Source organism: Rhipicephalus sanguineus, chromosome 10 (assembly GCF_013339695.2).
Source record: "Rhipicephalus sanguineus isolate Rsan-2018 chromosome 10, BIME_Rsan_1.4, whole genome shotgun sequence".
Classification (NCBI taxonomy): Eukaryota; Metazoa; Arthropoda; class Arachnida; order Ixodida; family Ixodidae; genus Rhipicephalus; species Rhipicephalus sanguineus.
Genome location: NC_051185.1, coordinates 67,198,221 through 67,270,309, shown reverse-complemented (window position 1 = coordinate 67,270,309; position 72,089 = coordinate 67,198,221). Strand labels below are relative to the sequence as shown.

Sequence of the window (72,089 nt, the reverse complement as noted above, 5' to 3'; positions counted from 1 at the left end):
ACATGAATTTACGGCATACAATATATTTTTGGTCATTTTCGAGGCGCTCTGCGGAGGACGGAGGAAGCAGGCGCTGTTTATTCACCGCGCGAGGCACCAGGCGGCCCCTTTACCGGCGTTCCGCCTCCTGGCCCGAAAATGGCCACCGCCGCGAACCGCGACGCGGCCACGAAATTTGGCGTCGACAAGCCAAAGCTGACGAGCGCTAGACGCGGGGACCGGTGGATACCCGACGGCGAAGGAGAAACGGCTCACAGCCACGGCACCGAGAGCAACACTCCTTCCTTCTTTCTTGTCATCCTTCCCAGTCGATCGCACGACCCGAGTGAAACAGAAACTTTGGAACTGAATGCGACATCACTTTCTTTACTACAAATACTTTCATGAGCAATTACTCAAGGCAACCACGTCACGTCGCTACGAATCCGGCATCTAAAGTTAATGTCGGCTCTGATGTAAGTGTTCAAGCCAAAACTACGCCGCTATGACACGAAATGGAGATGTTCAAAATGAAAGTACGTGAATTACATAGCCCTAAATATTCGCGTTTCTGTCCGTCATACTGTACACAGAGAACTTGGCCTGATACTAATGTCGAGTTCAGAGGTCAATAGGAAGAAACGTCACTGTTGGGAAAATAGTTGTAAAATATATAATGAGCAAACACATTTCGAAATATTTGCTTACCCAGGTATTCCAAGCGGCCGTGAATGGCAGGCGAGTGCCCGCAGTATGCACACCATCCGGCCGGAATAGCAGAGTTCGCAGTGAGTGGCGCCGTGTCGCGCGAGAACTCCGGGCAGCCGCATTCGGTGTTCTTGCGTCTACCACGCGGCACACCACGCAGGTCAATCGATGTCAAGTTATTCGTGACTTCACCACTTTTCAACACCACAAAGCGAACCCTCCCCGCAGTACACGCTCGAAGGGCAGGCAGAGACGATGCAGAAAGAGCTTGATAAGTCAATTACTCCAACGACTCTAACCTCGTTTTCCCGCCAAAAGCATATATCGAAGCAAGCGCCACCTTTTAAGGCATTCGCGTGAAAAACAAAAATAAATGAAAGTAGGCGCAAATCGCAGCAGCAAATCAGAGGCGAGTAACGGCGACGTCGCACGGCTGTCTTGGCGATTGTATCAGGATATATATATATACGCGTGATGAGGAGGAGGGCGACCGGCGTCGCAAACTTTTCCTCAGCGTGAGTTTTCCGGTTCTCACGCGTAGAATCCCGCATCACGCGTAAAATACAGCGAATGTGCGTGTCCTCGACCGGCGTCACGCTTGGGTGGAGGAAAACAACGCGTATTTTGAGTCACGTGGTACATAAAACGAATTTTAGGAGGCCGAGGGGCGCGTTTCACGCTTACTACGCGTGAAAATATTTAGAGTGTACAGACAGCCTGTGGTCAGTTAGAGAAACAGAACAGATACCAAGGGATGGGAAACGCCGCCAAGGTCGGCAGCAACATAGCAGGGCCGCCGCCCAAGGGATTTTACAAGGTCGCTATATTTCACCAGGAAAATCACGTCAGTGGGCTCTCCTTCTGAGCACAAAATTGAGCGCGAGCTGAGGAAGTACCGATAGCGATTGCTGCCACGGATCCCAATTCGAGAATAATAATCACGGACTTCCGAGAAGCATGTGTTCATTACTTGCTAGGGGAGATATCCCCATTAGCCAGTCAAGTTCTAAGACGGGCTGCCACTGATCCAACCCCGAAACGTATAATTTGGGTTCCTGGCCATCAGGGCTTACGAGGTAATGAGGATGCTGACACGGCCGCCCGAGCGCTTACACACCGGGCTCCTCACCCCAGTTCTTATGACTCGGAGGCCAATGAACCGCTGTGGAGGTTTAGAGAAATTATCTCATGTTATCGCGACACTCACCACCTTTTTCCGGCTCGTGCAAAGGGGCTGAGTAAGGCGGAGGAGGGAACTTAAAGGCGCCTGCAGACAGGTACTGTGCTCCGTCCTGCAAATGTGAAACATTGCGACCTGAACGCGGATAAGCAGCGCCCATCCGTGTTCAAAATTGGCAAACCCAACGTGAGAACGATATCCGCTCGCGCGCGCGCGCGCACCCACATACACACGCACACGCACGCACGAACACACAGACACAAACACACAGACGCACACACACACACACACACACACACGCACACGCACACCGACACACACACACACACACACACACACACACACACACACACACACACACACACACACACACACACACACACACACACACACACACACACACACACACACACACACACACACACACACACCTGTTGGCTCCGATATCTAGTTGCATCTACCTCGAATTTTTCCTCCCGGTCAGCGCTGCTTTTTCGCTCACAACCAAAGACGATGATGCCGGCGACACGGGAATTTCTTCGAAACGAGCTCTTTCACGCTGTCCGGTTAAAAATCCCTACCTGCCCCCCCTTTTCCACCTATTCTCGAGAGGCATGGGAGACTGCCCTCCTCTACTGCTCCTCGCTGGAATGCCAGCGGGCTCTGGTGAGACGGTCAGCAGCAGCAGCGAGTTAGGCAGTGTGATCCAATTAAGAAATTCGCGTCCATAAACTGGAATGAGCTCGCACACAATAGGATAAATTGAGATTCATTGCGAGAGCCTTTCATCCTGCAGTGAACATAAAATAGGCTGATAATGATGAAAATGGAGTAGGGCAAGTCGTGCGTATCGTCGTTTTTAACAGCGAATTGTTCTTAGTCGGGGTTTTCATGTCCGAGGCCGTGGTAACGCTTATGGTAAACGGGTATGTGTCACAGAAATTGGGTAAATGCGACTACTCACCACTGGTTCACTAAAAATGAAGAAGGGAACAGTTGAAGCTTCGTTGTAATCCTCTGTATAAGGGTGGTATCGTCAAGATGCAATAAAAGTGTACCACTTCAAAGCTTAACAAAGAGTGTTTAATAAAGTGCAGTCATACAGCATATCTGAAAGACTTGCAAAACATAGAAATGTGTTAACCTGACGAAGGGAAGGCCACCAGCTTCGCTGATTCATCAGTGTCCGCGAAGCGGAGCTGGTTGAATTTTTTTAAGTGCTTAGCACTTTAGGGGCCCGGCTTGTCGTCTGTCCGTCTCATGTGGCGTGCATGACCACGCCCGAAACCAAGTGGTCAATATAGGACTAAAACAAGGCTAGCAATGTTCAAAACCGGGTTAAAATAAACGCACAAAGCCAAATATATTAGAATTAACAGAAATAGGGAAGAAGTAATCGCAATAATTAACTTAAGATTGCTGAAAACGCTTCGGAAACATGCGGCTGACTCCCGCGCCGCGCAAGAGAGGGCGCCACGGCCTCGCCAAGTGCGCGATTGCTCCTCCCACTGGAGCTTCTCCGGTGTCTTAGTCGCTACATCTGAATATAGTGTACTAGAATATCTTTCTTAAAAGGGAAACCACCTGACGGAACTCCCTGCAGACGACACGTATCTCAACTTCGGTAACAAGCAGGAAGTCCATAAAGCGCAGCAAGAAGTAGCGCGCATGTCGCACACCGAGTTTGCGAATCTCCCTTACAAGATTCTACTAGCGCCGGGGAAATTATACATGCTTACCTCAAACATTGAAGTCAGTGAGGGCTGGTGTCAGTGAAGGCAGTGAGGGTTGGTAAACGGAGCAGTGGGAACTCTACGAACGGGAATCGCTGGGTGACCGTGCTACGCACTTCCTCAGGTTTCACAGTAGTGGAGCTGCACTTAGTACAGGATTTAGAACTACACCAAGAGCTACAGAACTTTTTCTTCCGTTGCCCTTGTTTGTTAGTGCGCGCTATTTAGCAGGTGTTGCGTGTTATCGGAAGAGAAGAATTGCAGGGATATGATTGTGATAGCTGATACATGACGAGGATAATTAAAGATGTCCTGGAGAGGCCTTTTTCTAACATTTCATACAAAAATAAATTGACGGTGATAACGAAAATATTTAAGGATAGGGAGAGAGAAAATGTTTACTGAAAGGCGGCCTCCGTAGTGCTTCCCGCGAGGTGCCTAAAGATTAGGTTAACTTTTTATACCGAATACAGCAGACCATATACCGAATATACCGAATATTGCAGGGGGGGGGGGGGCACCTCCTTGATTTGAAGTGGGGGCCGGGCAGGCAGATGCGGTCCAGTGTCATTTTGTGCTTTGTGCCATGGCAAAAAAAAGATTTCGAAGGGGGGAGGGGGGGGGGGGCACGGTTTCAGTGTGCCACCCTCTGACGCCACTGGCTGCTACGTACACCTTGAATAATCTGAGAAAGCCAACCATACCGCTAATCTCCTAATGTTAATTGCTCCGCTCTTCCACACGTAGCGCTCATAAATGACTTTTTTTTGCCATGAAGCAGTCCTAAATGGCCTTGCGGCGATAAGGAGTTCCTCTTGGAAGGATCCAGCTCTTTGCCGTAACGATCAGGTGTTATAGGCCAGCAAGGCAGTTTCTAATTAGTGCTGATAGGCCGATACATGTCCATAGCCATCACGATCTCCTCCCTCTGGGCTTCCATGCGGGGAACGCGTTGCGCTACACCATCTATGCGCACCGGCACAACAGTCACACGTGTGAGCCAGCCGCACAGTATCTTGCAATGAAAGTACTTAGAAAACCAAAACTAATTTCTCACATCCAATACTGTTTTGAAAGAACTGGATCCACTGAGCAGAGTCTTCTGTAAAAATGATAGCAGATATATCAGACAGGAAGTATACCCTGGGCTTATCTTTAGGTCTAAAGAGGGCTTTTGATTCGATTGACCACAGTACACTACTAAAAAAATTATGGAAATAGTACAAGGTGTGCTAGCTCGCTTGCTTGGAGGCTATTCAAGTAATCGAAGACTGTTTGCGGCATCAGAGTTGCAGTAGGGGTTCTAAGGGCTCCAGATTAGTCCATTACTACTCCTGATTTAGGTTAATGATATGGTTAACATGCCTAATACACCTGAGCGTGTAATGTACCCTTACGACACAAGCATGTTTATCAGCTCGTATGATCTGAACAAACTACAATGCACCGTTTAGATCAAAGGAAGATGAAAAAAGATTGCGCAGCTTGCACCGAGTCGCCAAAGGCTGGCTTACAGCAGAGTTGGTCGGCATTCGGCTGGTCTTGGCTTGACTAGGCACACGTGCATTCACACGCCGATGCACGAAGTGTTCTCGTGATCACATTGTAATATAATAATAATATCTGGGGTTTAACGTCCCAAAACCACGATATAATTATGAGAGACGCCGTAGTGCAGGGCTCCGGAAATTTCGACCGTCTGGTGTTCTTTAACGTGCACCGAAATCTAAGCACACGGGCCTCTACCATTTCGCCTCCATCGAAATGCGACCGCCGCGGCCGGGATCGAACCCGCGACCTTCGGGTCAGCAGCCGAGCACCCTAACCGCTATACCACCGCGGCGGACGTGATCACATTGTAAATCACGAGTATTTGTTAGGTATTGATTCCGTTCGATTGGGTATCGCTTGGAAATCGCAGCACCAAGTAGCTTATTTAAGTAAAATCTCTTTTGTCTCTGTTTCTTCATATCTCTTTCTTTCCCTCTCTATTTCTCTATCTCTATTTCTCGCTCTTTCTATTTTTTTCTCTCTCTATTTCTCACTTCCTCTTGCTTTGTGTATCTTTCTCTATCTTTCTATTACTTTCTTTCTATTTCTTTGTTTCTATCTCTTCGTCCCTTTCTCTCTCTTACTGTCGTGTCTATTTTTTTCCTATCTCTATTGTGTGTCTGTTTCTTTCTATCTTTTTCTCTTTAATTCTTTATCTGTCTTTTTATCTTTTTTATCTCTATTCCCTTTCTCTCTCTCTCTCTCGGTGCTCGTTCTCTCGCCCATCCGAGTTAATGCGTCCCACGCAGGACAGATCGACGCAGCGGGGGAGCGCGCGCCGGGCGCACGTAACGTTTGCGCAGCCGTGTGCGAGTTTTTACGGGAAACAAAAAGAATAGAATGTTAAGTTTATGCACCATTTCACTGTTTCAACGTATTCAAATGTTTTTTTTTTTCCTTTTTAACATCTGGATTGTACCAGTGAATCTAATTTTTTAAAACATTCATTCCTAAACTTATTCGTATTGTAAAACAATTTAATTTCTAAAATAAGGTACCGCCTGTTTCATGGCCGATCCCCCGTGGTGGGTTGCGCCAAGTAACTGAGGACCAACCATGGAGGAAGGAAAAACTAAGGAGAGGCCCTGACGTCACATTCGTGAAGCCTCCACATCGCAAACACCCGCATTGCCTCCTAGCGAAGGCGCAGCGAAACATTTCGCGACTTCCGTCTCGATGTTTGCAAGCGCATGCGCGCATCGCGAAACTTTGCAGCCTTTTTGTTGATTTGTTTGTTTTTTGCCGTGCGAGCGGTGTAGTCGATTCACGCATGCTGCTCTTTGTGTGTGTTCTTTAGGAAAGCTACCCAATGCCCAGCTGTTGCGTATACCCGGTGTAAATCGCGTGCACGCGGACAGTACCGGGTGTCACTTTTCATGTGTACGTATACGTTCGCTTCATTGCTGATCACTAAGGCATGGTATTTGCGTGCGAAGCTCTCGGATGTGCGCTTTGTTGCTTGTTACTCATTCTGTCAACTCAGAACTCATGTGAACTTTTGTTTTTGGCGTCTGACGCGCCGTACATAACATGCGCTGAAGGCATCGTACGTTTTAGAGGCTGTGTCGTTCAACGAAAGGGCAATAAACTTTTGTTGTTATTATCGGACTACGTGATGTATGTATTGTTCGGTGTGCGCTCGCTGCGTGCTTGTGTTGTGTGCGCACTGGAATTACAAACTTTACGTGCACGATCGCCTATACAATTTAGCGGTGTCCTCTTTTCGACGTGAAGTTACGTCAACTATAGGTTGGCGTTGCGCCGCAACCGCTAATCGGGCAATCGGGCTACGAGAACGGAAAAGAGAGATCTAACGCCCAGTAGAACGCGTAAGTCACTGCTAGGTGAGTTCGAATACAATGATGCAGGGGCTGAATATTTTTGATTACGGCACGTACCGGTACTTTCTGTACTGTTGCACAAAAACGCTCTTTCGGGCCTGCCACGCACGAACAGCCTGGTAAACGTATGCTTGCAACGTTTTACTACGTGCAAACCGCACAATACGCGCTAAGTTTACGCCGGGACTACAAATCTGAGCAGAAGCGAACCACCGCGGAGAGCACGCCGCGGGGCGTCTGCTGTTTTGTTTGCCCCATACCGGTTTGTTTGCCCCATAAATCTGACGTCACTTCCGCCACACTTTTCGCAATGCATTGGGATACGATAGGGCCTCTCCTGAGTTATCCTTCCTCCATGGGACCAACCAACCAACGTGTTCGGGCAGCGAAGCGGAAGAGGAGGAAGAGGACGAACAGAGCGCGCGCCGGCATGACGATGATTGTTTCTTGTCTACATCGCGAAACGGACAAACGGTGGGCATAACAGCTCTGCTGTATAAAAAAATTCGGCAGATCCCACGTGCCGTGGGAATCGATGTTATGCGAAGCATGCGCGGGATGGTGACTGTGCGTAACTTTCCACATTGAGCGAAAAGTTACGGAGTGACGCTAGAGAAATATGGAAGTGGTATACGCACACTTATATTTTGATGAATCGTATATGTATTATATAGCCAGTTGTTTACAGTTGTGTAACGATGGCAAGGGTGTTACGAACACCTGACGCGATAAGCTGATATGTAGTGCTTGTATTCTTCAATACTGGATAGCGCGAATCCGAACACGACAAAGAAAGAATATAAAATGTCTGGGGTTTAAAACGACGATATGATTATGAGAGACGCCATAGTGGAGGGCTCCGGAAATTTCGATTACCTGGGGTTATTTGACGTACACCTAAATCTAAGTACACGGGCCTCAAACATTTTCGCCTCCATCGAAAATGCAGCCGCCGCGGCCGGGATACCAAAGAAGGAACACAGATACACATGACAGGCGTTACACGCAACTAAGCTTCATTCAGGAAAGTTTCCCTAGATATATACACAGAAGAGTGGCACGCGCAGGCGCACTGCCGGTACGTTACAGTCACAGTTACAGTTGTTATGCTTATACTTGTCCGTTATGACGGAGAACGTATGCACGTTTCAAGAACCCGTGTGTATGTGTAGAACTTGACGATCAAACTGGAAAGCGCAAATAAACAACACAGGGACACAGGAAGAATGAACATGGACAGGCGCTATGCATGTGTAGAAGGGGTTCTTGACAGGTCTTGAATAAGGTCATCATCACCGTGATCAGTGAGCACCAGCAGCTGCACCGGACTTGTTAATCGGATCCGTTCGTGATCGCGGCTATGAGGAGTCTAAGTGTAGTGAAGTGCGAGGTATAGTGCAGCTTGTGTAAATCCTGGATGCCTCTTACGATGAAATGACCTATGATGCCTCCTGTTCTCGACGTGGCAGCGAGGTCTTTTGATGCCCTCTCTACATCCAATCCGTCTTTCACGCTGTATAAGGACCAAGCGTTGTTGGGTCTTGATAAATCAATGTTGATGTCACCGGTAATGATGAGAGGCCTGGTTCGCTCAGCAGAATTATTGTAGGAAGCATTGACGCCGGCTTTTGCGTAATCCACGTGGTCCGCGTTGCGGAACACGTGGACGAGTGGATGGCAGTTGAGCGTCTTCCAGGGGTGTTCTGTCTTCTGTTTCCTCACTTTCCTTGCGTCCGCTGCGGTGGTGTAGCGGTTAAGGTGCTCGGTTGCTGACCCAAAGGTCGCGGGTTCGATCCCGGCCACGGCGGTCGCATTTTGATGGGGGCAAAATGCTAGATGCCCGTGTTCTGTGCAATCTCGGTACACGTTAAAGAATACCCGATGGTCAAAATTTTCCGAGCCCTTCGTAAAGACGCCTCTCATAATCATATGGTGGTTTTGGCACATAAAACCCCAAGAATTATAATTATTAACGTTTTCCTTACGTGTCAATGTGTGTGTGTTCGCCGTTACTGTGTTTCTTGAGACTCTGTATCGCCTGTGGCACATACCCGCATAACATTAACTCTGGTTTACGGGTATGTGCCACACGTGACTGAGAGAAAGGGTTTCATGACGTACGCCACTGGTATTTTGCGTTATTCATGTCATGACCAGTGAATCGTGTTCGCCATACACTGTTCCCCTGCTATGCCAATTTTGGTATATTTCAAGTTATGGAGACGACCAGGAGAGCGCCCAGACGTAGGCGGCTAGATAGATAGATACGTAGATAGAAACGGCCAAAGTGGCTGAGGTTCGCTAAGAAATGCTTCGAATTTAAAAAAGATAAGTACAAAATAAAGATGTTAGACAACTCCGATATCCTGTTCGATAATTGCACACGCTGTACCCAGAGAACAAACTGTAAGAGTACTTTTGCTTACCAGTCAGTCATTATGTGAAGTATTGCCATTAGATCCCTATTGATAGCGTATATATAGATAGGGCTCAGTGTTTTCGGATAAATCTGAAAAAAAAAATCCGATAAACATTCACCAGTAAAATTTTTGACAATTCGGATTTATCCGATAAGCTCCGCTTTTGAAAGGGCATTTTCATCGTCCAAAGGGTATTTTCAAAGCTGAGAACTATCACTTTGAAAGAGCACACCACCTCATCAAACATACTTGCGTCTATTACAACAAGCTTTAAGGCAGGGCTGGGCAGAGATACTCAGAAAAGTATTCCGGAATACAGATATCGAAATACATGAACTGGAAGCCTAAAATACAGATACTGAGATACATTTGCTTTTAACGTAACCGGATATTTCGGAGATACTTTTGCAATAAGACGAAAAAAGTATTCCGGAATACAGTTACAGTGATACAGATACTGGAATACTTTTTTTATTTGAAAGATGCTCATACTAAGCAATGACACTTATTAGTACAGCATAATGTTGTAATTAAAGTTACAGTGCATCGAAACGTTCAGTTCATTTATTTATTTATTACAGTACCCTCAGCGCCATTAAGACATTGCAGGGGAGGGGGTGGACAAAGTACACAATTAGCAATAATGACATAATTACAAATATCAATTGCAATAAAAACACACTATTTAACAGCAACAGTAACAAGGATTGGACACCGAAATCGACATACTTGGCGAACAAACTAAGCTATGCTAGAAATAGCACATTTTAAGCAAATCACTCGAATCACTAATGAACACAGTGAATTGAGAAAAAGTATGCATTTACTTTGCACATAAGATCTGCTTTGCTGAGAAGGTTACTGTGTGAGCATCTCAAATAGGCTGTCTTCTAACAGTGTCGGTTCAGCCTCAGCACAAGACTCACGAAAGAAAAAAAGTCTGTCTACCGCTGAAGGCGAGCACAAATTCGTGTTATAGTGAATAAATATCGCCTTCATAGCCGGATTGCCCTGCAGCGTGGCGATATCTCTTCTCGGGTCATCTAGATACCGAAACACTTCCGCCCTCACTTGGGTTGTTCTGACCGTTGAGAATCCGAAGTCTGTCCTCATCTTCGGAATCATCAGCCGTCTGTACCCTGTCTGCTTCAATGAAGCTGTCACCACCACCGACGCTACCAGCACCCATTTCAGAAAGCCGCAACAGGCGAAGTCGGCTCCGGAGGTGGGGGAGCCTGCTACCACAAAAGACCGTTTCACGCATGTAATCAATTAGGAATGCACCCTGACGTTGGAGAGGTGGCTGAAAGCGCGTCAAAGATAGCCATCTTCTAGTCCCTTCCGCCGCGACTACGGGAACTGCTTTTGGAAGTGCCGGCGCTTTGAGAACTGAATGCACACGAAGCATTGCAAAGCCTGTTCCAAGGCGGTATCCGCGCGGGGGGTCGCGAAGTAATAGCTTGCCACCTGAAAAATTTAGGCGTGCTGCACTGACCTTGAGAGACTGCGACTTTCGTCGGCAGAGGCCGACAACACTGACCCCGCGATACTGCCGTCTGCGGCGTCGCGCGCTTTACCACATGGACCATTCTGTGCTTGAGCGGAAACCATCACCGCCCTATCTGTCGGCGACCGGCGGCACGCCTTTGCTTGTCTTGGCACAAAAAAGAAAAAAAAACGCCATTCCCCCATTGGAAACACGCCTCAACTCATTTCCGACACAAAAAAACAATGTAACGAGATACCCGTGTCCAGCATAGTATCGCGATACAGGCGATACATCGTAAATGTATTTCACTACTGAGATACAAATACATTTTTCAAATGTATCTCGATACAGAAATACAGATACTCAAAAGTATCTCTGAAATACTATCGCGATACTCTTGTATCGCGATACTGCCCAGCCCTGCTTTAAGGTTGCAATACGAACAAACATAGGTAATTTTGTGTTCAAGTATTGCTGCTTGCATGTACTGTCGCGCTCAATACGACTTGCCACACGGGAGCGCGTGGCCTCATGAGTTCAAAGATTGCGCGTTGCTTCAACTTGTATTGATTTCAACAACTAAATGAGATTTTTTTATTTGGGTTCATCCGCAAGTGAGAGAACAGCGTTTAGTTATGGAAATAAGGACAAGTTGAAGCCATGCGCAGTCTTTGAACTCGTGAGCCCAAGCGCTTCCGTGTTGCAAGTGATAATGAGCGCGACTGTACATGTATTTGTGCGTTCAAACCTTCCAGACATCTAAAATACACTTAGTGTGCTTGCATGTTTCCGTGTTCAGATATCATTTCCTCTAAAATTTCGGGGTATTGAGAATATTATTAGTAATGGGTCCTTCATTTTTCATCATCAAGAAGATGTGGGAGGCTGGGAGGAAAAGCTGAGAAGCAGCTTGACTAGCTCCTGCCCCCCTCCTCCCTCCCCCCTCCCCAAAAAAAAGTACACTTTGGAGAGTTTGCAGCAGCGCACATCAACAGCCTTATTAACAATGTTAAGGTGTTTAATAGACAGCACTCAACGACAATGAGTGATGGTGACAGTCACGGCAAGGCACGAACTCCCTGCGCGAGCGGCGTTCTTTCTTCAAGCAGCCAAAGAGGATGACCCACTAGAAGGCGCTGGAGAGGGTAACCCATTACCATGTCCCAAGGCTTCTCTACAATTACCCCGGGTACGAAAAGGGAGCCGTCCGGCGACCTAACAGCTCGTCACTATGAGTGGGTCATAGTAGGCCTTGAGGCGCTCCACGTTGACAATGTCGCGCCCTCGACGGCGCATGTCCGAAGCTGGTTCGATGGGTTCGATCAAGTAGTTGACCGGGGATGTGCGCTCGACGACCCGGTATGGGCCTTCGTATTTCGGCAGCAGTTTTGAAGAAAGGCCACTTGCAGTGGTAGGGACCGAGAGCCATACGAGCGCTCCAGGAAGGAACGTGGGTTCAGAAGTAGTGGTGCCATCGCGAATGCTCTTCTGCAGCTCTTGTTCCTGCGTCGTAAATGTCTTGGCAAGCTCGCGACACTCTTCAGCGAGCCTGGCTGTGTCAGAAATAGGCGCACACTCAGATGAATCCGGCTTGTATGGAAGTATCGTGTCGATGGTGTGCGACGGGTGCCTTCCGTACAGTAAGAAGAACGGTGAAAAACCAGTAGTGCTCTGAGGGGCGGTGTTATAGGCGTAGGTGACGAAGGGCAGAATGGCATCCCAATTGGTGTGATCGGCGGCGACGTACATTGACAGCATGTCGCCGAGCGTGCGGTTAAAGCGTTCGGTTAGGCCATTCGTCTGCGGGTGGTAAGCAGTAGTCTTGCGGTGAACAGCATGGCACTCTTTCAGAATGGCTTCCACGACTTCCGATAAGAAGACACGGCCTCGGTCGCTGAGAAGCTCTTGGGGTGGACCGTGACGCAGTATGAATCGGTGTAGTAGGAAGGAGGCAACATCGCGCGCTGTAGCCGCTGGGAGGGCGGCGGTTTCGGCGTATCGCGTTAGATGGTCAACAGCGACGATGGCCCAGCGGTTACCAGCCGAACTCAGAGGAAGTGGTCCATACAAATCGATGCCCACGCGCCCGAACGGACGGTTAGGGCAAGGTAATGGTTGTAGACCTGCTGGCGACACGTGCGTTGCAGGTTTTCGGCGTTGGCAATCAAGGCAGGAGCGAACGAACTTCTGCACGTAGCGGTACATCCCTCGCCAGAAGTATCGTTGTCGAATGCGGTGGTAAGTTTTGGACACCCCAGAGTGCGCGCATTGTGGATCAGAGTGGAAAGACTCGCATATTTCAGAACGCAGACTGCGGGGTATCACAAGTAGCCACTGGCGGCCGTCGGCGTTGTAATTGCGTCGGTGCAGTAGGTCGTCACGAACGGCGAAATGGTGGGCTTGACGACGCAACGCGCGAGTGGTTGGTGTTGCCGACGGATCAGTGAGCAAGTCGATCAGCGAGGTGATCCATTTATCCTTGCGCTGTTCGGTAGCGATGGTGTGAACGCTGATTGAAGCAACAGCTATGTGAGATACTGAGCAGGGGGCATTGTCGTCAGGCAAGGGAGAGCGCGAGAGGGCGTCGGCGTCAGCATGCTGGCGTCCGTTGCGGTACAGCACGCGGATGTCGTAGTCCTGCAGGCGAAGTGCCCAGCGGGCGAGACGGCCTGAGGGATCCTTCAATGACGACAGCCAGCATAGTGCATGATGGTCGGTGACGACATCAAATGGGAGACCATACAAATAAGGTCGAAACTTTGTAAGGGCCCATATGATCGCCAGGCACTCTTTTTCCGTGACTGAGTAATTGGTCTCGGCTCTGGTAAGCGTACGGCTTGCGTATGCCACGACATATTCGGGGAACCCTGGTTTGCGTTGCGCAAGGACAGCGCCGAGGCCTACGCCGCTGGCGTCCGTGTGTACCTCCGTAGGGGCCGTAGGGTCGTAGTGACGTAGTATGGGTGGAGACGTCAACAAACGACGGAGCTTTGCGAACGCGTCGTCACACTCGGACGACCACGAATTTAGGGGTCCGTTACTTCCAAGGAGCTTCGTCAGCGGCGATATGATGGTGGCAAAGTTTCGTATGAAGCGTCGAAAGTATGAACACAGTCCGACGAAACTGCGCAGTTCTTTGACGGACGTAGGTTTGGGAAATTCGGCCACGGCCCGAAGCTTGGCCGGATCGGGAAGGATTCCGTCTTTGGACACGACGTAGCCGAGGATTGTCAGCTGCCGTGCCGCAAATCGGCACTTCTTCAGATTCAGTTGGAGGCCGGCGTTGCTCAAACGTGTCAAAACATGCCGCAGACGTTGGAGATGCGTGGAGAAGTCCGGAGCGAAGACGACGACGTCGTCCAGGTAACACAGGCACGTGTGCCATTTCAAGTTACGCAGAACGGTGTCCATCATGCGCTCGAAGGTCGCGGGCGCATTACACAGACCGAACGGCATGACGTTGAACTCGTACAAGCCGTCGGGCGTGACAAAGGCTGTCTTTGGTCGAGCGTCATCAGCCATGGGTACTTGCCAGTACCCCGAGCGCAAATCGAGAGATGAAAAGAATTCTGCTCCTTGGAGGCTGTCAATCGCGTCGTCGATTCGCGGCAGTGGATAAACATCCTTGCGGGTGACCTTGTTGAGCCGTCGGTAGTCCACACAGAACCGCACAGAACCGTCCTTCTTCGTAACGAGAACAACAGGAGACGCCCATGGGCTGTCGGAGGGCCGAATTACATCGCGTCGAAGCATATCGTCCACTTGCTCGTTAATTACCCGGCGTTCTGTGGGAGACACGCGATATGGACGTTGCCGTAGTGGTGGTTGGGCGCCAGTGTCGATGCGATGCGTAACAGCGGACGTGCGGCCGAGGGAAGTTTGCCCGACATCGAAAGAATGACGAAATTCATCCAACAAGCACAGAAGCTGCGAACGCTGGACCGACGTAAGGTTGTCAGCAATGGAGGGACCAAATACATCAGTAGGTGACGAATCAGACGTGGAAACAGCACTGATGGTGCGGGAACTGGTACAGTGCGAGTCATCGGGTGCGTCCAGAACTTGTGCGTCTTCAACGGGTTCCACTTTGCCGAGACATTCCCCTCGAACCAACGTAACAATGCACGGGGATGGGTTGGTAACAAAAATAGTGGTGCTGCCCTGGCTTCTCTACAACAAGGTGAATGAAGAGGGGGAGAAAGTGAAAGGATGGAGAAACATGATTATCAGCAACAATGCAACGCATTTTCATTGGAAATCAAATTAATAAGAACATATTGCAACAACTTATAATGCAAAATTAAACACCGAATTTCGGTGAATTGGAGATTTACGTGTAATAAACTCCGACAGACGCCAAATTTCCTCCCAAAAAATAAACTCCGAAAACACGGAGGTATATACCATGAAAAAATGAATACGTTCCAGGAGAGTAGGTACGGAGAAAAGTGTGCATAGATCGACGACTTGTAAACGCAAGGACACACTTGGGAAAGATGCCACGAATACGGTGAATCTCCATTCCCGCAATCGATGTTTAGATGCAAGGCGAGGCAAGTTGTCAGAATCTTTACAAAGTACATGCAGCGCTTGTCCAATACATCGTGGTCCTTGGGCGCTATAGCGAGATATTCGCGCCTCGCGAAAAGGAAGATGTTCATTAGAAATGCTTAAGAAAGAGAGAACACTGTGTTGAATAAGTGAGTGACTGACAGACTGCCGCATGCAGTAGGGGCTCCAGCGCATCTCTAATCCTCGTTTCCTTCTCCTTCGCTTCCGTGATGCATGCGAGCACCAGCGCGCGAACTATCTGCTTGCGCAATTCGTGGGGCCGGGACGGGGAGGCGCGCGAATGCGAAGACGTCGCCTTGAGGGAGACCCGTATATAATGGCAGCAGTGCCGGCGACGAGGTGCACACACCGATCCTGCACAACGCAGCCTTCTCTTCGTTCTCTCGAGCAGCAGCACTAGGAGCCCCGCAGACCCAGCCACCATGATCAAGGTTCTGGTTAGTACAGACATCCCTTTGTCGCCTCGTTCATCTGTCTCGTCACGTTTCTCATCTCGTGTCAGTCGGGAGTATTCGCTACCCTACGATACGTTGTACTACATCTGCGTACACCTACCGATACGAACTAATCAATAACGTTGTTTGCGGGCGAGCTAGTTCATCACACTTGGGTGGAAAACCATCAGCGAATAAACACGAACGCAAAGCAGAGGACAGCGCAGGCGCGCTAATTGCAATTGAAATGAACTGAGGAGCGGTACTCTGACAGTGAACGTCGTGCTGTCAAGTTACTCAACAGCCACGAGCGAGCGCACTGACGAATCGAGTCTTCGCGACCCAGAAGTGATCATATGAGGATCGGTGCGTGTGCGTATAGGCTCCGTGATGGAGAGAAAGTCATGAGATACGCGAAAAGTGGGGACACCTCGTAATATTTGAACTTACAGATAAGAAGAAACATTTATCGTGATGAGGCGGGTGTTGTTGTTACATTCCTGTTATATGACTTCGGTTGAAAAAAAAAAATCACCAGCAGAAAAGTAACCACGCTTACACGCGAACGGAGTCTGTCAAAACCGCAGTTTATGCTTTTGCCGTTTGTATTACCACGAGCGACAGAAGAAACGTTTTGCTGACAAGCATGTGCTCCGCGCTGACGTTTGCTGCTGTCTATTAACAACGTTTCGGCTAACTGATTGTCCGCGATAAAAGATTCTTACTCTGTGCAAAGAGGTCAAAGTAAAGCTCAGTGTTGCAAATCAGTTTTGCGGAAACCCGCAAGGTGGCGGAAGAGTTAAGAAAGGTGAAAATAGACAACCGCCCATTTGTAGCACAAAGCCACAAGGAAATCCAAACGGATTTCTCAGAAATAAAGCCTCTTAGTCGCCAAAAAATTCGTCCTGGTCCGGGGATCGATCGTCCTGGTTCGGGGATTTCTTGTGGAAATTTCCTTGTGGCTTTGTGCTACAAATGGGTGGTTGTCTATTTTCCCCTTTCTTAAAGCTTAGTGTATTATGATACGACGTTGTTATGATGGTGGCACATCAGCAGACTTACGTGCGGTGCAAAATTGGGGCCGGGTCGAGATTTGTCCTTACAATAATGACTACATCGTGCTCACTTAACCAAATCGAGCTAAACTCAGTACTCCCGAGTATGGTGTGCAAAATACGCAAAACGTTTAGGAATTTTAAAGGAAGATGTGGCTAACAACTGAACCATTCTTTTTCTAGAGAGCGGCACGTCATTTTATGAAATTGCTCTCCGATCTTCTATTAACAAGAGAGTCTCTCTGTTCTCCGCAGATCTTCCTCGCCATGCTGGCCCTCTTCGCTGTGTCGCAGGCTGTGGCCAAGCCGCAGTACTACGTCGCAGATGGCCTGTACTACGGCTACCCGTATGCCGCCTACTACGGCGCATACTACCCTCACTACTACTACGGGCGCTAAGCCTGAGCTCATGCTGGCGCAGCGACAGTCCGTGGTAAGCAGGGCACTTGGCCGCTTCGCTGGCTGGAGCCTATAAACAACACACGTTCGTAGAAGAATACGATTTACGTCGAGTACAGCGACAGAAGCGGCTGTTAATTTTTGTACACCTATACTTTGGCCGGGGCAAGGCAGTTCCGCTATATTCTCAACAGTTGTCTTGGAGAGCCTGCAGAAGGGAAGCATAACTAAGAGAAAGAAGCGCACATGTTCCTTAAACGTGCGCTAATGAGCAAATATTCCTAGGCTTCAGTCGCAGCCATCGAAGTCATGTAGTTCTTTAAGTGGCTCCTTTTCTAGCAATGAAGAAGAGACGGCCATTACGTGTGTCTTAAGCCGTTACCGAATGAGAGCCTTAAAAAGAAAGTCCGAGGTGGTCCTAACTATATTCCTCAATTAAGCTCAGTGGTTAGTTTAGAAAATGTACGTTTCCAAACATCATCTGAGGGTTGATGTAAGTATGCAAAGCGGGGACTACATACAGTTTTTACTCTGCCGTACGCACATTTGAAGATATTAGTTTAACAATAATAATATCTGGGGTTTTACGTCCCAAAACCACGATATGATTATGAGGGACGCAGTAGTGGAGGGCTCCGGAAATTTCGACCATCTGGTGTTCTTTAACGTGCACTGACATCGCACAGTACAGACGGGCATCTAGCATTTCGCCTCCATCGAAATGCGACCGCCATGGCCGGGATCGAACCCGCGACCCTCGTGTCAGCAGCCGAGCACCGTAACCGCTACACCACCGCAGCGAAGATATCAGTTTCACCGCTACACAGTGAGAAGAAGCAATGAGACCTTTCGGTGAAAAGTAATAGATTTAATAGAACCAATACGGCGATCAAAGTTGCTAGTATAAGCTGTATACACACATATTTCTGTTTTTCGTGTATGCGAAAGTAAATGCTGAGGATGCCATGGAAGTATAAGCTATCTACTGTATTTTTACTTTCAGGTGATTTCTTCGAAACCAACCTCAACTCGCTAACGCATTCAACCGCTCACTACCACTGGAACCCTCGAAGAACTGCCTAGTCATTTCACCGTATTGAACTTCGAGCCAAACGCGCACGGACCTGAGCTGTCCTGCGTTCCCCGAGGACACAGCGACGTCCGCATTTCTAACACCGGGTGTCACTCTATCTGGTCACTGGGTTCCGAAATAAAATGTTTCTAACCAGATGTTCAAGCTCTTGAGTCCCTTATTTTCAAAAGTTTTAAAATTAGAAAGCAATGCATCTCGCTGGGTTGCACGTTCACAAATATGGGCAAAAACGCACGAAAAAGCGCTCGCCCTGTCGTACTCGTCGTTCTGCGTGCATTTTTCGTCATCGCCTTGTTTAAAAAAAATGAATTAAGACGCGCTCAGTTACATTGATGACGGTGCTTGGCTGTATTGCCTCACGTGCACAATCGCGTGTACACCTTTACAAGTGTTCTTACTCTGGCACATGAGCCATTTTATTTCTGTAAGAGATGTGATTGCTGGTTTACACACAACCAACAATGTTCTAAGGTTTCTGTCGGACCTTCGTGAGAGCAGAAGATGAAAGGGAGAAAAAAAAAAGAGATGAAGGAACCAACGTGTATTTGTGAACTAATGAGGTAGAGAAATAGCTGTTCTCTTTTTCTTTCTCACTCTGTTCTCGCGCAAAGGGAAGCTTCTACGTAGCAGGACTCTGTTGACTCTCGCCACCACCCCTGCCCGCTCCAGGTTTCGCTTGATAATTGGCTTCGCCAGGCGAATACAGCATTACCTCACACAGTTCTGTCTTGTGATCTTCTGTCTTGTAATATTAGGACCTTTTATTGCTTTCTGTCCCCAGTACTTGAGAGATGGTTGAAAAAAACAAAACTGGCGAAGCTTGCACTAAGTCGCGCAAGGCTTGAAACAGTGAAACTGGACGATTCTGAATACTAATCTGGTTGCTTCTAGGTTGTTTCTAGGCCTTAGCTAGGTGATGCTAGGTTGTTTCTAGGTTGCTTCTAGGTCGTTGCTACGTTTTAGCTAGGTGGTGCTAGGTTGTTTGTGCGTTGATTCTCAGCGCAGAGAGGTTCGAGTTAAACCGCAAACAGTCACAGACTCGAGACGGATGTCCAGACTCCAGAGATAGAGACAGAACCTCGCGCTGAAACCAAACATTCGCGCCTCTCATAGACCTACGGGCACGTCGTAGTTGGCAAATTCCTTCCATCGCTTCGGGGTCTTCGGGAAAATGATTTTTTTTTTCGCTTCGGAAACATTATTTTTTTATTTATTCACAATACCCCTGAGGACCCTCCGGCAAGAGTATTACAAGGGGGGGCGGGTACACACGAACGAAGAAAGGACAAAAAGAGTACTAGTGCACGAAATATAACTGTCAAACATCTTAGGCGAAAAAAATGTAAGATATAAAACATGGAATTACACACCTTTACGGCAGAAAGATGAAGTATAACACAAATATGAAGCTTAGACATTCATTATGACTACACAATAAATGCATACTAGCAGTCGGTCACATGCTTTTGTCACATGCTTTTAAATAAAACTGACGCATAATATTGAACCATGTTCAATAGAACACCACTAATACAGCTACATGTGTAATGAAACAGATAAACCGGTTATCGCAGCATGGGCCTTACGACCAAAAGCAGGTAAGCAACATTGTTGAGCATTGAATCTGCAAAAACAATTTATACAAACACAAAGCTTGCGTCTGCTACTATTCATGTAAACGTATAGAGCAAGAGCATGTGAGAAACGGTTCCGTGAAGAGCGAGACCAATAAAACCATCGACTTCATAATTATGATAGCGGAGTGATGACACTTTTCACTTGGGCGACAGTGTAGTTCTAAACAAAAAAGCCTTCATATGGTGATCAATATAGCGTCGGTAGTCTCGCAAAAGCTTGGACTGCACGTATCTTGGTTATTCAGTGATTAAAACAGGATAATTGCCCCTCGCTTCTCCACTGTCTCATTCCTTTCGGGTTTTTCAGTCGGCGCTGATTATTCGAAAAATATTCAGTATGGCGAACGATACCGAGTCGAATAGAAGTCTATTCGATTCGTTATTCTAAATTCTCGAGTGTTCGCACAATAGCAGAAGATAGCCACGCTGAACCATCTCGCTTGGTCACGGCATACAAACCTTTGATCAGGCGTGCCCCCTGCTGGCGCGTGTGTCTCCCCTCCGCTACTACGACGCACTCCTATGAATCCTATCCATCATCTTGCAGCTCGGCACGTGAGAAGGGCGCGCTCCCTCGTATGCTTTCCTTTGGTGTCACAGCGCACCGTGCGCAAACGCGATGAGCTCTCATCACACTTGGACTTAATGCGGGACACCACGGCGACGTTAAGTTTTCTGATGGGGTGTCCTTATAATTGATCTTGCGGTAGAATTGCAGGACCAGCATTAAGAGACATTAAGATAATGGTCCGGATTGCAGAGCAGGTGAGGGTAGTCGATATTCTACGTAGGTGAGGTGAGGAGAAAGAACGGAGTCAGAAAAATTTTGTAACATGTACTAAACGTAGCCGGTGGTCGGTCAGAGTTAAGACAAGGAAGGGAATGCATTAAGTAGGTGATGCGTGTAATAAAATAAGAACATTTGCAGACACATGAGACAGCAGTCAGGGTACAGTTGGTTCTGAGCAATTTCCGAAACAGTTGTCGGAACAAAGTTGAATGAATAATCAATACTCCAGATCTTTATGAAAGAGGTGTTTCGACAAGGGTCAGTCAACCCTGCCACGGTGTTGTGGTGGTTATGGCGCTCGACTGCTGGCCCGAAAGTCGCGGGATCGAATCCCGGCCGCGGCGGCTGCATTTTCGATGGAGGCGAAAATGTTTGAGGCCCGTGTACCTAGATTTAAGTGCACTTTAAAGAACCCCAGGTGGTCGAAATTACCGGAGCCCTCCACTAGGGCGTCTCTCATAATGATATCGTGGTTTTGGGACGTTAAACCCCAGATATTATTAAGGGTCAGTCAGGGCTTTCGTGACCGGCTTTTTAAAGAACAGTAGTGGAAACAGGGTGCAGTTTATAGACTTATTCGGGGACAGCTGCCAGGATTGGGTCTAACAAGGACTAACAGTAGCCAAGACGAAGTTGTGTTCGAACTTTGTCGGGGACAGCTATCGCGACACGTGGTTAAATATGAACTTCTTTGTAACCTTCATTCTTCGGCGAAATTCAGGACAGCTAGATCTCCACAAATCCACGAGAAAAAGACTGCCGCTTGTAACAACGTCCATATGGCGCTTGCTTGCTTTCGGGTCAGGGGCGTAGCCAAGGGGGGGGTTGGGGGGTTCAAACCCCCCCCCGAAATTTTTCAATTTTGCTTGCGTATATAGGCACGCACACATACAAACGCACGCACGAACATACATAAAGTATGGTTGAACCCCCCCCCCGAAAAAAATTTCTGGCTACGCCTCTGTTTCGGGTGTGGCCTTTGCTGTTCGTTGTGAGCCGTCGACTCTACGCATTAGAACGTTTAACTGGGCAAGTTGGTGTGATTCCATCTCGAATGAATAAAGCGCGCAAAAGGACGAGGACGAACAGAAGAAACAACAGACCACAGCGCTGACTCGCAACTAAAACTTTATTTCACAAGGAACAGAATAAATAGCATCTGGGAAAAGATATCAAACGACCATCACGTATGCACAAGGCAACAAAAGTAACAATAACAACAACAAAAAAAAAATAACACAATAACGTACGTGAGTGATTAGTCATGAACATGAGGCAAGTTATCGCTGAGATAAGAAACGGAGCAAAGAGTAAGTGTTAAGAATCCCATCGCTTATGTCGTGAGGTGTCTTGTTGCTAGTGGTCTAAATGCAGTGGTAGCAGACAAAGAGGGTTATTTCGTGATTTTACGTCAAGGGATGTTTGCTGAAAAGGCCATGAATGCTGTGGAGAGAAACTTCAGACAAGTCAGTATGAATGACGCTAAGAAGAAAGACCGAGCTATAGCCTTTTTGGGTGATTTACACTTGGAGGCGTTAGTAGCGAAGGTCAAGAAGGCCAAGATTGGCACGATTGAGGTTTTTTTCACGGCGAAAACCCATAAACCTGATGTCCCTTTCAGAGCCATAGTTTCGGAAACGAACACAAGGCAGCATGAAGTTTCGAAGTGGCTTCTGCTTCACCTCTCGGCTCTTTCATACTATGACCCATTTGTTGTTCCGAATTCTGGTGCACTGGTGAAATTTTTGAATGAGTCTAATCCAGGGCAGGCGACTGGCTTTAGCATTGATGTACAAGATATGTATTATTCTTTACCTCATAACACGTTAATGCAGTGCATCAAGAGTTGTATAACTGATGACAATGATGAGCGGTCATTCATTAACAAATGTCTCGTTTCCGTAGATAGTTTCATGGAAATTTTGTCTTTTTATTTGAATTCCACGGTTGTTGCATGAGACGGGAAGCTTTTTCTGCAGAAATCGGGAGTATGCATTGGGTCAAGTGTTGCGCCAGTCCTTAGTAACATTTTTTTAGCATATGTGGACAAAAAAATTGAAAAGAGCATCGGAGACCTGGCTGTAAAAGTTGTGCGTTATGTAGACGATTTTTTAGTTATTGTAAGAAGTTGTGATGTACAAAGAAGAATTATTGATGTTTTAAAAGTATTCAGAGAATGCGGTAAGGGCCCGTCTTTTACGTGTGAATTGCCTGTCGAAAAACAGTTGCAGTTTCTAGATTTAAAGTTATTTTTTTGTACGGGGGATCACATTTGTTGGGAGTATTCCCCTAGGTCAGATAAGCCTTTACTAGCGTTTTCATCTGAACACTCGAAAGTGGTCAAAAGCGGTATCAGCGTTGCATGCATACAGTCGTCTTTGTTTAAATCATGTGAACACTTGTTGCAACAAAGTTTTGCAAGACAGGTGTGCAGACTGCAAGAAGCAGGATACCCCACTTGGGTTATCACGAGAGCTTGTGAAAAAGTGGCGAAAACAGTAAAAGCTAGACCGAACAGACCAGCTGATGGCAATCGCGATACCACAAGAAAGAATTTAGCAGTGATTCCTTATGTGCATAGGTTATCACATGGAATTAAAAATGTGGCAAATCGCTACCATGTTGACGTTGTTTTCAGTGTTGGCCACAAGTTGCGACAGGTATGTCCAGCCGTGCACAGAAAGTTAAATGGAGAAAAAAGTGACAAACGGCTAAGGTGCGCGGTCAAACATAGGAAAAAGATTGTAGATTGTCAAACTAACGTTGTATATAAAATTCCATGTTCTTGCGGCAAGATTTACATAGGGCAAACTAGTCGATGCATAAACATTAGGATCCAAGAGCATGCGCAAAATGTTAAAAACGGCACTGGTTCTCATTTGGCTCTTCATTGTCGAAAAAGTGGTTGTATTCCCAGTTTTGATAGGACGGAAGTGTGGCGACCACTGCGCACAGACCTACGCAGCCTCCGTCTCGTCACTGATTAGCCCGGCGTGACACAGCTACCTGCTGCAACACGCTTCCGATAAAAGACAGTGTCACGCAGTTTCGTCGGAGGCTTACGTCACCACTGCTGGCTATATAACCCAAGCTACCAAGCTTGGTTGCATGTTTGTTTCTCTAACCTTCCGAAGCGCAGCATCGGCATGCTTGCCCTCCTGCTGCTACTACGTTAATAAACATCGTTCCGTTTTATGTTGGGATCCGTCCTTCACCGACTCCGCATCCCACATCTGGTGACCCGGAAATCGAACTAACCGCACCGCCATGGCCGACCCAGAAGACCTTACCGCTCTCCGCCATCAGGTACAACAACTCCAGCAGGAACTGCTGACCCAGCAACAGCAGCAAGCTCGCAACGCTTCCACAAACGAGGCCGTGCCCACCGGACCCGCAGCTGCTGAAGCCACCCCGCACGCTGCTTCTTGGCGTGTTGCTGTCAAGCTTCCGCCGTTTTGGGTGGACTCACCCGAGGTCTGGTTTGCCCAGGTCGAGGCCCAGTTCTCCCTGGCGCACATCAACCAAGACCGGACCCGCTACGACTACGTCGTCGCCCACTTGGACGCACGTTACGCCAACGAGGTCCGGGATATCCTCGCAAACCCGCCAACGGCTAACGCGTACGAACACCTGAAGACCGCACTTATCCGTCGCTTATCACTCTCAGAAGAACAAAAGATACGACAGCTGCAGTCCGCTGAGCTCGCTGAGCGCAACCCTTCGCAGCTCCTGCGCCACATGCGTGCGATCGCGGGCAACATGCACGTACAGGATTTGTTCCTGCGATTGCTGTGGCTCCAACGACTCCCGCCGCACGCCCAGGCAATTCTGCAGGCACAGGTCAGGCTACCTCTCGACGAACTTGCGGAAATTGCTGATCGCGTCGTCGAGGCCTCCTTACCGCAGTTGTCGCCCACCACCCAGGCTGTCGCCGTACCGCTGAACACCACGGAGCTTGCGCGCCGTATCGACGACATCGATCGACGGCTCACCTCCATCCAACAACACCTGGGTGAACGTCTTCCGATGCGACAGCGCCGCCATTCGCCAAGCCGCGACCGGAACACCACCTCATTGCCGCAACCTGACATCAACAGTCCGTGCTACTACCACCGACGCTTCGGCGACAAAGCCCGCCAATGGCGTTCACCTTGTTCCATGGGACATGCGGAAAACGACAACGGCAGCTCGTAGAGACGGCCGCAAGCTGCCAACCCGGAGGCCGTCGCATCTTCGTCACCGACCAGATCACGAAGCAGCGTTACCTGGTCGACAGCGGTTCCGACATTTGCTGCTACCCGCGATCTCACCTTCAAGGCCCCCACCCGCCGACATCTTTCGAGCTCAGCGCGGCAAACCGGTCCACAATCAAGACGTGCGGCTCGCTGCGCCTGCACATCCAGCTCAAGAACTCACGCCGCGACCTCCACTGGAACTTTGTCATCGCCGACGTCGCCGAGCCAATCATCGGCTCAGACTTCCTGGCTCACTACAACCTCCTTCCGGACTGCCGCAACGACCGGCTTATCGACGCGACAACGGGACACTCCACACCAGGCCAGCGAACGACCGCCCAACAGCCAAGCATCAAGGTCCACAGTGTTGATGATCACTCGCCGTACCATGCCATCCTCGCCGAGTTTCCCGGCTTGACGCGCCCAAGCGGACTGCCACGCAAAGTGCAGCACGCCACCGTGCACTACATCCGGACCTCTCCAGGCCCCCCGGTTTTTTGCCGTGCCCGTCGCCTTGCCCCAGACCGCATGCGCATAGCCAAGGCAGAGTTCGAAGCCATGCTCCAAGAAGGCATCGCCCGTCGCTCCGACGGCCCATGGGCCTCGCCACTTCACCTTGTTCCGAAGAAGACCGCTGGCTGGCGACCATGTGGGGACTACCGCGTCCTCAACGCACGCACCATCCCGGACAGGTACCCAGTCCACCACATACAGGACTTCGCCCATCGCATTCATGGCTGCCACGTCTTCTCCGTGCTAGACTTGGTGAAGGCTTACACGCAGATACCCGTCAACCCGGACGACTTCACGAAAACGGCAATAATCACCCCGTTTGGCTTGTTCGAGTTTCCCTTCATGAGTTTTGGCCTTAGGAACGCTGGGCAAACCTTTCAGCGCTTCATCGACGAAGTCGTCCGTGGCCTCGACTTCTGCTTCGTCTATCTTGACGACATATTGATCTTTTCACGTGACGCCGAAGAACACCACGGGCACCTTCGTCTGTTGCTTCAACGCCTCGACGACCACGGCCTGCTCGTCAACGTCCAGAAGAGCACGCTCGGCGCTTCCACCGTCCATTTCCTCGGCCACGAAGTCTCGTCAGAGGGAAATCGACCCCTGCCTGATCGCATCTCTGACTTGCAAAAGTACCCTCAACCCACCACCGCTAAAGACCTTCGCCGTTTCCTCGGCATGCTGAACTTCTATAGACGCTTCTTACCGCACGCTGCCGACTACCAGGCGCCCCTTCATGATGTCCTGGCTGGTCTACGTGGAAACCAACCCATCACGTGGACACCGACTGGTGCAAGTTTTTGAGGAATGTAAGACTGCTCTCTGCACCGCCACGCTCCTCTCCCATCCCGTCCCAGACGCTCCCTTGGGACTCTTCACGGACGCCTCTGGTTTCGCCGTCGGCGCCGCCCTGATGCAACGCGTGGACAACACCTGGCACCCCTTGGCATTCTTTTCCAGGAAACTCTCAGCTCGGAAGGTGAGCCCCTCAATGGCCAGTTCCACCGACGAAACCACGACCGCTGCCCGTTCGAGTTCGCCAGCTTACTACAGAGAACTTCTGGCGATATACGAAGCAGTGCAGCACTTTCGCCACGTTCTCGAAGCGCAGCACTGCACCATCTATACCGACCACAAACCTCTAACGTACGCCTTCTCTCAACGTCGCGACAAACTCCCGCCTGTTCAGCAGAACCAACTCTCGTTCATCGCACAGTTCACCACCGACATCCAACACATCAACGGGAAAGACAACATGGTCGCCGACGCGCTTTCACGTGTGGCCACCATCAGCTCAGTGCAAATAACAGGAGACATCCTCGCCGAGACTCAGACCACAGACGCCGAGCTGCAGGAACTACTCAAGGGCACGTCCTCACTTCAGCTAAAAGAAGTCCCCATTCCAGGGTCGGCAAGAACTATCTGCTGCGACATGTCGACAGGACGAAGCAGGCCCTACGTGCCCCTGTGCCATCGCCGTGGTCTTTTCAACCAGCTCCACAACCTCAGCCATCCCGGAATACGTGCCTCTACACAACTCGTGGCTGACCGCTATGTCTGGCCCTCCATGCAGCGGGATTGTCGCACGTGGGCGCGCTCCTGCATTCACTGCCAACGTGCAAAAATCACCAGGCACGTCACGTCCCCACTCGGAACATTCACTCAGCCCTCAGGTCGGTTCGAGCACGTCCACCTCGACATCATAGGACCATTTCCCCCGGCAGGACCCTACCGCTACTGCCTCACCACCATCGACCGCTACACTCGATGGCCCGAGGCATGGCCTCTCGAGGGAATCACCGCGGAAGACGTCGCCTCGGCTTTCTTCTCCGGCTGGATTGCCCGTTTCGGCGCTCCCCGCCGCGTAACCACCGACCAAGGGCGACAGTTTGAGTCTCACCTATTCAGGCTCCTGGGATTGACCATCGGGTTTGAACGCTTGAGGACCACGAGCTACCATCCCTGCGCCAACGGAATGATCGAGCGTTTTCACCGACAGTTCAAAGCCGCCATTATGTGCCACCCGGACTCAACCTGGCTCGAGGCCATCCCAGCTGTCATCCTCGGTCTTCGCGCCACCTTCAAGCCGGACATCCATGCTACGCCAGCAGAGCTCGTCTACGGGGAACCACTCCGTCTGCCAGGTGAATTTCTCGCAGCTCTGCCATCCAGCACTACGACGTCAGACCCCACCGACTTCGTCGCCCGGCTCCGACGCACCATCGCTGCCTTACGCCCGTCCCCTGCAGCTCACCATAGCAAGCCCACACCTTTTGTGTTCAAAGAGCTAGCATCGTGCACGCATGCTTTCCTCCGCGATGACACCGTCCGCCGGCCTTTCCAGCCACCCTACAGCGGACCCTATCTAGTCGTCCATCGCGACGACAAGAACTTCACCTTGCGCTTGAACGGGAACGACGTCCGCGTCTCGATTGACCGACTCAAGCCCGCATACATCGCGGCGAACGAACCTGGTAGCGCCACTCTTTCAACTGGCGTCCTTCCACAGCCACCGACGTCGCAACCCGCTCCTTTCACGACACGCTCTGGACGTCTGGTACGCCTCCCAGATTTCTACAGACCCTGAGGGCTCTGCACTCCGCGGGGGGGGGGGGGGGCGACCACTGCGCACAGACCTACGCAGCCTCCGTCTCGTCACTGATTAGCCCGGCGTGACACAGCTACCTGCTGCAACACGCTTCCGATAAAAGACAGTGTCACGCAGTTTCGTCGGAGGCTTACGTCACCACTGCTGGCTATATAACCCAAGCTACCAAGCTTGGTTGCATGTTTGTTTCTCTAACCTTCCGAAGCGCAGCATCGGCATGCTTGCCCTGCTGCTGCTACTACGTTAATAAACATCGTTCCGTTTTATGTTGGGATCCGTCCTTCACCGACTCCGCATCCCACAGAAGTTTTGCACAGGCACAGGGATCAGCGCACACGAGAAATAATGGAAGCTTTTTACGTGTCATTGGAAAGTCACATATGCGTCAGCCAACCTTCGGTAGCCTTGTCACAGGCTGAAGTTTCTTATCTCAGCGATAACTTGCCTCATGTTCATGACTAATCACTCACGTACGTTATTGTGTTATTTTTTGTTGTTGTTGTTACTTTTGTTGCCTTGTGCATACGTGATGGTCGTTTGATATCTTTTCCCAGATGCTATTTATTCTGTTCCTTGTGAAATAAAGTTTTAGTTGTGAGTCAGCGCTGTGGTCTGTTGTTTCTTCTGTTCGTCCTCGTCCTTTTGCGCGCTTTATTCATTCGAGATGGACTCTACGCAGTAGATGAAGAGAAGCGGTGGGCGAAGAATTCGTGAAATAAGAAATAAGAAACAAAGTGAGGCTGCGCGTCGTACCTGAAAAACAAGTTCCCCGCGAAAGTTTATGAATGTTGTCTCAAATCACCGCCTGCGTCATCGCAATGGCGGCTTCATGTAAATGAGAAGGCAGTAGAGAACCGCATAGCACTGCACCGGTATCCTCTACATGGAACGCAATGACCCGTAACTTGTTTATCTCGAACACTTTCTGTCGGCATGTATGCGTTCTGAGGTGTAGTCTCAATGACAACAAGAAAACTAAGCATTTCTTGTCGCTCGAATTCCCGCGCTAAAGCTGCAATAATAATTTGATAAATGAAGTGGTGACTCGCCTACGTGTTGGCTGGATTCCAATTGAAGGTAAAGTAATCACATTAGATATTCTAAAATGAAAGCATCAAGCGTTTGCACGTCGCATACATGAGACCTTTGAGGTTTCGCCTTGGGACCTTACGATGTTGTTGACCTCAATCAACACTTCTCTTGCTCTGAAGTCTCAGTGACGCATGAAAAATCGTCACGTGCTTCTACCGAGAGTCAGCACGTGGCGTCACTTTGAGGCCATTCCGATTAAATATGTGACGTTGTATCAAAATTTCGTCCTGCATTTTTTTTACTCTTGTTCTGCTGATTTTCTTCCAAACACTCTCCCTTCCCCTTAAGGTATATATCCAGCAGTATGTACAAGGTCGACAACATCTAAGGTGATCACCTCATTAGTATTCAAGTCAGTAAAACTACAACATTTATTCTGCTTCATGAGGGTATATGACGTATATGACGTCAAATCAGGGTGTTGATGTAGGGCTGTGTATATATATATATATATATATATATATATATATATATATATATATATATATATATATATATATATATATATATATATATATATACAGTAGCCAAGACGAATTACATATATATATATATATATATATATATATAATTTTTGTTTCTTATTTTCATTATTCTAACAACCAAGTGAAAAGGGGTAGCCGTCACCAAGCAATGGTGACAACTCCTTATTTTATTTCAATAGCAAAAACACGAAAATGATTTTCCAAATTATGTACGAAACGTCAGCTTCTATGAGGTCTTGAATACTAATGAGGTGTTCATCTTAGATGTGGACGACCCTGTACATGAGCTTGCATAGGCAAGGATACTTTGTTTCTTACGAAAGGGCTTTTTTAGCTAATTACGCTAAGGAGATTACAGGAGAATGCCTATGCTCTGCGACGCACGCTTTAAGCTTGAATCATTTTTGATTCACATGATTAACTTGAATGTACGTTGATTCAAACCTAACTCACTTGATTCATCCTTGATTCGCATTTAATTCACCTCACTCACTCGTTATTTGGCTGATCCAATTTATTGAGCACTGATTAATTTTTTTCTGTGTAAGCAAAAAAATTTGTTCATGAATGTGTTGTTTTCTTGTTATTCTTTTGTAGATAAGTGCATCATTATATTTTTGCATGTATTAGTCACCTGTACTCATTACGTTCATTGTGTAATTATACGGTTCGCTTGCTGTTCTCTATGCCAAGACATGAACAGATACCTCGTCAACTTACTTTGCCTGTAGCTTTTTGTTCCCGTCCCAGCATGTTCCCCCTCTCTTTCTAAGAGGATAAAATGTGAAATAAAGAATCTGAACCTGAAATCCACATTGAAGGCACTTCGAATTCACTTTAATTTGTACTCCGAATCGTTTACCAGAATTATATCTGTATTTAACGTCACGAGACTGTTGGCACCATTCGTGCTCTCGCCACCGCTGGACGATGCCGGACGACGCCGGCATCATCCGGCATGGACATCGTTGACATTTTTAGACTGATGAGCATAGGCGTGCGCAGGGTTTTCAGTTAGATAGAGCGACAGATCTCATTCAAAATTGATATCCATCTGTCCATCCATTAGGGGAGGACAAGTTTAGAAAAATGAAAATTAAACAATGACTTGCTTCTCACAACCCTCTGCCTTTGGTACCCGCCTTTCCGGGTATAAAGGCGGGAAGTAAATTCAGTTCTTGGAATGCAACATCAGGGGTCCTCGGGCGCCATTATGGTCCAAAACCTGCCATAACCCTTTAAACAATTACGGAACAAGTCCAACTGAATGGGGCATACTTGGAACCCTCCTTCGGTGATAGGGGCGGGGGAGACGAATGGTGCCCCCACACCCTTGCACCCCCTGCCTTGTGCGCATGCCTATGTCGATGAGCCTTATAAGGCTTCGGCCTTGAAACCAACCTGGTAGGGTTACACTGGACTCTGGGAGACGAGACATATGGCACGTTGGGAACACGTGACACTTGTGAAAGCACAAATACGGTACTTCCATAATTTTCTTCTCGTGGCACTAGTTATACAGTTAGGCATTCGCGTCTGGACTGGAAGGCGAGGCGGCGCAACATGAAACTCGCGAGAAAAAAAAAATGAGGAAAGAAAAAGAACCCTGCATGAAAACGAAAGTGGGGAACCCCGAGCGCGAGTGAGTGACTGACTGACTGAGTGGTGGAGTACGCGTGGCACGCGTGAATCTTCTTTGCAGCGTCCTTGCAGTTTTTTCGTGTCGCATGTAAGTGCATAGCGCTCGAGCGAGTCGCTTGCGCAACTCCAGCAGGGGTCGGGCCAGCGTGGTGCGTGAACGACGAGTAACTGCTCGCCTTGAGGAGACGCGTATATAAGGGATCCGTACTGGCAACCAGGCACACACATTGATCCTGGTACGGAACTTCTCATCTTCAGCAGTTGCGGAGCATCGCACATCTTGACACCATGATCAAGGTTCTGGTTAGTACATGCGGATTTGTTCCGCTGTTTTTACCGTTCTTGCTCTGTGTTTCCATCTCTAGTTAACGAGATTTCATCTTTCAAGTTGCAACTGGAATTTAATGTTCAAGGTGGGCTTTTAGCGCAGGCGAGAGAACGTGAGCTACACTCCTAGCGTTTTGTCTTGCTTTTTAGAGGATGCCTCCGCACTTTTTCATGAGACAAATGGGCACACAAAACTAGGAATACTATTTCCCACTTTGAAACACTTCTAATAGCGTTGCTGTGGGTTACGTCTCACACATTCGTGAGAGCAATTTTTCGTGCACTTCTCAGTGTTACAGTTTGCTTAATGCAGAGGTCCGCACGAAAGCATGATATTTCTGTACAAGCGCCAGGTGACGGCAGCACCTCGCGGACTCTCTTTCAAGTCAGCTTTCTTTGGAACAGCGCCGAGTGTTCACGTTCCCAATTTGGGAAAGTACTATATGTTGAGTCATAGACTAGTTGTATTGTTTTATACCGCTGAATTCGCACAGTGTGCTAGCAGCTTCAGGTATATGACACTATCAATTACTATTTTGTGCTAATAATATCAAATAACGCGCGTTCTTAAGTTGTCCAAATCACTATAATGACCACAATTAACCCTTTGTGTATGAGGACTATCTTAGTGCCCAGGAGAACTCGCATGTAGTCAAAGGGCGGGAACCGGTACCTGTAATAAATACCTCCGGATCAACGAGACCACATTAACGAAAGCGTAATAAATGTTGCGCACATCTTAGTCACGTGACGTGCTTAAGTGATCAGACTGAAACCTCTATTCTCCTTGCAGATCCTGCTTGCCCTGCTGGCTCTCTTCGCCGTCTCGTACACGGCAGCGAAGCCGCAGTACGTTCTCACGTACGGCTACCCGTACCACTATGGATACTACGGTGCCTACTACCCCCACTACTTCTACGGGCGCTAAACCCGCACGAAGGCGAGGGCAGCGACAGTTCGCGGTGAGCTAAGACTGAATCTTATCATTAGACGCTTTACAATAAGTGCCGTGGCATATCAACAAAACTTTTGTTGGGCCTAGTTGGTACGCAGCATTTAAGAAGCGAAGTTAGCGCAAATCAAGACGGACCACAAAGAATAGAAGAGACAAGCACTGGCGTTTCTTAAGTGGCATATCAAGCAGTGTATAACTGAAATGTCAAAGCAAGCATAAGCAAGCAACGTATTGTTGGGCTAGTTGGTCATACAGCAACGCGGACATTTTTCATCGTCTTGATGCCTTTCTATTCCTCCTTATTGCTTTATAGAGATGTTCGGAAGGCGTTAAATTTCGTAGGTTAGGAAGGCGTAAAGGAACTGGAATGATCGTAGCTCGGAGTTACCAGCGTATACATTCTAGTTTAAAACGTTTGAAGCCGATAGCAAGGAAATGCACTCCGTGGTTTTCATCGGTGCATCGAGACCAAGTGGAAGAAGTATGACTAAAAGACGCAGTGTCCCAAACCTGTGAATATATGAATGAACTTCAGTCACTGATTTCATGCCATACTGAACTGTCGCGTTGAGCTTAGGCCATCTTTCAGTCTAAAAGAATGATACTGATGGAGGTATCTATAGAGTGTGAACAGGGTTCTTAGCTGTTTTTCTCTGCATATGAGCTGATCTTGTGTGTCGGTTTGGTGGTTTCGCGGCCAAATGTGGTGTTAAACAAATGTTTCATCCAAGTTCGTTATGATCGAAGGTCAGTATGAAAGCTGATAAAAAAACACTACACTGGTCGTACGGTTCACAACAAATGCAACAGTCCCAAAAATGAGCCTAAAATCGACATTATCTAGTCGACTCTAACGCCATACCTTCTATAATACCAACGCGCCGGTCGCCTAGAGTGTATTGTAAAGTGCTCTTGAGACCATGTGTTGAACTGTGTTGTTTCTTGCCTTAATACTTTGCAGGCGACTTCTTCGAAGATGATTCAAAACTGCTAACGCACTCATCCACTGTCATTGGGACCACTTCTCAAGACCTGTCTCCACCCGTCAGCAAACGAAACATGGAGCCGCACTTAGTCACCTGAGCTGCCCTGCTCAAGCCAATGACGTCCACCGTTCTAACGTCGGGTTCTCACTCTGGAAGGTTTGGTTTTGAAATAAAATCATTCTAACCAGATCCTCAAAACTCAGGATTGTTCATTATTGGATCACCAAAACCCACCCCCACACCTGAGGAATGATGGCGTTCTGCGGGTGTGCTGGAGGTGATCGCATAGCGGTCGCATTCTTCTGCCAGTGAACAAGCACCCTTGCGCTTAGTTAAGGCACACATCTAAGAGGCACACATCTAAGAGCCCTAGGTGGTTAGACCAGTGGTATACAGGTATGTGCCACACGTGTCTGGAGTAAAGGGTTTGACGACGTACGCGACAGGATTTTCACGTTATTCAGGTCACGACCAGACAGTCATATTCGTCAAACCCTCTTACTCTCCCATGCCAATTTTGGTCTACACCAGGTGAAGGAGGTGATCACGAGATCACCCAGATGTAAGGGGCTAGATAGATAGATAGATAGATAGATAGATAGATAGATAGATAGATAGATAGATAGATAGATAGATAGATAGATAGATAGATAGATAGATAGATAGATAGATAGATAGATAGATAGATAGATAGATAGATAGATAGATAGATAGATAGATAGATAGATAGATAGATAGATAGATAGATAGATAGATAGATAGATAGATAGATAGATAGATAGATAGATAGATAGATAGATAGATAGATAGATAGATAGATAGATAGATAGAAACGCTCAAAGTGCCTTTTCTTCGCCAAGAAATGCTTCGCATTTAATAATAAAAAAGAGGACCCCAGCAGGAATCGAACCCAAGCGTTTCTGCGGGTCTCTCAGGTATTCTACCACAGAGCCACACAAGGTCTGGAAAACACTTTGGAAAAAGACCCTATGCAGGCGTAATGTCGGTACAATGTCAATTGTGGTTGCTGTGCTGGCTCTCTAATTTTATGACAAAGGAATAAACACTACATATGTACTGCTATGATACAGGCCTCATTTCGGTTCAACGTAAATTGTGGTTGCAGTGTTGGCTCCGCTTTTATAGCAGTGTAATAAACATTACGTTTGTATTTCTGTGATTCAGCATGCTATATTTAAGCGTTGCGCGACCCCGGAGGAATGCGCTAACGAAAGTTACGTATGATATTCACATCATCGCACCGTAAAGTGCGCTTCGTTGTGATAATACCGACGTGTATGTGCTCTAACGTCAGTACTGACGTTACTTCAGATGATAAGTTACCCTCTGAAAGCCGGTAGTCGACGTGCCTGGTAATCCACGATGTGCACACTACTCCATTTACAAAAACACGTCGATCCAGCCACAAAAAATTCAGCGCAGAACTACTCGCTGATTGCTTCGCATGAAACCGATTCCCACAAGGCGTGAGATCTCCCGAATTTTTTTTAGCGAAGACAGTGAAGGAATGGAAGTCAATCGTAATGATTAGTAGTTTTTGCAATCTTCATCTGTCTCATGCTTGACCTCGTATCCTGTGAAATGTCCCCACTGAAAAGTCCCCACAAACTGGACAAGTGTTTCCGATATTGGAGGAGGGCTTACAGTAAGTAACGTATTAAATAATTAAATAAAGTAGTGTACTAGTGATTTTCTAAGGAATAATATGTAGTAATTCGCGTTATTTTCAGACGACCGTTTGTTTAGAAAGAAACGTGCTTATGCGATGGATCATTTTACCCGTATCTCGCACTCAAGAAATGAAGCACCCCACATGAATTTAATATTCGCATACTTAATATTTCATAGACACAACACAGGGTCTCGAACATTTTCATTAAACCTCGGGAGTCTTATGTGAGCCGTTTTGTTGCATTCGCTCATATTAACTGAGAAGAAAGACATGAAAGAAGACCGTGTGACTTTTGAAAATAAACATATATCCATGAAAATCGTGAGTGTTATCGTAAACATGCTGGTCAAAAAAACTACAAAGAGAAAAAGAAAGAAATGAACTGAGAAACCTGCGTATCGCACCATTCCTCTCGTGCAATTTCAATGCCATTCAGCATAATCGGTGGCCTTCTGACACACCAATCTACTTTCTTTCTGATATGGAAAGCCTTTTGCGATTTATCTGGCTGCCTGCTGCCTGTGATGTGACCGTATCATTGTGTCGTCAAACCGGTGAGAGCAGCCACACTCGTGGCAATGGAGAGCAAGGGTAAATGGTCGGCCTTCAGTAAGTGAACGTTCGTGGTCTTTTAATAGGACGTTAACACGCCTTCCTCTCTCTCAAAATGTAGGTGTTACTACAAGACAGCGGTATTTGATACGCAATGCCCATGGCACGTCACATTCAACATTTTTTTACGCGCGCTTCACACCGCAACCTGGAGAACGCGTGCTTGTGCCTTGGGGTTTGTTTATTTTAGCGCATAGACCCGATAGCTTTCGGGTGACGACAACACGACGTCCACCCCAAATCGCGTGGCCACATTATTGACGCCACGCGCTAGCTTGTGAGCATAAGGAATTACAGCAACTCTTTAAGTTTTTCCAGAAAGTGGCTCTTTTTCTCTCTCTTTTTCCTCGGCATTCTCGAGAAATCTGCACATTTTTTTTCGAAGGCCCGAGCGATAACATGAACCGGATAGGTTGCTTGTTGCAACAGCTTGATTTGCTTTTGAAGGCTTTGTTCACACGGATTTCGCAAAGTTGCGCGCATGCGCGCAAAGACAATGCTTCGCTTCGTGAGCTCGACATGGACCGAAAGCGCATTTCAGTGAGTGTTTCAACAAGCCGGGGTTGTGCCTCCAGCGCACGTGTGAACAAAGGAATTTCATCCTAAAATCAAAGAACTGAGGCGTTTTTTTTTTACCGACAAGCTTGTGATAACCTCGATGGTATTCATTCTTACGGGTTCCATTTTTAATAAAAATTGCATTTGAGAGCCAACGCTAGTCGTTTCCTCTTCTTCCCTTTTTGTCCCTCGTCTCAGTGTGCGCTGTATGTACCGATGTACCAACTCGTTAAAGTTGCTGTGTTATTGCTATGGTCGAAATATTTCACCTAAAATACATTAAGCCACGTGTAAAATCAAGCGTATATAAACAAAATATAAATAAAGAATTTCTACAGCGCATCTCATCATCACCATCATTTATTAACCCGTAAAGGTCTCTGTTGAGGTATTACACAAGGGGGGAGCATACATAAGAAAAAGGAACGTTCAAACAGTCACGAATTAAGTAAAAACAATAAAAGTAATATTTAGAAGGGAACGAGGTGAAATGCTAAGACGGTCAAAATACACAGGAATAACAATGCACTCAACCTAAAAAAAGGTCAGTCAAAGTACAAGGAAGAACAATGGACACAGTGTGAAAAAAAATCCAAATACGTTACGCATCAGCACTCAAAAAGTTTGTTAGTACATTTCGAAACATGATGGGTTCACGCTCCATTACCATTAGGTCTGGTAAACCATTCCATTCTGCAATGGCTACTGACAAGAAAGAGTTATTCAAGGATTTGGCAGAGCCGTGAATTTGTTGAAGACTGAGGGAGTTTGACAGGCGGCGTGAAGTGCGGTTTGGCGGGAAAACAAGCGTGTCCCTTAAGTGTGGGAAGTTATAATAGGCATAAAAAGTTTAAAAGAGGCATAAGCGAGAGATTTTTCGGTGAAGTGCTAATGATTTAATGTCCAGGGATGATTTGATGCTTGTAGCATTTAGCCGATGGTCGTACTCCGACGTAATAAATTGGGCTGCACTGTTTTGGACGCCTTCAAGTGCCTCAACAAGGTACGCTTGGTGAGGATTCCATATTCCCGATGCGATTTCCAGTTTAGCGCGGATAAATGTCTCATATGCTAGTTTACGGATCACTCGGGGGTGATGACGACAGTGACCGGCTAATGAATCCCAGGGATTTGTTAGTTGCAGTAACCAGATTATGAATATGTTCTGACCATGTGAGCTTGCTAGTGATGGTAACACCGAGGTACCTGTCTGATTGAACCGGGTCAAGAGGAAGAGAATGCAAAGAATAAGAGTATGATATGAGAGAGTGCTTCCGCGATGCGCACGTGAACTTACATTTTTTGACGTTTAGTTGCATGACTAACTGAGTGCACCATTTTTTAACTGTAGTGAGGTCACGCTGTAAAAGCATTTGATCGTTATGTGAGCTTATACGGTGGTGCAGGACACAGTCATCGGCAAAGAGACGGATGGATGACGAAATACCAGAGGGCAGGTCATTAATGAAAATTGGAAGCAAAAGGGGTCCGAGGACTGGACCTTGCGGTACTCCAGATAACATAGTGCAATAGCGCAAGAAAACACTGCGCAAGAAAACACAGCAAGATAACACTTCGATGACTGTAGAGTGACGGTGCCCGATCACTGTGAACTGTCAGTAAATGCGTAACACTGCCTGTGTTTATGCATATGCAATATCTTAAGCGTTTTATTTATGTACGCTCATCTAGCATGGTCATGGTTATATTGTTGATATTAATTGCTGTGTTCTTGTTCTTGATTGGTAAATGACATTTGTTTTCATAAATATTGTACAATTTTAATAATTTACATTTGCATATTTTACCATATTTCACTGCTAATGTACTGTGTACGAAGTTTTTTTTTTTTTTTTTTTTTTTTGCTGCGTGCCAGACTCCGTCGCTCGAGCCATCAATGGCTTTGTCAGGCCGGATCAAATGTACTGGTTTATTAAAAGAAACGAGGTCTTATTGTTAATATTATTATTAACCGCGGTGTGAAAAATTGGAAGGACGTAGCTGTTAGAATTTTTTTATAAACAAACACCTCAATTTGTATTTTATAATTTTTAAGGATGACTCATGTGCTTCTCCCATGGTGCAGTAGAGTGAATTGTGGCGTTGGAGTCATCCCATCTGTCAGGCACTATTCCCAGAGGATACGCTCGAGAAACTGCGAAAATACAATTACGGGAACACGACTACGTTGCCCTTACGTGCAGACCACGCGGCCCATCTGATTTTGATCTCAGCCTGTACTCTTATGTTACTTAATGCTTTTAGGTATTGTTTATGGCGGTGGGCTCATCCATAAAGTTTCGTTTAGGGTAGTTCGCCTACAGTTATTAAACAATCGTACTTTCTGGCAGGGTCCTTTATGCACTCGCTTAAGATACTGGATCCGAAGGCAAAAGCCGTCTTCTTTTTCTTCTCAGCTGATTTATTGATACCCCCCCCCCCCCATCCGAAAGCTTTCTGCACTTAAAGCGGTTTTACACTGCCTCCGTGATCTTTTTGACCAAGCGATTATGTCATGGGATAACGTCATCATGTGATGTCATGATGACATCATACGGTGACGTCGACGCGTGATGTTTTTTTGCGTCACTCGTGTTGACGCCGCCGACACGGGACGCCGACGCTTCCGACGGTCAATTTTCTCATTTTGACAAAGAATCTAAGGCTTTCGCCTTAATGAAACCATTCGGAAGTCAGCGCTTGTTTGTCTCTTATGTGTTCGTCTCTTGTTCCAGACAATCCCGAGCGTTTAAGTAGTCCCCATCACGACCCGTGTGACACTAAGCGGCACATACTCATTCACCCAAGACGACGTGAGAGAGGTTCGATAAAGAGCGGCACACTGCAGACAACACGTTCTAGCGGCCTTAGTTTGTCCGAAGGACGATTACAAACCCGCTGCCCTGTGCCCAGCAGCCCAGTGATCTGTCCGGTGTACCATGGACTCCAAAGGCGCAAGCTGGAGTGAAATAGGCTGCATATAGACGGACATGCCGAAAACTACAGGTGAAGTTTCCCAAAAACAAAAGCTAATCGCTTTAAAAATCATGACGAGAATGAACTTTAACCGCTAGGTATGCACCGGCTACTGTTTCATAGAAAAGTCACTGCTTATACGCCCTTGCTGACAGCGCCGCCAATGCAGAAGGAATATGGGTATGGGCTACTTCACGGCCAGTCGCCCGGAATCGGTTTGCGAAGAAAGCACAATAACCATATAAATGTAAACATATAAAAAAAGAATAGTTTTAAGTCAATGTGCTAGAGATAGTGGGGTTCGCTATAAAGTCTCCAATAGCTATTGGTGTAAACCACAAGAGACATACCCTGGCGCCATAGGGGTGGCAGAGTCCACGGCACTGTATCGTGGTTTCATTTGGCATTTTACTTGGCAGCGTAATAGGGGCGTAGCCAGAAATTATTTTCGGGGGGGGGGGGGGGTTCAACCATATTTTATGTATGTTCGTGCGTGCGTTTGTATGTGCGCGTGTATATATACGCAAGCAAAACTGAAAAATTTCGGGGGGGTTTGAACCCCCCCAACTCCCCCCCCCCCCTGGCTACGCCCCTGCAGCGTAAGTATGCCACATCGTATGTCTGCTGATGTTCATGTACGTTTTCGTGCTTAATGGATAGCATGGGAATATACTGCAGGTTGCGCAACAAATCTATCGCTGACTTCGACACTCATCTTCGATTGCTTAATCCACAATTTGTTGAGGGCATTAATCCTCCCACCCTTTTGGGTTTGATCGGTCAGATTTCAGCTTGCAGAAACCGCGGGATCTGCTTGGCCTTCGGCACGTGAAAAGTCTGGGGGTATTTATTATTTGAAGCGCTTAAAGTTAGATTAAGAAGTCAGGACTTGTATCTTATCCATATGCTTAGCCCACCGCATTTCCGATGCCTGCGCTTCCTTTCTCCTCAAGGTTTCTGCAGAATATAGGACAATGGGTGGAGGCAAAAAAAAAAAAACATTTTGGATTAGCCGCTTTCCGTTCCTCATTTAAAAACCGCATCGCTTCGCAATTTTGCAGTAACATTTCATATACGAAAGACATGACAGGCTGGATGGGGAAACCCGTGGGAGAGGAGCTCAGGAGTGGAGACTTGTGTCAACGCGAGTTTATTAGCATTTTTCTCCGCGTCTAGCGCTGGCGACGCATTCGCATCTAGGCGAGAAAGTGAGCATCAACCGCTCGCAAGCGAACCCTATTTTCTGCGGCCTTGCGGTTTCCCACTTTTTTTCGTGTCGCATACAAGCGGCTGAGTGCGCGAGCGAGCGTCTTGCACAACCACCATTCTAGGGCCGAGCCAACGCGGAGTGCGACTTCGCCTTGAACGGACACGTATATAACGGGGTTCGTGCCGAAGACCAGGCACAGACACACAACGGCCTTTGCACCACTCGTGGTCTTCCTTGCGAGCAGCAGTGACAGTCGTAGCGTCGGCAATCCAGTCACCATGATCAAGCTCCTGGTCAGTATGCCGTAACACTTCCTTTGTCTTGTCGTTCTTTTTGGTAACTTCAGTTTTTGAAAGCGGTCAGGTTCTGACCCTTACCATACTTAGGTATTAGTGTGGCAACTCTCATAATCGCCTCAGACGACCTGGCTAGGAAGTCTGTACTGCTGTGTCTGGCACCCTGTATTGCCGAGTAAGATGTACAAGGTCGTGGTTTTAATTTCCAGCAGAACGTGCCGCATTTGAATGCAGATGCAGGATCTAGAAATTTTCTTTGGCCACAGAAAGCGCACCTCCTGCTGGGTGTATACTATTGCAGGGCACCCGCAGTTACGTACCACGTACGCAGCCCGATGGTTGCCGTTCAAGGGAAAATCGCATCAATGTACTACTTTGAAAGGATTGCGTTTAAGGATTATTATAAAGTGTCAGGCCTTTGCTGTCCTGTCTCAAAACATTCTTTGCGATGCGGGCCAAAAGCATCCCTTGCAGTGATTTTCAGTATCCGGACGACCGGAATGCTCAGAACTTCGTTAAACAGGGTGTGCCGTCGCGAAAGCACTTTCCGAGTGATTGTGATCGTTGCTGCTCGATCAGTGGAAAGCAATTCCCAATAATAAAAGTAGGAGGAAATCGCTTGCTACTACCCAGGCGACACAGCCGCGCATTATTGTTCCAAGGCTGGCCATGGCCCTTGCATTTCGAGGGCTGCATGTAAAGGAAACGAACGCTGATTGCTTCGGCGTTCGTGCTGTGCAAATGAAGCCTTGGTGTCTTTTAAGACGCCCTGTTTTGAGCGATGCGTGTGATCACGGCGTGCTAAAAGGCACCTGCACAAGGACGTCTTTCACAGAAACCTTTTTCTTTCTAAAACCAGCAAGCTCAATAATGGTTCTGCTTATTCCGGGCAGTGCAACTAAGCGACCTGGCAAACCGTGTGTCTCTTCTTGCAGATCCTCCTCGCCGTGCTGGCTCTTTTTGCCGTCTCTTACACTGCCGCGGCGCCGCAGTACGTCCTTCCGTACGCCTACCCGTACCACTATGGCTACTACGGTGCCTACTACCCCCACTACTACTACGGGCGCTAAACTGGCGCCAAGGCGAGCGCAGCGACAGTTTGCGGTGAGCAAAGATCTAACGTTATTATTACACCGGTTTTATAGAGACGAATCAGGACATATCGAATGTAAGGGTCAAAGCAGCTCAGTATCATCTGTAAGAAACGAGCTGTCTAAAAAAATGTCAAAGGTAGTTTTGTTCTCGGGGTCAGCAGTGTAATCGTTCGTTCACGTTTGTGACAAAAGCGTCTGGTAAAATGCAAGTCTCCTTGCTAACAGATGATTGCATGCAGCGTTCTTCTATGACTACGAATCGACGTTTCATTGGATGACAGAGTAATGTCAGAGCCCTTCGGCAACGAAGTGTAAATGCCTGCCTTCGATTTTTAATCGCAGAAAAGTTTGCAATAAGCTTAGAATATGTATCATCTTTCAAATTGAAGTCTAAAAGAACTTGTTTTCGGGCGAGTTGGTGCGTCTTAGTGCACTTCTTTTAACTGTACTGAAGTACGGCCGCACAGAGACTTGAGACAAGGGCAGGCGCAGACTTGCACCTAACCTTTATTCCACATACATAACTTGAAACTGGAAAACTCATAACTGATGATATTGGAAATAACTTTGAATTGTGTCTTGCCGTTTGTCAATAATAATGTTTATTTTTCACCATTACACTAATGAAGGAAAGCTGCAGGTAAAAGCTGCTCTTCGCAGAGGCAGCTTGTCAAAATTTATACATGCATTGTCACGTCCTACAGTTACGGCTCCTATTGCAGTGATTTAGCACTTATAAAATGATGTAGCAGACCAATACTAGCATAGAGTTAAAGTAGGGCTCAGCGAAATAGTCGGCGACTAGCTGCCCTAATCACTGGATATGACGCACACCACACGGTGGCTTAAGGTATTAGGAAACAAGATTATGCAGTTGGAACTCGATTCAACGAAGTAATGACGGCAATCGAACTACTTCGTTAAATCTGGAAGTTCGTGAAATCGAAGAAGAGATTTATCGGTCCTTCGAAATTTAAGATTGTTGCGTAGCCACGACCCGAAAGCTGCCGAGGCATTTTATTTGGCACTGACACACGCCTGCGTGTGTGAAATGTCCGGGAGGGCAGCCCGGACCTGGAGCCTTCACGCGTCCGGGCGTGGTAGACTTTAACGGGAAGCTATCACAAGCTGACGATGTGCACCGACTGGGAGAACGAATGCAGTGACTGTGCGAGCAGGCAGAACATGACAGGTGAAACGAGGCGATCATTGTCATCTGTCGCATAAGCCATTAATTAACGAAAGCAGACACTGCGTTACTGTGGGAGCATTTACGGGGACAACAAGCCACCACCCACCACTAGCGACATTTGGTGCCTAAAAGCGCTAACGACTGTTAAGTCCGTTGATGGGCGCGGCATGCAGCCTCGTCAAAATAAAACTACGGTCATGGCTAGGGCGGCTAGATGTCTTAACGCGATAACGTTACAGCTCAAGCCCGAAGCAAAACCCGCCTTTGTCAAAATTAGACAGACCTCGCAGCATTTTAAAACCATTTATTTCTTGAAAAGCTTCGTTGCATCGTTTAGTGCCATGATAGCTCGTTAATTCGAGTTGATGACAACATTAAAACCTGTGGGCACCTGCACACCGGGGAATAGAAATTTCTTCGTTAGATCAGGAAATTCGTAACATCGGGCGTCGTTAGATCGAGTTTCTTTATAGTTTGGTTTTGCAGCAAACATTTAGGTCAGCTAACGACAAACTATATTATATATTCGCGGTAGTATCAAAAGGAAGCTGACAGGCCCGTATTCCAGCCCAAGGTTTAATGTCCGTTTCCCTATTGACGCGACAGCATACCACGCTGTGAGGTCCTTCATATAAAAAGGCCACAAACTTTGTGAGATGTATACTCCGTAAAGGACATATGACAACTTACCTTGAGCTGTACTTTGTTGCTATTTTCTACTCTTGCAGGTAATTTCTTCGAGATGAAATCAAGTTTTCTAACTCGCTCCTCCACTGTGATTGGCACTTCTCAAGATCACCCTTGAGCCCAACTTATTCAGTTCAGCTGTCCTGCGGAATCCAACGATGTCCAGGGTTCTAACGCTGACCCTTCATGAATCTTCCGATCTTGGCTGTGAAATAAAACCATTCTAACCAGACTCTTGCACTTATACTCTCATTACTGCTTTGTGACGAAAATATTGGTGATGCACAATTTTTTTTTTGTTTGCTATCGTCGATAACGCTTGCTTCTGGTGCATCGAGATCCGAGTCTTCTACTCGAATTGTAGTGGATGCCCCAAACATGGCTTCATCGGTGGCGTATACTTCAGTAACTGCAGTAGTAAGGAGAGCGGAGCTAGTTAGTATGAACGCATTGTGGGATAGCGCAAAGAACACAGGGCCACAGGCACCTGTGCCCATACAGGCGATGCAGTAAGCGCCTGTATCGTCTCTCTTACCTGCGCCCCTGTGTTTTTCGCGCCATTTCACAATGCGTTCAGTAACTCGTTGGCTTCGAGTGCCACCTTCTGGCCATCTACTCTCGCACACTTTGGCCTGCTGAGACACTGTACAGCTGCTTTGAACGTGAACATCTCTTCACCTATGCTACCATTCAACACTTGAGACTTTACTACGAAGGCCGAAATTTCTATGTTCTCACGAACTATAAACCTATAGTGCATTCGCATCCTACTACGCCGCTCAGTGGATTAGGAAATTGACTTACTTGTCCTTATTTAATTCTGACATTCGGTGTGCATTGAGGGTGTACGCGCCCTTTCCACACGCAAGACTCCAAATGGGAGAGCTTCGCAACGGTACAGCGTAGATATCCAGAGTTACAGGCGATGCGCAAAATGGATGAGGTTCCTAGGTACTCCCGAGGCCATTTGTTATATCATTTAGTTCTTAGACGCACTACGCCATTTTGTTCTGATAATGTGATTAACTTGACAACATTGTAAAAGAAAAGTTCTCTACTACTACTACTTCTATATCTAGAATCAGTGTCTTTTATGCTGCTTCGTTAGCTATAGCTGACATTACGAAGGAACGCCATCAGCGTTACAATGAAAATGGTTGGCGCGCAAACGATCAAGGTAGAAATCGTCTCTTATCTCACGGGGTTAAAGGGATACAATGGAGGAAACGATTTTTCTCATATTAGTAAATTACTCTTTCGCAATTCCAAAATCACCACGCTTGCCGCGAGAAGACACTCAGTAAGCGAGAAAACGCGCAAAAAGAAAATGCAGGTGGCAACGCCACCTTGAAATTTCCGCACCAAACCTCGTGACGTCATAGATTTTGACAGCATTTACTAGGTCCTACGTAGTACCTAATCAGTAAAAATGAAGTACATTGTCCTCTGAGTGGGCCATAAACTTACCATACCAAGTTTAAGGAAATTTCGTCGAGCCATTGTCGCCAAACTACGAAAAATACGCTTTGAAATCTGTGACGTCACGTGCGGCGATTTCGGCGCAAATTTTAAAAATGCAACTCTGACCTTGATTTTCGGCTGTATTGATAAACCTCTGATGAGGAAATTAACGACATTAAGACTTCTCAGAATACAATTTATCATTCTAAACCGATTCATTGTTTCTCTTTAGTGTCCCTTTAAGGGGAGCTTTCGTTTCGGGGACCGGGCTTTTAGAGGTTAGCGTCATTGACAGATTCGCCTTTGAAAATTGTGACCCCTACAGTATCCCTTCATGTTTGAACATTCACTGCTCTGGCTGCATCAGAGCAATGATAAGTATCAGTAACTATGGAACTTTGTTAACTATACTTTCGACTGCTTTATTCATCATTCGAAATATTGAAGGCGTTGGTTGACATGTTCTGTGCCAGACCGGATTATTGGAATAGTGTTGACAGTATAATGGTTATTATAACTATTACAGTGATCTATATGACCAAATAACAAAACTCATATCCCCTTTTAGACTTCATATTTCGTTGCGTACAGATCATCTTATGCTGCGTTACAGGCGCCATCGTAAAGGTTTCTCACTTATTAACAGAAGAGTTTAGAAGCCGCAAATGCACAGCCCGTGCAATATTTCTGCGTCGAGTATTTCCGCAATAAGTAGACTCTATGCGTTAATACTATTACACGCGACTTTGGTAGATGCACTCCTGTTATTTCGGTGGGCGCTCACACTAATCGCCACGTCGCACCTGCGGTATCTGTGATCGTTTTATCTGCGATGCTCACTTCGTAGACCAGCAAAGCATGCATGCTTCCGATTATGTACGTCATGCACACCACTGCAGCACCGATCTGCTATGTATAAATAATGATACTTTTGTGCGTCTTTTCAATCGTGAATTTCTATACATTTGATCTTTGATTTGATACAGATAAAGATTAAATGTGTGTTTAAGACTCGGATAAGGCCTTCATAGCCCATAGCGCCACACGATCTTCAACATCACTATCATCACTGTTATCATCAATAATTTCAGCGTTCGCACTTCAGCTATAAAATTATTTTATGTGACACGCACTTTTGATGGTCCTGTTTTGGTGTTGACACTCCACCTGATAGCTTAACAGGTAAAAGTGTCGCGCTGCTGAGCTATAGAGGACGCGGGTTCGATTGCCAGCCACAAGGCCCGCATTCCGATGGGAGCGAAATGAAAGAACACCCGCGTATTCAGATTTAGGTGCACATTAAAGAACCTCAGGTGATTATAACTAACCTGGAGCCACCACCACCCCTCCCTCCTGCCTTTATCATTCCTGACAATCACATCGCGGTCTTGTCACGTAAAACCCCAGAAACTATCATTACTTATGTGGCGTTGACGGAAAAGCCCTCACGTCTCCTAACTGACGAGATCGCAACGGTGAATTCCTTCTTCTGTCATTGCGCGCCTTCGCGATTATACGCTTGAGCTATGATTCTCGAGGCATTCCTTTGCGGCAGAAGCGCATATGGTTATCACCGTCGCCCACACCACTGACTATTATTATACGACATGCGGAGATTAGGTTTTCCCCTAGCTAGCAGGTATTGCTCTGCATGCGTTAAGCGCCATAAGAAGAGCTTCCTGGCAGGATTTTGCGCAAGCTGCAGGCATGTTAGTAGACGAGACAACTAAAAGCTAAAAAGAACGCGTTGACGGGAGAAAAAGGTGTTGCAGCAGATGCATACCTGCAAGTAAGCGAGATTGGCGCATGAGTTTCCTCTTTTTCACAAGCCATATACGCGCGTCTCAGCTCCCCGCCTTATCTGTTTTACGTTTTCGCTTCTTGTTTGCGTTGCAATTATAGCCATGACTTTCTTCATTCTCTGTCATTGTTTTCCTACGTGACGCGCCAGTCTTCCAATGCATTTGCGGTCTTTTTGAGAGGTTCAATATTAAAACAATAAAAAGCTGTCGTAATATAATAATCGCAGGGGCTTTACGTGCCAAAACCACGATATGTTTATGAGGCACACCGGAAGGAGCACTCCGGCAGTGGCGCAGCCAAGGGCGATTCAACCTCCCCCCCCCCCCCCCCCCCAAATTTTCGTGTGCATATATTTTTATTCATATGCGTGTACGCACACATAATACACGCGCGCATATATGTGAAGGGGGCTCAGGCCCCCTCGTTCCCCCTCCACAACCCCCTTAAAAAATTTCTGACAACACCCCTGGACTCCCGATTAATCTTGACTAGGTGCATTTCTTAACACAAATGAAAAATTCTAAGCACATGGGTATTCTTCGCATCTGTCCTCCATCGAGATGCGGCCGCCGTGTCCGTGGAAATCGAACCCGCGCCCTCGCGCTTAGCAGCGCGACACATTGGGCGCGTGCTAAGCTACCACGACGGGTGAAAAACGCGCTCGTGAGAACGTGGGCAGGAAAAACGAGTTGCTTACGTGGACACCAGAGTGCGCATGGCTTACACGAATATGCACTACGCGCTGGTGAACTTGGAAATACTATGTGGCCACGCGAGTGCTGTCGCGCAATGAGAGGCGGAAGTGCGCAGTTGCAGGACTTTGAATGCAAACAGGCAGGGCTTTAAAAGAACAAAGAAAGAGAAACGTTATGCCACGCAGCTGTGGCAACACCAATCTGCAAACTGGGCACACCGTAAAGGCTGGAGAAAGCACATGAGATGATTACGTGAACGTTAGCCTCAGAACTGAAGACTTGCATGAGGGTATGTCATACGGTACAGCACTGAAACAAATTTGGGGTGATGGAACAGAAAAAGAAAGAAACAGAGAACAGATAAAGAACAGAGAGAGAAACGGACTGTCTGAATGTGTCGGCTCCTCCACTAAGACCAATAGGGTTCAATTCTGAGCCGCATTCCATGCAGGTTCAACGCAATGTACTGTCGGCCGCAAAAGTTTGCGGGATCTGCAGCGCGTGGCGGAGCGACGGAAAACTGCATTGTTGCGTCACCTACCGTGATGCGGTGGGTGTTGAGGCTATCGGCCGCGGCCTCCGCGATTAGATCCGGCAACGGTACGTTTTCTAAACGCGCCGTCGCTAATTGCAAGGGCGAAAGCCTCAACACCTGCCGCGTCACGGTAGGTGACGCAACAATGCAGTTTTCCGTCGCTCCGCCACGCGCTGCAGATCCCGCAAACTTTTGCGGCCGGCAGTACATACGTTCTTGGCGTCCATTGTGAACGCCAAGGACGCCAAGCGTTTTAGTGAACTTAAACAACAACCGACAAGTTCCGAAATTTATCCGCGGCCCTTAATGACACTCCTTAGTTACATCGTATATAATCTAGTGCGTGTTGTTCTCTCAAGTTACGGTTCTTAATTATTTAAATAAACGTATTTAGGTAGAGGCTGGCCTGGTACCCACAAATGCCGTGGCGCCTCCTACGTTTTTTTCTCAGACATCGTATATAAATTTCCTTGGATGTTCTTAAAAACTGCGAGAGTTAAGAGAAAGAACGTGAACGTACAGTCAACCACAGAAGTTTGCGGAACGTGCGAGCGCGTGGCCAACAGCCTCTTGGCTACATGTCCGCTACGTCAGCGGCGACAGACAGCAGCGCTACTCCCAAGGTGCATCCCTCCCTCTATCGATGGCCTCTCTATTTTCTTGTATACCGGTGTCACGCTGTGCACTGTTGATCATGATTAAGCCCGATTGGGATACCGTTTCCGAACAGTCATTGGCTCCCCCCTGCAGCTTGCGTAAAGGAGCTAATAAAAATCAAGAAATTCGTTCCGGATCAGGCGTGATCCCGATCAAAAGTGACCGTGTGACACCGGTATTACTGGCCACAAATATATTCGATCATCCTCTCTTAAACGCGTCGCGCTCTACAGTTTCCATGGCTACGCGCTTCCGTCTCAAGAGCAGTGTATCAGTATTATTGTTATCTGTCGCAACCCATCGCACAAACTGATATCTGCCCGCCAACGCACCGATCGAGGCACGCGTGATTGCTGTGATAACCGCCACCGGAGTACAGTGGTTACACGGTGTTTGGCTGCTGACCCAAAAGTCGCGGGTTCGATCCCGGTCGCGGCAGTCGAATTTTGGTGGAGGCTAAATGCTAGAGGCCCGTGTATTTAAATGTATAGGTGCATGTTAAGGAACCTCTGGTCACTGATGGTCGAAAATTACGGAGCCCCCCCCCCCCCCCCATTTCGGCGTGCCTGATAATCATATCGTGGTTTTGGCGCGTAAAGCCGTAGATATTATTATTATTGCTGTAATACGGCTATCAAAACAGAAATGTGACGGCCTTACTATAATAATACGCTGCACGGCAGTTGAAAATAGATATTAAATAACAAGAAGATTCATTTCCGCGGCCGACGGTAGGTGACGTACCGCTAGATGGCGCGGATAGGCATTACAGCACGCGCTTGCGTGGTCCGTAAACTTTTGCAGTCGACTGTAGATTCACGCGCACATTGTTTCATTACGAACATATGAATGTGCTCACAACGAAAATACTTACGCAAAGGAGGTATTCACAGGACAGAAATGTTAAGAAATTATTAAAGTTATTGGGTACCTGCAAATAATCTCCACCAATAAACACACCCTACAGAGTGACAAGTCTAGCGCATGAAGGAAGTGTGATTTCAAAGCTGCTGGCTTAGCCGTCGCTGGAATTTAGCTTTTTCAAAGCAACAGCCTTCGATGCCTCATCAAACGCGAAAATTGACCGTCGGCGTCAACGCGAGAGATGCAAAAAATCATCATCGCGTGATGACGTCCCGTCACGACGTCACAGATCAGCAAAATTTGTGACGTCATCACATGACATCGTCGCTTGGTCAAAGGGACTGATCACGGAGGCTGTAGCTTGCAATGCCTTCGATCCTGGAGGCAGTGCAGAACCACGTTAGGTGCACAAATGTTTCGGATGGTGGCGGGGTAGCATCGAAATATCGACTAAGAAGAAAAAGAAGATGGCTTTCGCCTTCGAGTCATCTCAGGTGAATTCATAAGAGACCCCGTCAGTTTTCTTTTTTTCTCGATGACGGGAACACAACGTAATCTCTTCCTGTAGTACAACTGCTAGAATGACTTCATAGATAAAACGCTGTCAGCGGTGATCCGTGTCAAAGACCATTTTATGAAGTAAAACAAGCATAATAATGGAGCTTCGCTTGACTGCAGCCAACGATCACGCCACCGATTGCAGCCTGCTTGTTGCTAGACTGTCACAAAGACTGTGAGCATGTAAGTTACGTGCGGAACCGTATGAACTATCTGTATCATGTTCACTCTAAGCGCACCACACCAAGTGGCGTCGTTAAGTTCCTTAATTCGAGGCGGGGGCGTTTGTTCTGTTCATAGATTTTAGTGATACAGAGGAACATCACGCGTGTTCAATTCGAACGGATGGTGCCCAGGAAACTGCCGTCGAACGCGACAGTGCTGCATCGAACAATTTCAGAGCTATGTGCTTACTGAAGTGTTGACGCCACGTTTTCATCGAGTTAAGGTGCTCGCTACCTCTAGGAATGTCAGCTGGCACGGCGAGGTTGCCTCGCACGTTACTTATCGAAAGAAAGGACGCAGTTTCCAAAGAAGGTGAGCGTTTCGTTTTCTTATTTCTTTCGCCATAGGCGCCGGCGGGCTCGCCAGCGAAACACCATAAAGTGCAGGAAGCGATAAGAACTTGCAGTAATATCCGTGTACTGCGTAAGCACCGTGGTGGAGTCATCCTGCTGCTTTCTTATATATGGGCGGCTGTAAGCTCAGCAGAGGTTTATATGCACTAGACGCACAAGCCAGTGACAATTAAAATATGCCGATTGACGAAAGAGGAAAACGAGTATTGGAATGCGGACCAAAGTGGCGTGTTTATTCGACTGCGTTTGAATTAGAATCTTCCGGATAACGATCGAACTATGAAATGTTTTGACTGAGTAAACGATAAACACTGAAGGGACAATCCGTCGGTTAACCAGAGTGTATCTTTGGCTGGAGAAGAAGAACATGCGTATAAAAGTAAGCACGCTTAGAAGATGAAAGTCGGTTTCGTCATGTAAAACCCTGGCAAATGTAATTGTTAAAATATGAAAGTGCGACAGAATAAGGAAGGAAAGAATGAATAATATTAGTCAGTATCAGCGCTTCCACGTGCTTTCAAAGTGCCACCTCGTCGCGCTCAGTGCCAGTGTCAAATCCAATGCGGTGACAACCACCGTCGTTCAGTCGGTTCAGTGCTCACTGTCGCGTGGCAGTTGTTACAGATTTGCAAAGCACGGGGCTGAAGTATGTTAATTCGTATTCACCCTTTCGTTGTTATTCGGCGGGAGTTAAGAACGAGACAGATATGTTCACAGCATGGCCAGAAATGTACGCCCTGCATTGTTCGGTTTGCAATTTCATTCTTGCTCAGGCATCGTCAAAATGAGTGAGTTAGCAATAGCCAATCACTAAATTATGTATGATTCTGGAAATGAAAATGGTTTCAGAAACAAACGTCATAAGCAGACATAGTCTCGCGTGCAGTATCACGCTGATTGCGTTATTCCATAGCGAACAGCGTAGTCGACGTGGCACTTAGATAAATTCCAGGTTTTCGTTCCTGTCGACAAAAAAAAAAAATTAAAGGTCACTGTAGCATTCCAAGAAACACTGCAACGGACGACGCGGCAAATCGGGCACATAATAACGAAGAGACCCAATTTCACGCTATGAAATCCGCCATCTCCTGAGACAGATAACCTGTAGCCTCACCAAAGACAAATGGTTCGATGAAAAGTCTAAAAGCTTGGACTTATATTTAATAGACTCTTGCATAAAACTATGCATTCCATCAGACTTGAGAGAAAATAAATTTGAAACATTAGTCCTCCGCCTACGGCTTGGCACAGCATTTACGTGACACTTCCTACACAGGATAAAACGTGCGTCTAGTACAGAATGTTCCTGCGGCCACCCCGACGAAGGTGTACATCATCTACTTATCGGGTGCAAAAAATATGAACCACAACGAAAAGCATTACGAGCAAGTCTACTACTTTTAGATTGAAGGCCTTTCACAGTGAAGAAAATACTAGGTCCATAGCCAACGGCAAGTCTTCAGAAAAGAGCGCTTGTCGCCTTCAAGAAGTTTCTTGAAGAATCTAATATTTCATGGAAATATTGACCTACTGTACACGATGTCGACTTCCCCTTCATACTGAAGGAAATGTGTAATGTTTGTGATAGTGCGTTTGATTTTATGTGTAATCATTTGTGTCAGTGTGTTTTCCTGTGTATGTCAAGCAATAGAGAATATTTCAGTTTGAACGTCTACATGTGAAGCGACTTTTCCTATTTGAACTTGTGATACTATGCTTGTGTACATATGAACCTATTAGACGTATATGAACTGCCACGTGACGTTCGGCTGTGCGTATTTTCACATCGTGTGTTCTACTGTATTGCATTCTGTGCCCTTATTATTTTTCTTACTACATATTTTGTCTGCTAAGCGAGAAGGAGTAGCCGGTGCCACCGTAATGGCACCAACCTCTCCTGTTTCACCATTGCAAAAAAAAAAAAAAAAAAAGAAACCAAGTAGATGAACTTAGAGTATGCGTATGATATTGTATACTCGTTTATTGGCGCAGCAATTTCTAGTGTCGCCCGAGATACAGCAATTGTAAGTGTAGCGCCGTGCAATATACGTGACTGACGCCCGCCTCGGTGGCGACGTGGTTACGGTGCTCGGCTGCTGACCCGAAAGTCGCGGGTTCGATCCCGGCCGCGGCTGTCGCATTTCGATGGAGGTTAAATGCTAGAGGCCCGTGTACTGAGCAATGTCAGTGAATGTTAAAGAACACCAGATGGTCAAAATTTCCCGAGCCCTCCACTGCGGCGTGCTTCATAATCATATCGGGGTTTTGGCACGTAAAACCGCAGATATTATTATTACTTCCTGCCCATAAGAAGTCTAATCGCTGAGGCAACGGTGCTATTTGCACTGCATCTCATTTCCCGCAAAAGTTGTGAACAAGCACACAACAGCAGTCATGTTAAAAGCAACGCGTTATCGCGGACCGAAATTATCTGTTACGTAGTGATAAGGACAGATACTCACGGGGTTACGGAGGAAAAAAAAAGCCGCTCGTTTCTTTGTGCAGCCTTGCGAAGTTGGGTTTCTAAGAATAGGGGGGTCTGTACTGACACATGTAAGTGAATTATATTCTTCGGCTTCTTTGATACTCTGTGCTACACTTCGACGTCACGGAGGCCAAGGCATTTCCTTACGCTGGGCGGAAAACACAGCCCTGAAGTAGGAACCACTAAGCATGCGACGTCAGCGATTCGACCGCATTCTATTCAGAAACAGTGTAACACCTAGTACACACACACACACACACACACACACACACACACACATACACACACACCAATGACGCTTCCTCTTAGATGTCGCACACCAATGCACCCCAAAAGGCCGCCACTTCATTTCTCAACCCACCTGTCAAGTCGTTGCACGTCCGCGTTCGCAGTCACGTGCAACTTGAACTTCGTTTCTTGTTTGTTTTTCCCCCGCGCTGGATCCAAGAGCAACGAGGAATGGCATTAGTTTCATTTCTGCGGCGGAAAAGTGATCTGGCTTTGTGTCTGCCTTTTCAGACTGAACGGTCTGGTTACGTCCAAACCGGGCCATATATGGGGAGCTACAGCGCAGTAGGCACAAGGCTAAGGGTTCTTTTTTGACACGACTCCCCCCCCCCCCCCCCCGTGACTTGTATCCCCCATACGCTGTCATGTACACGCCCGCATAAACACGTGCCCACCGACTTGCGCGCACAGACACGCTCACGTGCTCTAACAGTGACGTTCATGGGGCATTAAATTAAACGAGCTGCTTTGCATGTGCATCGCTTATCAATTTCTGCAAAGAAAGAACTAAATTGAAAGTAAGTCCGATTTAAGTAGAGCGAAGGAAGTGTGGGCTACAGAACATCTCGAAAGAAAAGCGGCAGTCCACAGCCTGCGTAATGACGTTTTACGGATTTGAGCTTCCAAGAAGTATTGATCACCGAACAGCCCGCGGTTCGTCGACTATTGATTCTCTTTCTGCGACACACCGTAGTTATCGGCGATTAGTGACACGCCCCTGCTATCAACGAACGAGAGGCTCAGACGATACGATTGCCGGATATGTATATGCGAGGCTAATGACGCCTGCCAATAACAATGGCGATGTTTAGGGTTAGAGAAAGAGCTAGACGACTTATTCTTTTAATGTGAACATTTGAGGACGAAACAAGTGACGCTTGCGGTTTTATTTCGGCGATAAATTCACGGCTCATGTCTCTCTCCCATGTCGTAAACTTAGGCTGCACAGTAAGCAGACAGCGGTATCTTATAATTTGGTTGTCCTAGACACAGCACGTGTGGCCGTTTTCTTCGGGGGTAAAACTAAACTTTGCGAATGAGTTTTCAATTATAACCGTTCCGCGAAAACAAGAAAGCTATGCTACCAAATATCTCGCTTCATTAAGTGCGTGGCCCGGAGAACAAACTGAGATATCTGATATGACTTATCACTACTTTTGTCTTTGGGGTACGGATCTCAATGGCCGACTAAGTTTTGCAAACCAAGCAAATGCGATGTTTTTGTTTTTGAGTTCTTATTTATAAATGACTGCTGCCTCCTAAGCGGGGAGTGAGCGTTGTCTCCGGATCAAAATAAAGTTCTTTGCCTGCCTGCCTGCCTGCCTGCCTGCCTGCCTGCCTGCCTGCCTGCCTGCTACTCAAGATGGAGCATTTTCCAGGAAGCAGGCTCTCTGAAACGCATTCTTCTTACGTATAGTATCGCAAGAAAAATTCAATTGCAGAGTGGGACACAAAAAAATGTAGTAGTTAGAATTATAAGCTGAAACATTGAGATACAGTAATATTTTAAACCGAGCAAATAAATCGATAAAAAGGAAGCTTTTAAACACTTAACAAAGTAGCTGTTGGTGTTTGTCTACACCTTTGTGCTTGCGTTTGGTGCTGATTAATTACAACAATTTCTTCTCACCCCCTTGTAGCGCGGATAAAACTGTGTATGCAATTCACGTCATGTTTTTTTTTTTTCGTGAGAACAAAAGTGGTTTGACTACGACATGAATTTAAGGACAGCACAGAGCACAGGACACGGAATGATATAGAATATCCACGAATACTCGATGCACGTAAGTATGATAGCACGCCGCCGCCACATTAATAAAAGTCTGAGGTTTTAAGTCCCAAAAGCACGATACGATTATGGGGCACGCCGTAGTGGAGGGCTCCGGAAATTTCGACTATCTGGTATTCTGTGGACGTGCACTGACATCGCACAGTACACGGGCCTCTAGCATTTCGCCTCCATAGAAATGCGGGCATCGAACCCGCGACTTCCGGTTCAGTAGCCGACAACTATACCACCGCGGCGGACCACCGCCAAAACTTGGCGCCCGTGGGAAGTTTGTGCAGACTTGAGCATTGAGCGGAGTGGTTAGCAAAGAACAGTTTGGGGCGGTCGTTTCAGACATTTGACGTAACTTACGGTAACTGTACGATGAAGCATCAAGAGCGCCCACCCGGCGAGACAAGGAAATCATTCAAATCTCGGTACTGGAAATGTTCCAGTGAATGCGCGCTCGACTTCCTGGACGATGTATACCTTCGAAAGCCGCATAATGTAACAGGCACAAGTTAACGACACGCCGAGCATGCTCTTGCACCACTGCACCCTTGCACTCTCTCTGAACACCCTCCTTCATTCCGCCATAAAACCGCTACATCGTCAATGATACACCCTTTTATTAAGGCAATAGCCTTAGATGCCTCATCAAACGCGAAAATTTATCATCGGCCTCCAACGGCGTCAACACGGGTGATGCGAAAAATCGTCATCACGTGATGGCGTCACCATATTACTTTACCATGACTTCGGCAAAATTTGCGACGTCACTATGGCGTCATGTGATGACGTCGTGGAGGCAGTGCCGATCGCGGAGGCAGTGCACAACCCGGTTAGTTGTAGAAAGCTTGCAATGCCTCTGATCTTGGAGGATCAATGCATCGACTGAAAAGAAAGAGAAGATGGCTTTCACATCCGAGTCATGCTAGGCGAATGCATCAGGGGCCCTGCGAGTTTTTTTCATTTTTCGTTAATACGTACTTGTAATACGTTCCGGACCTTGAAGTTTCTGTTGCCATCTTGCCTTCAGCGTCCTAATAAAAAATGATTTGCACGAAAACAGACATGTATTTTTCTTGGGATTGTTGTGTGCGAGTGGCTTATTTTTTTATGAACTTTAATGCTTAGCCTAGTAAGGTTGTCAGCTTTGGTCTTTCTATATGATGCCTAATTTTTTACATGATGTCGCTAATAGTCCTTATCCACCCTTATTTCTCCGCGCATGCGTGGCTTGTCAGAAGCAGCGCTTGAATGGGCCTTGCACAGCTGTACGAATTCAGCTGAAGTTCAGCGCCCGTGGTGTACGTGTCTTTGTTCGTTCGGGCTTCTTAACTTCGCGCCGCCGTTCTAAAGTTCATGCGGAACGAAATAGACCGCAAGTATGTGCAGTCGCCACCAGTATGAGTTGCAACACATTATCCGCGCTCAAAGTAGCGCCAACACTGCAAAGCGGTGCCGACATATAAAAAATTACTGGAGTGGACACCGTTTCAGTTACCGGTATATTCTCTAAACCAATTTAACGTTTGCCAGGGCAACCATTCACGCTTGGGGCCCCTTCAACCACGGTCATCGTGTTGCACCTCATATTGAGCTCGACTGTACCTCCTAACCATCCTCAACTGCTCTTCGATCGTCGACACTGCTTTGACTCAGGTGACGTTCGTTTTCGTCTTCCGCCGCGTTTACATACAAGCGACCACCGTAAGAATTGTGTGCACACGCACGCACGGTTGCCGGAGCGGGACGGCGCACCCGCTCTCCGAGTATTCGCCCTCACGGGGGTTCCTGGTCGCCCCCTCGCCCTCTCCCCCCCCCCCCTACCCTCTCAGGTCGCTTGTTCGAATCGCCAAGTAGACGACGCCCATCGCCTCCTCTTCGAATGCGCAGAACTTCGGGAGAAGCGGAAAGGCTGTTACGCTCCAGTATGTACACCCATACACACAGCTCAATTGAATACTATTCAGTGAAACGGTTGTGGAAAGGGGGAACACAGACTAACCGTTCCCCTCCCATTCCCCTCCCAGCGCCGTGTTTGTGCCCTTTCTTTGTCCCGTCTCGTAGCGCTGTTTTCTACGGGAACCGTCTATTTCCCCCCCCCCCCCCCCAGAACCACTACAACAACATTCGCCTGCAGGAGATTGATCGCGTCTAGCGTTGTTTGCTCGGCGCCCCCCACTCTTCCGGCATTGCAGACTTGCACGACGTTTTTTTCCGGAAACTGAAAGGCGGCATTTGACGCCGGCTGGCTGCCGACTTTTGCCCAGATCCGAAAGAGTTACCTCAGCGCGCAGCGATTTTGTCCCGCGACGTTTCGCATCATAAAATAGGCACGATGCACCCTTGCCGGAAACAGGGACGCGACAGGGTGACGTCATAGCTGATGATGAAAGGGCTGGTGAAAGTACACAGAGCAAACACATTAAGTGCTTGAGCTTCTCGTTGATAAGGTTTATGAAATCGCATGCTTGGCGTTTCAACACCAGTTTCCATTCTTTTGTTGGTCCTGAAAGGCCTGGGAGGCATTAGATAAGGTGAACATACAACAGCGCACTATGTCCGTTCGTGTAGGCATCTATGCACCTCGCTCCTAGTCTTGAGGTGTAAAAAGATATCTCTACGATGCCGCTCCGCAACACTCATCCCAGAAGTGAAGATTGTAATAAAAGACAAAGAAAGATTAGAAACCACAGTGTACCCGACGGGGATTCAAGAATGTACCACCACCACGAAGGTATACCGTGGTGGTGGTACATTCTATCCCGCCTAAATAAAGCGCTTTGACATGAATTTAGAGTAAAAGACTTCCAACTGCCATTTCCACATTCGCCTGTGTCCGTGACGTTGGCAGTGTGATTTCTTTTGGGTACTTCTGTCACAGGAAGAACATCTTGGCTATAGTTTCGGTTTCGAAAATAGTCATCGTCATGACATGCAACGAAAACTTTCATATATACATCCACGCCGTAATGCCATGTTCTAGAAAGAAAAAGGGTGCTCCGGTGTGCCCACTGCTGTTTGGTGCATTCATATTGATGATCTTAGGCCCAATACCTTGGTCAAGGCTAGAAACACTTACATGCACTGCTTCGTGCCTGTCATTCTCCTTTAAGTGTCTATATACCATATAATTAAGGTGAATAGTCAAAATCATTGGCACGTTTCGTTTGTATAACCAAACGTGCAAGACTCAAGTCCTCCCAATTTCCGCTCTCCCAAAGCAAATGTGCACTGCCATCTATCGCCCTCGCATGCGTGTCTTCAGACCTCGTTGTTACGCAAAATGCAAATACTTTCGCGCTCCAGTAAGCGCGTCATTACGAATTCAGCGGCACGGGACGACGCGGTTCCGCCGACTTCCGTTATAGGCGTGCATTGTCTTTCCGCCACAACTTCCGCCACAGCCTCCAGCGAAAGGAAGCGATGAGCGTCACGCGATTCTACTTTTATTTAATATGTTTTTTTTGTAAGCGCACTCCCGGTGCGCTCCCGGGCTTTAAGATGACTGACCCCCGTACTTTGCCCAACCCCTGCTACGTGTTCGGCCCATCGTATTGCCGCGCTTATTTCCACCGCACTACACCGCATTCATTGTCGAATCTCGGTCGCGGGGCTTTCACATTGAAGTTCAAGACGTTTGCGTAATGCACGATGGTTACTCTCGCACAGTTCGCTGAGACATGCGCACGTATCGAAACGCACGCATGCGCAACTGGCAACAAGTAATCAAACAAACGTCACCCCTTACTAGCCCTCGCGTATCCGTGAGGTCGTTTGAGCTGTCCTAGAGGAACCTGTATGTAGATCTCGTGTAATGGATAGCTCTCAATGTCCATGTCAAGTGGCGTTCCCGGTTACATTAAGTGCGGGAACGGAGTCAGGTCACTAGAAAAACTATTCGCGTGAGTTTGCATACGCGAAATGACCGGGAACCCCTATATACTTTACTTGTAAAGTGCTACGAAAGGAGCACTCTTTGTCTCCCCGGGTAGGTTGTTTACAACTCGAAATGACCGCAAATACTCCATTGTTTTTTCTTCTTTCGAGCCGTACGCAACACGCCTGGTGTCCGTAGCGTTCGGTGTCGTGGAGTAGCTGCGTAGGCGTATGGAATTGTACCGGTTGTCTCAATCGCCAGCGTTACGGTATGCACGTCTCGGTTTACAAGTTCTGCGTTCTAATTCGCCCCGACTTGGTCGTGCTCCCAGTGACACAGAGACTGCTTCTCATTTTGCAAGGAATTGGGGCACACGATATGGGGTGGCACGTAAGGAAATTTGAACTGGCCCCCCTTCCCCCCCCCTAAGAAAAAAAAACGAAAAAAAAAAAACGGGAGGGAAATGGAACAGGAATCGCATGTAAGCCGCATAAACTGCCCTAGGTATTGCGTCAGGAATAACTTAAGGGAAATTATATTGTAATGACATAACGGAAGCTGTGCCAGCGGAGAACAGAACCACGGGGCTTGGAAAATGTGGGGGTATTTAAGAGCCGCATAGAATGTTCTTTTTTTTTTACGCATGAAAGTTCTGTGACGCAGGCTGCAGTGGCATTCCTCGAAACGAGATCAGTAAATTTCAGGATGACCGATTGATTAGTTTACCGTTCTTTTAGTGCTACGCTGTGGCTATGAATGACCCAGTATGTTGAGGAATTGCGGATCACTACTTGTTCCTGGTGTAATCTGTCTACCGTTGTTTGATAGTTAGTTGCGAGTGGCATGCCCTCCTAGTCGGTTGTTTTGTTACGTGCATCACTATGGTCTTCAATTAATTCTAATGAAATTACATGGGCGGCGTCAGAAGGAGGACCCGCTAAGGTCCTGGACCAGTTTGATCTTTTGAGTATTTTGGTGGCACATTAACTAATGTTCATGAATGAGTTGCGGCCACTAACCAATTACTAAGGGGGAAAATACACTAGACGTATCGGGACCCTCATGGACTCGCTGATCACACCTTGAGTGTTCCACCTAGGTGTGATCAAGGAAACCGTACGGGTCCCGAAACGGCATGGCGGCGCCGACGGCGACGGCACAAATCCGCCGAGTGTGTTAAAATCCCTTTCAGGCACGAATCATGATCGACTGTCTGTAAATGTGTCAAATTCGCAGAACGTAGTCCTAAGGCACTCGATATTAGATTCCAAGAAATAAAATGAAGTAATATGGTGTTCTGTGCGAGCTTCAGCAAGTAATACTAATTAGCGTATAATTAACTAATTATTGTGTAATCAGTCATGTTACATTTTTACATTAAAAAATTAAATCGCAGGCTCAAAATGTGCACGCCATTTTTTTAGTTGAATTCATTTAGAGCGAAGAGAATTATATTCTTGACATTTTGTCTTGGAACGCGGCATGTAGACCAAGTCGTCGAACATCATAGTGCCTTCACTATGGTGTTCTGCGTATGACTGCAGTCGGCTGTAGTCATACGCAGAACATTAAGGTTAAGGAAAAGCACAGGGGTTATGCAGAAGGTTCAATTCGTGCTATGTCCAATGTATCTTACTCTGTCTTGGCCACTAGTCAAAGAACAGGAAAAAAAAAAAGCCGGCAGATCCCACGCATTGTGGGAATCGATGTAATGCGAAGCAGCCAGCAAAGAGTTGCATACATCGTCTTGTATGTCATTGAGGAAAATGCATGTCATGGTTTTCATGTTAACTCCTATTATTTATGTTCGTCACACAGTCACGTCGCGCAATACCAACTTCGGGGTAGATCAAGCTAGCGAAACGGCCGCCAGCGCACCATGAGCGTGGCACGTAAGTCATGCTGTACATGACATGTGTGTCATGACTTTCATGTTAATTCATGTTATTTATGTTCGTCGCACAGTCACGTCACAAGATACCAATTTCGGTGTATATCAAGCTAGCGAAACGGCCGCCAGCGCCCCATGAGCGTCGCACGTAAGTGATGCTGTACATGACATGCGTGTCACGATTTTCATGTTAACCCGTGTTATTTATGTTCGTCACACAGTCACGTCGCAAGATACCAATTTTGGCGTATATCAAGCTAGCGAAACGGCCGCCAGCGCCCCATGAGCGTGGCACGTAAGTCATGCTGTACATGACATGCGTGTCATGATTTTCATGTTAACTCCTGTTATTTATATTCGCCACACAGTCACGTCGGAAGATACCAATTTTGGTGTATATCAAGCTAGCGAAACGGCCGCCAGCACACCATGAGCGTGGCACGTAAGTCATGCTGTACATCACATGCGTGTCACGATTTTCATGTTAACTCGTGTTTTTATGTTCGTCTCACAGTCACGTCGCGCAATACCGATTTCGGGGTAGATCAAGCCAGCGAAACGGCTGCCAGCGCACCATGAGCGTGGCACGTAAGTCATGCAGTACATGTCATGCGTGTCATGATTTTCATCTTAACTCGTGTTATTTATGTTCGCCACACAGTCACGTAGCAAGATACCAATTTTGGTGTATATAAATCTAGCGAAAGGGTCGCCAGCGCACCATGAGCGTGGCGTGTAAATCATGCTGTACATGACATGCATGTCAGGATTTTCATGTTATGACTTGTCATTTATGTTCGTCATACAGTCATGATACGCCATACCAATTTTGGTGTACATTCGATGAACCAAGCGACCAGGAGAGCACAAAGTCGTAGGCGGCTAGATAGATAGATAGATAGATAGATAGATAGATAGATAGATAGATAGATAGATAGATAGATAGATAGATAGATAGATAGATAGATAGATAGATAGATAGATAGATAGATAGATAGATAGATAGATAGATAGATAGATAGATACGCTCAAAGTCGCAGAAGTTCGCTAAGAAATGCTTCACATTTAAAAAATTATTTGCGTCCACATATGTGAACCTTGCGCCTGGAGGGGATATAATTGCTATCGCAATAAAACTAACTGGATTGCCACATCGACTTGCTCGTGTATAGCGGAACGCTCGTGGTCGGGTTTCCTCGATCCCCTTTGCGACGACAGCCTGGTCTCGCTGCCGGGAGGTGAAGCTGCGACTTCGGTAGCAATGTTGCCGCAAAGTGCCAAATGTAGTGGACGGCACATCGATTTGCTGACGTCACCGCTTCGGTATTCCATGTGATGCTGCTGTCACGTGGTATCAATACATGCCGTCAAACGGAGGTTCTCTACCCGGCGGCAGTTTTGTAGCGTTAGCTACACTTGCCTAGCCAGAGCAGGTTTCGCGGGGGTCATCATGAGCCGTGCTGCGCATGCGCGCGCGACTCGCCGTTGCTGCTCTGCGCATTCGAGAGGGGTGACGTCGTAGCCATAGCGGCGCGCAGCTATTAGATGCGAAGTATCTTAAGGCGGAGCTCAATTCGGTGGTGACCACCCTTACTGCGCATGCGCACATCCTCTCCACACACCTCCTCTCACTCCCCCTCACCTTTCCCCCTGTCATCTACCCTCTCCCATTTCCCCTCTCCACTTCCCCTCTCCCCTCCCCCTTTCCACTCTTCCTCTGAAACGCGGGCTAGACATGCCGAAATTCTCTCCTGCGCAACGCCGTGATGAGCTCGCGCGCATGCGCGTCCCCTCCCCTTCTCTCTCCTCTCCTTCGCTGCCCCCTCTCGCCCGCCTGTCGACCGCGTTCCCCGCTCGCCCTGTGAGAACGGCCAGGCTAGATGGAAGATACGACGCGCGTAGCGTCGCTCTTCGCGTTCCACGACGCGAGCTCGGTACCATGCCCAACGAACGCCAACGGAACGCGATCGTGCAAGTGGTCCGGCTTCGCATCTACTCATGGTCCCCTTTAGCGGGAGATGGTGTATGCGCCTTCGCTGTGCAGTCGCCGTCTGACAGTGCGCTGGTGCCGCTTGATAGCGCCTCTGTCTGGCGTTTGCAGGTGGGTAACGCCATGGAGAAGGAGAGCGCAAATGCTGCTCAACGGCGCAGAAGAGCCGAGAAGCTTATGTCATCGGATCCCGAAGTAGTTGCCTGGCAGTTAGCGCTTCAGCGCAAGAAGAATGAACAGAGGAACGCTAAACGTGCTGCGGAAAGCTAAACGTGCTGCGGAAATCTGGAAAGCTCAGAATACTCAGCTGAACCTTTGCTAACGCTACGAATATCCTGGCATAGCCGAGCTAAGCCACTGCAAATTTTTTTGAAATTATCGTCGATGATTTTGGTGTCTGTAGTCGGATACAATTTAAGAATTCCGGAGAGGGTGCGCGAAGACCGCCTCATACACGGAAGAAATTGTCCCACTCATGCACTCAGCAATGTTCTCCGAAGGGGGGGGGGGGGGTCACCGGCAGTCTGTTTCATGCAGTGAGAAAAAAATATTAGGAGTGAGCGCGCTGGACGTCTACAAGCCAACCTCCTCTGAAGCCGATACCTCCTCGTGTTCGTGTCAAAGTTCCTATCATGCTCCGATGTCAATTCCTTTTGTGGTGGGCTCACTGCGAAAAAAAAAAAAAATGACGAGCGCGCGTGCGCGCCCAGCGTCCACAAGCGAACTTCCTCCGACGCCGCTACTCCCTCGTGCTCCGTGCTCCGATCAAACTTCCCAGCATGCTCCTGTTCCATTTTTTTAAGTGCGAATGCACTTTATAAGCGACCCTGAATCCGCCGTCCCATAGCAACGGCGCGAGGAGCGGAGAGGAGCGTCTGTAGCAACGGCGCAGCGACGTCACACCCCACGTGACTGCGCGCGCTCCGCCTCCTCACCGCGGTTTGCGCGGGCGCGCGCCGGCTCCGTACCACTCTTCTAGGTCGCATTGGGTGCAGTGCTTCGCCGCTCCTTCTCTCGCCGTTCGCTCTCTTTCCTCCCTGCGCCGCACTCTCCCGTCCGCTGGCTGGGCGCCTCTCAAGAAGAAACGTGTGCTCGAGACGCCGCTGTGAAACGCCAACGGCGACCACAACGGCTGAGATTATGGCCGTCAGGTACAATGACAACACAAACAGGTGCTGATGAATGTGTAAATAAATGGTTACGGTACAAATCCTCGTGTCGTCATTAATTTACGCCATTAAAATTACTGCGCCGTGTACTCTCGGCGCAAGAAATGCATTCGCGTTTCGTCACGATTCCCTTCGGGGAGGTGGGGGCATTTTTTTTATTACTGGGCGTCAATATTTTCACGTGACGCTCCCTTCTCGTTTTCTTTTCTCTCTCCATGGGCTCATGACGTCAGTCTAAAGTGCGCGCCCATTGGTGCAGGCCTGTGTGCATCCGCCTTGGAGGAGGAAATGCCGCAGACTTTTAAAGTTGTATCCGACTGTACACTCCTTTAATATAATTTTCGGCCACTAAAGCAGGCTGGCCAGTATAACATGTTCGAGCGCTTTCAGTCGCACATAGCCAGCCTCGCTGAATAGCTGTACCGGTGGCTCTTTGACGACTTTCTTTTTGCTTCGATTTTGAGTCTGTGAAATTTAACTTGGACTTATCTTGCCTTTGGTGTTTCAGGAAAGCTAAAAAGGTTACGTGAGAAAGAGGGCACACTTCGTTGCTGCTGCAAATACTGTAAATTTACTCGTCTTCACCACAAGAACTTTTTTCTCTAAAGTTCCAACGAAGCTCGAGCAACAATGATGGTCATGCATGTTGACTAGCTAATAGCGATCATCGAGACCGAATTGAAACCGTTTTCGTAAAAAGTTGAAGAGCGCTTTTCCCATATCTCATATATTGGTCATATCTGAAGGGGGTTTGATATCAAGAAAGATATCAATACCGATCTTGACTTCAACTCAGAAAGAAGAGTTTTTGTTCTACGGTGATGTTTCAACACAATGTGACCGCATGAGTTGCCCGAGGGGGAAAAAATCACAGCATATCCACGGAGTGAATGATGATGAGTGGGCGAAGCTGCGGAGGTTCATCGGTAAACCGTGAATCTTCCGTGAATTCTGCCCAGTACATCATCACCGACGTGAGATCGGGCGCGTTTATACTAAAGGTTCGATTCGTTATGACGACTTGCAGCTCACTTTAATTTTACATATACGCTGTGAATTTTCATTGTTTAGAAAACCATTGCTTTAGAAAACATCTGGCGTCTTTCGTTAAGCAGCTGGCGTCTTTTCGTTTTGCTTTAGAAACATCTGGCGTTCTTCCGTTTTGCTTTTACAAAACATCTGGCGTCTTTCGTTGGTTTATTTCATCAATCAACGGCGTTTTGAACAAAATTTTTATTGTTTAATCACACACAGGAGAAATCTCACCAGGCACTACCTTGGAGGTAAAGAATGGCTGCTAATGGGAATGAGAGACAGAAGAAGTCGGCTTTTAGCTACCGCTGCGAATTTTTTATTGTTCAACAACGCACAGGAAAAATCTCCCACCGGCACCACCTTGGAGGTCAAAGCGTAAGACTGGTTACGCACTACGACTACGACTACGAGGGACGAACGGGTGCCGCCTTAAGGAGCTTCGCCCCTAAAAATGGTTGAGACCAGCCCCGTCCTTGTAGCTTACCTGAACAAAGTGTTATTAATCGCAATAGGTGAGAACATAACGCGAATACCATTTAGGAAAGTCAGAATAGTTTATCCCGTGTGAAGCCGCGGGTGGCTAGCGAAGGGTCCTCGGGCCGCCTGTTTGAGACCCCTGCTATATAATACTCGAAAGCGTTCACAATTTGTTCTAAAGCTGAATATTCGCAAATACTCGGCTGTGTTGTTTGCAAAATAATAATAACAATAATAATAATAATAATAAAAATTCGGCAGATCCCACGCACTGTGGGAATCGACGTAATGCGAAGCAGCCAGCAAAGAGCTGCATACATCGCCTTGTTTGTCTTTGAGCCAAATGAAATCATTCATGCCATGGCATCTAGTCCACCATATATCGCATGTTTGCCATGCACGCATGCATGCACAATCTAGTGTACACCATGCCAATGAAGCGCATATTCTGGTACATAAATGCATGGCCTGTCGTTTATGTTCATCACGCACTCGTGTCATGCCATACCAATTTTGGTATATATCACGTTAACAAAACGGCCGGAAGCGCACTATGACAGTGGCATGTAAATCATACCGTACATGACATGCATAACATGATTCGCATGTTAAGACCTCTCATTTATGTTCGTCATACAGTCACATCGCGCAATACCAATTTTGGTGTATATCAAAGGAGCGAAATGGCCGCGAGTGCACCATGAGTAGAGCATGTAAAGCATGCCATACATGACATGAATATTATGGTTTTTCATGTTACCACCTGTCACTAATGTTCATCATACAGTCTCATCGCGCAATACCAGTTTTGGTGTATATCAAGCTATCGAGACGGCCGCGAATGCACCATGAGCGTGGCATGTAAGTCATGACATACATGGCATGCATGTCATAGTTTTCATGTTATCACCTGATATTCATGTTCTTCATACAGTCACGCCCCGCCACGGTGGTCTAGTGGTTATGGCGCTCGACTGCTGACCCGAAGGTCGCGGGATCGAATCCCGGCCGCGGCGGCTGCATTTTCGATGGAGGCGAAAATGTTTGAGGCCCGTGTGCTTAGATTTAGGTGCACGTTGAAGAACCTCAGGTGGTCGAAATTTCCGGAGCCCTCCACTACGGCGTCTCTCATAATCATATCTTGGTTTTGGGACGTTAAACCCCAGATATTATTAAATTAATATTATTATTATTCATACAGTCACATCGCGCAATACCAATTTTGGTGCATGTCAATCTAGCGAAACAGCCACGAGTGCGCCATGAGCATGGCATGTAAATCATGTCGTACATTTCATGCATGTCATGATTATCATGTTACCACCTTTCATTTACGTTCGTCATACAGTGGCGTCACGCAATACCAATTTTGGTGTATACCATACTAGCGAAACGGCCAGGAATGCACAATGAGCGCGGCATGTAAATCATGACATACATAACCTGCATGTCATGATTTCCATGTTACCACCTCTGATTTACGTTCGTCATGCAGTCGCGACGCGCAATACCAATTTTGGTGTATGTCAAGCCAGCGCCTCCTCTATTTGTCAAGCAAGCGAAACGGCACGAGTGCGTCATGAGCATGACATGTAAATCATGTCGTGCATGTCATGCATGTCATGATTTTCATGTTACCACGTCTCATTTACCTTCGTCATACAGTCGCTTCGCGCAATACCAATTTTGGTGTACATCGAGCTAGCGAAGCGGCCGCGAATGCATCATGAGCGTGGCAATTAGGTCATGACATACATGACATGCATGTCATGGTTTTCATCTTACCAAGTGTCATTCATGTTCTTCATACAGTCACATCGCGCAATACCAATTTTGGTGTATATCAATCTACTGAAACTACCGCTAGCGCATCATGAGCGTGGCATGTAAATCAGGTCGTACATGACTTGCATGTCATGATTTTCATGCTACCACGTCTCACTTACGTTCGTCATACTGTCGTGTCGCGTAACACCAATTTTGGTGTATATCACACAAGCGAAACGGACGCGAATGCACCATGAGCGTGGCATGTAAATCATGACATACATGTCATGGTTTTCATGCTAGCACCTGTTATTCATGTTCTTCATAAAGTCACATCGCACAGTACCAATTTCGATGTATATCAATCTAGCGAAACGGCCGCGAATGCGCCATGAGCGTGGCATGCAAATCATGTCATACATGACATGCATATCATGATTTTCATGTTACCACGTGTCAGTTATGTTCGTCATACAGAAATGTCTCGTCATACCAGTTTTCGTATGTATCCCTTCATTTAAACGGCCGCGAGCGCCCCGAGACCATGTCATGTAAATCATGCTGCACATGACATGCGCGTCATAATTTGCATGTTAGGACCTGTCATTATGTTCGTCATGAACTCTTGTCACGCCGTACCAACTTTGGTATATATGAAATTAACGGAACGGCCGCAAGAGCCCAAAGGCCGTGGAATGTAAATCATGCTGTTCATGACATGCGTGTCATGATTTTCATGATATGACCTGTCATTTACGTTCGTGATAAGGCCATGTTATGACACACCAATTTTGGTATACATCCGATTAACGAAACGGCCAGGGAGCCCAAAGGCCATGGAATGTAAATCATGCTGTTCATGACACGCGTGTCATGATTTTCATGATATGACCTTCCATTTATGTTCGTAATAAGGCCATGTTATGACACACCAATTTTGGTATACATCCGATTAACGAAACGGCCAGGAGAGCACAAAGTCGTAGGCGGATAGATAGATAGATAGATAGATAGATAGATAGATAGATAGATAGATAGATAGATAGATAGATAGATAGATAGATAGATAGATAGATAGATAGATAGATAGATAGATAGATAGATAGATAGATAGATAGATAGATAGATACGCTGAAAGTCGCAGAAGTTCGCTAAGAAATGCTTCGCATTTAACAATAATAATAATAATAATAATAATAATAATAATAATAATAATAATAATAATAATAATAATAATAATAATAATAATAATAATAATAATAGAATTGTGGCAGAAACCACCTAACAATGCCTGCCACTACGAATGCGTATAGCTTTCATGAAGTGTTTCTTGACGTACTTATCCGTACCTTCATTTGTTTGAACGACAACTCTATGACACTCCGCCGGCGTTGCAGGAAACGCGCCAGGCGTCTGAACGCGCTTGCTCGCACGAGGGTTTTAAGGCGAAAGCCTTAGATGCCTCATCCACGGCCGCTCAATAAAAAAGAGGTGCGGCCTGCCGAACGCTCTTTTGCGCCGGTGACAGCGCTAGTTCTTGCTCCCGCCGCCGCAGCGCTGCACAGCGGTAAGGAAAACCCGCACGCAGAGGCGGCCAGCCGGTTGCGTGCATTCGTTTTAGTGGTCATTACAGTCGCCTCGTGTTGACCTGTGATTGCCTTTCGGCTATTTATGTGCAAGACACGCCAGATGACGTATCAGTATGGTTTCCTTTGCGGTTATTGCCACTATACGCAAGAAGGGCATGCTTCCATGAAGACACACCTATAAGCGTGCTGTACAGCGCCGCTGCCAAACGATAGATAGATGAATGTAAAGCTTTATTGAACAATCGTTCTTTTTTATTTCTTCTACTGGGAACAAAAGTGGTCCACTGCTGTTCGTTGATGTCCCCAGTTGTTTGAATGCTCTAGCTTTTGTTATCTGCGTGGACGACTTCCTCATTGCGGGGGCTTTTTTAGAGATGCGTGATTACTTTCTGCTCTTCAAAATAAACTAGCGTGACATGGAATATCTCCCACGTATATACTTGCTTAATCTGGTGTATATCTGCTTCGCATTTCACGAATAAGTGCCATTGTTATATGACACCCGGTTCAAACATGAGTTGCTACCATTGAACTACATTACTGAAACACAGTAAATGCAAACGTATTGCCTACATTTTGTACCAAAATGTCAAGTTGGGCGAGTTGGCGCGTACTCACGTCCTGAAGAAACAGCGCAGATGGAAAACGAAAACAAGAAATGGCGGAGACACACAACGCTCAAACACCAAACTGGACGTTCATTGGGTTTTAACTCTCGCGTTTTAACGCGATCTTCCACGGCAGGGCTGTGTAGGCGGCCATCCAGTCCAGAGAATCCTTCCGCTTTTGACGTCATTCCACTCACCACGATTTCTGTTTCAGCAGCTTCTGCGCGCAAGTGATTGACAACTTGTTTTCTTGAGCTTTGGCACTCGTCTAGTTAATATTGTTTGCTGTTCGATATGGAAGGAGTAGGCACAACACGAACAAGCGGTCTACCTCTCAATGAGGTCGCGGTTAGCTTGTAAGCCGGGAAAGATCCAAATATGGTCAGCACGGCTGTCGGTCGCAGCACCTTGCGCTCTACCTTGTAGTGGTACTGCTTGAAGTGATCGAAGTGAACGTGCGACTTCTTCGCAGTTACCGATCTCCACCACGGCGACAGGTCTTGGGCATCGCAGTTATGGTGAAATGTCCAATCACATTAAGCACTCACTGATAGAGCCAACGCAACAAAAAAACCCGCACCTTTTCTACCTCCTAAACAAGCGTACGGCTGCTCATTTCCAGCAAGAGCGTTTGCTTGCGCTCGCCCGAACCAACGAGCGTTCGCTTACTATACTCGCGGACAACTTTTCTTGGCAATGAAGCGAAGGCTACAGAGCCACAATGCACGTATCCTACCGCTAATGAATGTAGTCCCACAATTGTGTCCATATTTTCTGCGTGAGATATAAAAAATACTCCTTCATTTTCTACATGTAGCTTTTTGAGACGGAACGCAGCACTCACAAGCGAGATATATGTATTTCTTTTAATTTATACGTTGTCGCTTTGCGTTTTTGAGTGCGTGAAAAAGTCGCGCCTTTTACCCGTACCTTAGACGCTAAGCAGCGTTTGCGTCAAAATGCAACGGTAGCCATCACTTTCCACGGCGTTACGAGACGCGCGCCAAACCGGACTACTTCGCGTAGCAGTACATGTGCAGACGCTCCGCCCCCGTAGCTTTCCCTTCATTGCCAAGAAAAGTTGTCCGCGAGTATAGCGGCCGCTGTTTACTAGGGTGCCTTGATGCGCTTTTTGTTGCGCGTTTTGTGGGGGGCGCACACATCGAGGCACACTACTGTTTACCGATGTGCACCGCCCCCGTGGTAGCGTCTCAAAACTCTGCATGTCACGCGTTCCCCCATTGAAAACGCTTCCATTTGGCAGGCCGCACCTCTTTTTTATTTAGCGGCCGTGCCTCATCAAACGCGAAAATTTACTGGCGTCCCGCGTCGGCGTCTCCAGTCGGCGTCCACACGAGTAATATAAAAAAACAGTAGTCACGCGATGACGTCACCATCAGTTTGACGTCACCATGATGACGTCACCAATGAAGTCATCATGGCATCACAGATAGCCAAATTTGGGGCGTCATCATGACGTCGCATAAAGTGACGTTACAGTGACGTCACTGCAAGCAGGGGCGTAGCCAGAAATTTTTTTCGGGGGGGGGGGGGTTCAACCATACTTTATGTATGTTCGTGCGTGCGTTTGTATGTGTGCGTGCCTATTATGCAAGCAAAACTGAAAAATTTCGGGGGGGGTTTGAACCCCCCAACCCCCCCCCCCCCCCTTGGCTACGCCCCTGACTGCAAGGCATCCTTGCTTGGGGCAATTTGGGGTCAAAGGTGGGCCGATCACGGAGGCAATGCAAAACCAGCCGAGGTGTCTGCGATCTTGAGGCACTGCAAAACCACGCTATACTCGGGGATAACTTTCTGCGGCAATGAAGGGAAAGCTACGGGGGCGGAGCGTCTGCACATCTACTGCTACGCGAAGTAGTCCGGTTTGGCGCGCGTCTCGTAACGCCGTGGAAAGTGATGGATAGGTTGCATTTCGACGCAAAC

The 72,089-nt window shown here is 47.3% G+C and overlaps 3 long non-coding RNA genes across 3 annotated transcripts; all 3 read left to right on the top strand.

The window, feature by feature from the left end:
• Positions 1-15,811: 15,811 nt before the first annotated feature.
• LOC119372055 (uncharacterized) lies at positions 15,812-18,591 on the top strand. The gene is made up of 3 exons (XR_005179418.1): positions 15,812-15,910; positions 17,218-17,395; positions 18,365-18,591. It is a non-coding gene; the product is annotated as an uncharacterized LOC119372055 (long non-coding RNA).
• Positions 18,592-31,606: 13,015 nt separating this feature from the next.
• LOC119372054 (uncharacterized) lies at positions 31,607-33,915 on the top strand. Its single transcript, XR_005179417.2, has 3 exons — positions 31,607-31,758; positions 32,576-32,744; positions 33,699-33,915. It is a non-coding gene; the product is annotated as an uncharacterized LOC119372054 (long non-coding RNA).
• A 7,027-nt stretch (positions 33,916-40,942) lies between these two features.
• LOC119372056 (uncharacterized) lies at positions 40,943-44,237 on the top strand. The gene is made up of 3 exons (XR_005179419.2): positions 40,943-41,065; positions 42,004-42,172; positions 44,083-44,237. It is a non-coding gene; the product is annotated as an uncharacterized LOC119372056 (long non-coding RNA).
• Positions 44,238-72,089: the final 27,852 nt, after the last annotated feature.